A 72,089-nucleotide genomic window follows, 5' to 3' on the forward strand; every position below is an offset into this window, starting at 1 on the left:
TCAGTGGAGATGAGATACCAGTGTATAATAATATCCTATATTCAAGTAGTGGCAACACAATTGTTGTTTGTTTTAAGGACACATCTTCCTGGCCTTTACTTTCAGTAGGTGCTTGTCGAGAGCATAGCTGGGAATTTTGGCCTCACCTTGGGCTGAAAAGAGCCCTGATTGGCACTGATTTAAATATCTAGAAAGAGGATTCCATACTTTCTTCTTCTAATAACCTTGGGGTGGAGGTATTCTGTGAGAGGTAAAGGGTAAAACACAGGAAAGTTCTACTAAAACAGTCAGATGCTGAGTCACTTTCGATAGCCCTCAAGTTTAGTACCAGAGACCTGCTCTCAGGCAAGTACCTAAAGAACAATTACCCTCCAACCCCAGTTACTGGGTGTCTCCCAACCTGTGGTCTAGGAGCATGTACTGAGGGCTGACTGTGTGTTGAAGAAATTCTGAGGGTAGCATCACTATTTGAAAGGTTTAGTTAACTGTTCCATAAGTCTAAAAGCAGCAAATGCCACGCCTCTCTTGAGGTTACATCTCCTTGGTTTACTTAATATCTTATTCCAGATCACAAATGCATATTGTACTGGCCAAGTAAGTCACCTTCCTTCTGAATCAGTTATATGCATTGTTCACTCCTTTCTGTCTTAAGCACATTTCTTAATTTCTTTCATCCACCTGTAATATGGGCCTGCACAGCATGGGTGAGTCACTTAGCAAAATCAAAAATACACGATATCCCTTAGGGGGTCCAGGATAAGAAATCACAATATGCAGGTAAACTTTGACCCTTCCCCTGACCTCCCAGAAAGGTTTGCAATGACCAGCTCAGCTCATCTCTTTTTCCTTCCTCATCAAAGTCCCTTACAGTAAAGAGCACCATCAGCTTTCCTTATCCCTACCCTGAGTGTGAGTTTGGCAGGAGTTCAAGCAGGACCACAGGACTCCCATTAGAAAATGATCATCTATTATCCAAAGTACAGGTATGAAGACACGAATTGGTGTGAATATACTGTGTATACAACCAGAGAGATGAAAAATTGTGCTCTTTATGTGTAATAAGAATTGTAATCCATTCTGCTGTCATATATAAATTAAAAAAATTAAAAATTAAAAAAAACACACCTCCTTCATCACCTTCCCAAGCAGCAACTGAATAGATAGTCCATTTCTTCAAGCTGGTTTCCTATATGCAAATCAGGACATTGAACTTCTTACACACTCCAGTAATTATTCTATACTAGGACCTACAGCATGGATTGAACAATTTTTATTTTTTCTTTTTCATTTTTCTTTTTCTTTTTTTGAGAATAAGGGTTTTTGGTTTAACATAAATCCAAACTTACAGACAAGAATACCACAAAAAACTTTCATGTACCCTTTATCCAGATATACCAGTTATTTATCTTTTGCTCCATTTGCCTTATGATTTCCTGTCTTTCTAAACACACACACACACACACACACAAACACACACACACACACACGTTTTTATGTCTTAAAACTTTTGAGAATACATTGCATACATTACATTACATGAATAATTTAGTACTGATTTGCTAAAATCAAGAACTTTGTGCCAATGTACCACTCATACAAAGATCAAAGCACAATACAATGATAAAAACCAGGAAACTTAAGATGTAATTAATTTGTAATCCATATTCTAATTTCTTCAATTGTCTCAATTTTTCAAATAGCATCTTTGAAGTTTTAGATGTCTCAATTACACATGACCTTTGTTTCCCATCAGTTTTCTTCCAAATAAATTCTCTTCAGGTCTCTTTAATTATGGGGAGGCAGCCAGCATCTTGTTAGGGGTTTCTTCTTCCTGCCAAAGAGGGTGTAAACCACCTAAGAAATTAAAGTCCAGAATAATTAGTGAAGAACAAAAGACAAAGTTGGAAAGATAGTTTCAAAAAGTTGGAGCCCCTGATAGGTCCAGTCCACACAGGAGCTGGACTAGACAATTAGAAAATGTCTCCCATCATTTATTTTAGGGGATACATCAAAGTCAGGGATAAGATTTTAGGGGTGGTGTCTTACTTCATTGTGTCTTGCAGTCAGCATATGACTGGCGTCTTGGTAGGTCGCACCCATCTCAGAGGGATAGTGTGGCTAGGTGGTTATAGCAGGTGGCCCAATCTCCAGTGCTGTGTGGGACAGAGCAGAATAGGGTTCACAGTGTGTCTGGGCAGTCAAACTGAAGAAATGTCCACTAGAAGTTCCCAGACACCAGATTCTCCCATTCATTAACCTGTGTTGTACTAACATAGTCCACATATAGCCCACAGAGGGCTCTTGACATTTAATGTTGAAGTGTATCTGTTCTTCTTGGAATTCCATGACTTGGATAATTTTGAAGAGTATAAACACTTTTTGTTATAAATGTTTTCTTAATTGATTAGTATCTGATTGCTTAGCATCAGATTTTGTGCATGACATGTGAGGTAATGTTTTGTGCTTCCTGATATCTCCTGTGAAGAGATATGTGATGGAGTTTTTTCTTTTTTGATAGTACTTAAAGAGATGCCTACTAAAATTAGATATTAAGCTGGGCATGGTGGTGCACACCTGTAATCCCAGCATATGGAGAGGCTGATGTAGGAGGATTGCAATTTCAAAGCCAGTCTTAGCAACATAGCAAGGCCCTAAGCAACTTGGCAAGACCCTGTCTCAAAATAAAAAAATTAAAAAATTAAAAAAATTCTGTGGATGTGGCTCAGTAGTTAAGCACCCCTGGGCTCAATCCCTAGTACCACAAAAATAAAATAAAATAAACTTATTAACTTGAAATGATAAGATTTTTCTTAGTTATTTTTCTGCTGTGAAAGATTACACACACACACACACACACACACACACAAATGCACACAGAAATTTGCATACATAATCATGTAACAATGAAGATTCACTCTGAGAAATACTTTGTCAGGTAGTTATTGTCATTGAGAAAACATTGTGGAGTGTATCTATATAACCTAAAAAACATGACCTGCTATGCACATAGGTTATATGGTAAAATCTATTATTAGTAAACTGCAAGCCTGTATACCATGCTATTGTGTTGACTATAGGCAATTGTAGCACAAAGGTAAAAACTTGTGCATCTAAAAATATCTAAACACTAAAAAGGCAGGGAAAAATTACTAGCCAATAGGCATTTTTTAGCTCTGGTATAATTCCTCCCTCCGTAGTATTGAGGATTGAGCTAAGTGTTGATCTGTTACTGAGCTACTTTCCCAGGCTTTTTTACTTTTTATTTTGAGATAGGGTCTTGATAAATTTCCCAAGGCTGGCCTTGAACTTGTAATCCTCAGCCTCCTGAGAAACTGGGATTACAGGCATGCACCACTGAACCCAGATTCTCAGCTTCAATATAATCTTAGGGAACCACTATCATATATGTGGTTTGTTGTTGACCCAAATGTCATGTGGCACATGACTAGATATGAATGTATTTGCATATGCATGTATGCAAAAATATTTAGTGATTTATTGTATTTGCAGTAAGTACTAGTTTGCCAGATACTATGCAGGAGTGTCACTGCATCACTAGTACACATTCTTAACCAGCCATCAAACAGCTCTATCTTATCATCCAAATCAAACAGATCAAACAAAGCAGCCCTGGTGGGGTCTGTTTAGAAATCACTGGTCTTAGATTCAGGAGACATGAACTCAAATTGAAACGTGTGTTTTCTCTTTTAGAACTGACTCTCATCCAAATAAATAAATTCGGGGATTAATTATTGAAGTGGATCCCCCTCTGGTTCTTTCCAGCTCTTAAATTATACCACCTGCAAAAGATAATTGCAAAAGACACTCAACACCATTAGCCATTAAGAAAATGCAAATGAAGGCCACAATGAGATATCACTACTCGTCTATCAGAATAGCTAAAATGAAAAATAGTGATGACACTAAATACTAGTGAGGGTGCAGTAGACTACATTCCGATAGCGTGCTGGTAAAATATACGTGGTACAGTCACTTTAGAAAATAGTTGGGCAGTTTCTCTAAACACTAAACATGCAATTCCAATACAACCTAGCAATTGCACTCTGGGCATTTATTGCAGCAAAATAAAAACTCAGGGTCACACAATTTTGTACGTAACCATTTACAGCAAATCTATTCATATTATCTGAAAAATATGGAAACAGCACAGATGAGTGAACAGTTAAAAAAAAAAAACAATGGTATACCCATATTGTGAATTACTACTTAAACAGTAAAAAAGAATGAAATCTTGATGCACATGATATTTTGTATGAATCTCTGGAGCATGATGCTGGATGAGAAAAAGACAACAAGATCGGTCATGCTATACGATTCCATTTAAATTACATTCTTAATATGACAGAATTATAGAAATGAAAAACAGATTAGTACTTTCCTGGAATCAGAGTAAAGGAAGAGAATTAAATTAAAAGAGGATATGTTATCAAAGGTCAAAAAGAGGAATCCTTCAGTGATGGAATTATTTTGAATCTTGACTGTATCAATGTCAACATTCTGGATACTATTCTTGAGATTTAGAAGAGGTCACTATTGGAAGAAAAAGGGTAAGTAGTACATGGAATTTCTTTGTGTCATTTCTAACAGTTGTCTACGAATCCATAATTACCCCTAATAAAAAGTTTCATTAGGGCTGGGGCTGTAGGTCAGTGGCAGAGTGCTTGCCTTGCATGCGTGAGGCATTGGGTTCAGTCCTCAGTACCACATAAAAAATAAACAAATAAAATAAAGGCATTCTGTCTATCTACAACTACAAAAAAAAAAAAGTTTAATTAGAAAGACTACTGCATATTCTGGTTGTGTTTTGCTTCTTGGCTTCCAGTTTGAGGACTAATGAAAATTTTGGGGAAGCCTGAGAAGAAACAGGCAAGAAATTGAGAAAACGACAGCAAAGGTCTACCCCGGACTTTGAGCTCCCTTTGTGATACCAAATGCAAGGAATGTGGGTCTGCCTGCAGCAGCTGTGTAGACACTTCAGGACTCAGCAGAGAGACCCTCTCAGGTTATGAGGTGCAGGTGGCCACTCCAGGGAGAAAGTATCCCTTCGAGATAATGCAAAATAGCCCCAAGCTGAATAGGATTTTTACTGCCCTGCCTGCTTGAAAACCTATTTGCAAACTTGTGCTAATGAAGTTAAAGTGGTTTGTTTCTATTGGCAGAAGCTGCAAATCTGGTCCCAGTTATTTTACTTCTGAGAAACCCAAGTGCTATGTGACCAGGACCCTGACACTAGCAAACGCAGACTTCCTAAAGCTAATATTATACCGCTTTCTGTCTATAATGTTGCATCAAGAGATATAATGGCTGAGGGCCGACCAAGAGAGCTTATTCAAAGTCTATGGAGTGAATAATAAGACTATCAAAAGTTAACATTGATTAAAGATTTATAACAAGGTATACTTTCTTGCATTATTTTATGTAATCTACACAGGTATCTGAAGAATTAGGTGTAGTTATTCTTATTAGTAGGAGAGGAGGAAGCTAAACTTCATGAAGGTGAAGTGCCAGAATCGAAGCCATTAAATGCCAAGGCCAGGATTGCATTTAAAGCACAGATCTGAGTTCTCAATTCATCCATTGAACAGCAGGCCTTCCAGACAGGTGAAGAGTGGAACGTGTGCCCCCAGCAGACACAAGCTGTGTCAAGAGACACTGACCAGGGTCCATTTTGATACAGAAAATAAGTAGAAGGTGATTTTTTTCCCAGCCATTTAAAAATGTATAATAACTGAAGTTATAATGACATTGAATCCGAATGCCTTCTTTAACAGTTTCCAGAATTTAATAACTGTTTTTTTGTACCATGCTTTAGTTTAAGGGTGTCTCTCTAAATTTCATATGTTGGAACTTTAATTCCTCTATGGTGGTGAGGCCGTTAACAGGTATTTAGATCATGAGGGCTGACCATCATGGGGGAATTATTAATGCCTACTCACAGCATTGAGTGAGTTCTGGGGCAGGATTCTTTTTTTTTTAAAAAAAGAGAGAATTTTTCTTTTACTTTTCAGTTTTTGGTGGACACAACATCTTTATTTTTTTATTTTATGTGGTGCTGAGGATCGAACCCAGCGCCCTGCGCATGCCAGGCTAGCGTGCTACCGCTTGAGCCACATCCCCAGCCCCTGGGACACTTACTTTTTTAAATTCAATTTTCTAAATCTTTAAAAACCTGGTGTTTCTTTAAGTATATTAAAACAGTTTTACTTTGTAAAAATATTCATTATGAAGTTGAAAGGTCGGGTTTTGCAGCATATACACAGCAATTCCTTTCTGCAGAAAAAAAAAATATGTTAACTCATTAACCAGGCAATCCAAAGAACATCTCAAATTATTGCATATCCTGATGAATCTTCTCATCCTCAACCAAAATGTTGCTCCTGTTAGAAAAAGTTTTCAAATTCAACCATGTGACCAAGCAAACTATGTCAGTAACTACCGCAAAGCTTTTCGTTTACCCAAGGGGGAAAATATTGGAACATTGTAAAACATCTGCAAGCGTGAAATAAGAAAGCATCAGATCAAAGAGAGGAAGCTAGTTACAAGGTCAGTTGAGCAATTAATAGACAAGGACAAAACATGTCAGACAAGTCCAGAGTTTCATTTTGCTTTCCAGCGTGGGAATTGTTCAATCCACATTTGGAAATTACGACAAAGGACATAGAAGAGGTGCCACTTTTGAATAATATAGTTAGTAAATAGTGTCCTTTATTTAGATAAATACAGATAATTGATTATGAACATTTTCCTGAAGGATCACTTTTTGGAAATGAGTAACCATGATCATTAATGGCACTCATGAGAGTCTAACAAGAACTCTTGGAGGAACATAGTTCCGCAAAATAATGATTAGTGTAATAACAACAATTTAACTAAAATATTTTTAAAACAACAATGGTGTTCAGAAAGTTACTTAAAATAGTAAATGAATAATTTCAAGCATATTTAAAATATTATAGAACAGCTGGGAAGGTCACACCTGTAACAACAAAAGTGTAAAGGTTGACAACAAGAGTTTGTTTTGAAAACTCCACATTTCCAATAACTTATTGTTTTGTTAGAGAAACCTACAGTTTTGAGGATTAAGATCCCATGCAAATAACAAGTTATCAAACTCATTTCCCCACCAATTTCCTGATCCAGATACAAGTGACAGTCCAGCTTTCTAACCCCAGGCAATAAGAGTGTACAACTAACTTCCCACTAAGTAACAAAGGAATCAACATGTATTTGTTGATATTGATTGAGCACTAACTATGGGAATGTTCTTAGTCAAGCATCAGAAATAGAGTAATGAATAAACATAGAGGTCCTGCCCTTGTAGGGGTTACCTTTATAACAGCAGAGACAATGTTGAAGCCAATTAATTGTAATTGTGATAATACTCAAGGAAGTACCAGGTGATATGAAAATATATAATGGGGTCCTCATATGATCTGTGGGATCAAGAAAGTTAAGAAAGCAACATTTGAGTTAGGGTCTGCATAAAATCTCAGGAGATCAACCCAGTGTTGAGCAGGACAGGATGACTGAGGGTGAGGCTGGGAATCATTTCAGTCAGTCTTAATTATAGAGATGTTATAATGAATCCATAACTGAGGGAATATGGCACAGCTATCAAATTCTGTTCATATAAGTCTAAGTACTTGTTGAAACTTCTAAAAGAAGGTCCGGGAAGAATTCCTGGAATCTTTCATCATCAGTGGGGATCAAGTAAGGTAAATTAATCTGAAAGATATTTTACAAGCTTAATTTGTTATATCTGAAGATAACTTACTTAGACAAGGGAACAAATGGAGAGAGGTAGAGGTGTCAAAAATGTTTCTTGTATTTCTGGTTTTCCCAACTGGACTGGTGCTACTCAGTGACGGGAAGAATCCTGGAGAGAACCAAGATGGTGAAAGGAGTCACATATTCAGTTTTGAGCATGTTACATTTGAGAAAATCTCAAAAACAGGTGTGCATTGGAGGTAGAAACTTGAAAGTGTCTGATGTAGAAAAGTTACTGAAGACATAGACACAAAGAAGGTAAATTAGAAACAGAATATGGAGCTACAAAGAAATGGTCTTAGACTCTTTTCTGAAATTTTCTAGCATTAAAAGACTTAGCAATATGTTTCTAAGTAGAAATGAGAGAAATAAAAGGAAAAGCAAAAGATGGATCTCAGCACCAGAGTTGAGGAAAGATAGACTTAAGTGGAAGTCTAAGCATGTCTCACGATATCAGTGATATTTTTCTTTATAATTATCTACACTTGTGCTTTGAATAATGGATGTGACTTTAAGTCAGAAAGCTTTTTTATTTATCTTTCCTTCCTAGGAACTATGATTGAGACGAAATCTTTGAGTGAAAAAGTAGGCTTAGTTCATTGTCCAAGATGGTAGCCACTGGATATCTATGACTATTTAAATTAATTAAACTACAATAAAATTCAGCTATTCAGTTGAACTAAACATTTTTAATGCTCAGTAGGCACAGGCACCCAGTGTCTACCATCTTGGACAGTACAGACACAGAAACATATCCAACCTATAGAATAGTTCTATTGGACAGGATCTTCTGAGAGGATCCTCTGTCAATGAGAAGCCAGATTTAAGTGAACTTAAAATAAAGCAACATCCCAAATTTCCCAACACTTCATATTTGCCAGATGTGGAAGTCTAGAGGGAGAAAGGAAAGTGACAAGGATTCTAAAGAAGCTGGAGTGTGGCATTTGCTTCCATTACAGACAACAGAGACAAGGCATGCATGTGCTTCGGAACCGGCTCAAAGGGGGAAAAGCATTAATTCCACTGAGGAACTTTTAACTAGGGACCAAAGAATGCAAAGTCTTTAAGTCATGCCATGAAGAGATGAGGATTGCTGACACCCGTGAGAGGTGCCCTTTTGATATGCTTGCTTAAGATCAGCTAAGCTTTATAATTCTGTATACTTAAGGAATTCATCTCATATTACCTATTGAAGGTAACATTTTAATTTTGACCTTTATATTATAAAATCCATAAACAGCATTTAATAACAGTTGTTAAAGAAATTTATCTTATCCAAAAAAAAAAATCCATGGAAGATCTGTTTGAATGAGGTTTTTAAATTTAAATTCTAGGCATTTTTTGCAAATCAAAACTACACTGAGATTCCATCTCACTCTAGTCAGAATGGCAATTATCAAGAATGCAAGCAACAATAAATGTTGGCAAGGATGTGAGGGAAAAGGTACACTCATGCATTGCTGGTGGAACTGCAAATTGGTGCAACCACTATGGAAAGAAAGCAGTATGGAGATTCCTCAGAAAACTTGGAATGGAACCGCCATTTGACCATGTTATCCCACTTCTTGGTTTATACCCAAAGGATTTAAAATCAGCATACTACAGTGACACAACCACATCAATGTTCATAGCAGCTCAATTCACAATTGCTAAACTTTGGAATCAAACTAGGTGTCCTTCAACAGATGAATGGATAAATAAGTTGTGATATGTATACACAATGGAATATTGCTCAGCCTTGAAGAAGAATGAAATTACAGCATTGGCTGGTAAATTGGTGGAACTAGAGAATATTATGTAAGTGAAATAAGACAATCCCAAAGAATCAAAGGCTAAATGTTCTCTCTGATATGTGGATGCTAATTAACAATAAGGGTGGGGTCTAGGGAAGAAAAGGGGTACTCTAGACAGGGGGCAGTGAAGGGACAGGAGGGGTTATGGGGATAGAAAGGATAGTAGAATGAATCAGACATTATTACCCTATGTGCATCTATGATTACACGACTAGTGTAACTCTATATCATGTAAAACCAGAGAATGAGAAGTTATACTCCATTTATGTACGCTACATCAAAATGCTTTCTACTATCATGTAAAACTAGAACAAAAATAAAAATTAAAACTTAAAAAAATAAATTCTAGGCATCTTTTTCCACACACTACAACACAATAGGCCATATACTCTCATATAAAGGACAAAAAATATACATATATGTATACAACAAAAACAAAAAACTGAATGGCCAGAAGGATAGCTTCAAATATTGCAACTATAGTGTTTTGGAAAACAAATAATTATGAAATTTGGTATCACTGCTCATTAAAGCCATTAAATATGTCCATTTTATCAAAGCCATTTAATAATAAAGCCCCTATTTTTCATCTGAATCATATGTGCAATGATTTCATCATTTCTCTGAAAGAGATCGTAAAGACAACATTCTAACACCAAATGGGCCGTGCTCTTTGTATTTATTAGCTTATTTAAACATCATGATAATCTTATAAAGTGTATAAAATATAATTATCCCCATTTTCAGAAGAAAATAGAAAAAATATCTCACTAGTTATTTCATTGTGTGATTAAAACTAGAGATGACATAGAAAATCAATGGAGGAAAAGTTCCAGGTGAGCCAGAGTAGTTGAGAAATAAAATTTTTAAGTGTATTTTAAAAGAGAAACTTGCCACTTACCAAAAGAAGAATCTTAGGCCTGTTATTTAGCCTGACAACCTTGTTTTCCTCAATTGCTAAGGATGGTGATTGTCAGAATTAAATGTGGCATGGTCTGAAAAGTGCCAAGAGCCATGCCTAGCCCCTGTAGATGTCTTAGGTCAGGTTTCTAGGGAAATTGAGAAATTACTAGAGTGTTATCAGGATGAGCACATGTTGAGGAGTAAAGGACTTAGACCAAGTGAGGCATGAATCGTAACAAAAGCCAAAGCCAACCCCAAGGGCAGCTCTGAAGCTGTCTTGCTTTGAGGCAAGGAGCTGTTGTCCTTCATACTCAGATATCTACCAGTCGTGGATGTGGGCAGTCCCCAGAAAGGTGAAACAACCCTGGACATAGAACTCTCTAGACCTGAGGAAGAGAGGTACAAAGTTGAGAGGCATCAGCAGCCAGCAGCTCATTCCCAGAAACTAGGGGACTGAGTGCCTCAGATTTGCAGAGGGGACTCTATGTGGCACAGTACAGTATCCGCTAGACTGCAAATTTGTTAATAACTGCTGGTGGCCATAAGTAGAATATAGTCAAGCTGGGCCCAGATCTTGGACTTCTTCCATGGGGCTTCTTCAGGTAGGGAAGAACGACAGGAGAGGGAAGACGAGAGGACAGTGTTAAAGGTGGAAGAAGTCCAAGCTCTGGTGCCAAGCTTGACTATATTCTGTGTATGATTTTTCTAAAGGTTTGTCTTCATAAGAACATCCACAGAGTGCACCTATGTTCCGTAGGAGGGGAGAGAAGCCCCTTGTCATTCATCAGGCTGTGACTATTGAGGGGGATGCTAACCTGCCTGGACAGCCTGGCCCTGGGAGTTAATCAGTACCTCATGGTGCCATCAAGGCAGCGGCCTGCCCCAGTGGTGGGGGCTGGGAAAACCGGACATGATACATGCTAGAAGCTTGAATGGAAGAGCTTACCATATGAATTGCTCACAGGGTCCTTAAAGCCTCACTGCTCATGGAGGACCACAGAAGTCAGAGACCCAGAACCCTCCCTGGGGCTTTGCATCTAAGCACTAACTATTCTTGAGAGCATGCAAGGTGGGATTGAGCCCTCAAGGAATTTTTTTCATAATGTCTGGCATCCTGGAGTTCTGTGGACAATCTTTCCGTTCAGGATGGAAGCAGATCCGTGGGAAGCAGCACCTGCCCAGAGAAGGGAAATGCTGGAGGAAGTCCCTAGCAGAGCACACAGGTTGACAGCTGGTTTATTATATGCACATGCTCTGTTCTCTTTCCAAACAAACAGCAGGGCTGGGAAGGACAAGTCACTTCAAGGATTTTAAAAGAACAGTGAATGGAAATAAAGAATGGTGAGTTCACCTAAAACTCCTAACACACTCCATGATTTAAGCACATGATTTTGCCTTTGGGCATTTTGCTTTTATTTTTCCCCATCCAGGAACACTTTCCCCCTTCTTTTCATGAAAGTTCTGTTCATCTTCTAAGGCCTGGTGAAGAGCTTCACTTTTCCAACTCCCTTTGCCTACATCTGCCTTTCTCTTCTGAAAAAAATCTCTTATTAGTGGCCAGAGTCATCGTTACAAACACAGCTGCTGTTTATTAAGTGCTAATCATGGGCCTACACTGTGCTAAGTGCTTTGCATGGATTATCTCATTTAATCCTCATGTCTACTGACTTGAGGCCATCATTTTATTAACCCTCTGCTATGATTTGGATGTGGTTTGTCTCCCAAGGGTTCATGGGCTGGAAGCTTGATCCACATTGTGGCAATGTTAACAGGTAATGGGACCTTTAAGAGGTGGGGCCTAAAGTGGTAGAGAACATAGGACTCAGAAGGAATTAACATAGTTCTTATGGGACCCTTGGTTAGTTAGTTCTCTTGAGAGTTGCCTTATAAAAGGACAAGCACGACTACTCTTCAACCCCTTTGGCTGCCTGTCACATGATGTGCTGTCTTTCATATAACTCCCACCTTTGTGATGCCATCTGTCATGAGGAGCTCACCAGAGCACAGTTCATGCCACTATCATGTCTCAGAAACTCCAGAACTATGATCAAAATAAACTTCTCTTCCTTATAAAATTGTCCAGTCTCAAGTACTTCATTTTATAAAAGAAGAGAAAAAGACAATCCCATATTACATGTAAGGAATCAATTATTGGCCCTAGTTCTATTTCTTCTATGTATCCACACGTTGGCCATACAATCTCCTCCTATTAGAGTGTGCTTCCTGCAGCTGTCTGTTGTCTGTAGCCTCAGTCATGTGACTTGCTTTGACCAAGAGAATGTTCACAGCCTTATGTCAGCAGAATTTGAAAAGGATTTGCACCAAGAGTCTTTCTCTTATGCTTCCACCATTGCCATGAAAAGTATGCTCTAGCCAGACCACTAATCTAAAAGGAGTATTGAAATGGTAACTGTCTAGCTGACAGTCAGTGGTCAGGCCAATTAGATCTGAAACTGGAAGCATAATCACTCAGCCTAAACTGACTGACTCTTGCACAATCACATGAGCAAGAATAAATCAATTCTTTGAAGTGACAGAGTTTTGGAGTGGTTTGTTACTCACAACTGACTGATACCAAAAGTGAGAGGTTAAGTTATTGGTCAAGAGTTCTCACATGCAGTACAGCACAGATTGGTCTCAACTCACCGCCCACCTTTTTGACAACTATGACTTCCATCATCAGCCTCTCCTCTTCTTCCTCCTCTTTCTTCCTCTTCCATATCCAGTTGCATTTTCTGAATGCATAGTATTTTACAAGCATCCTGAGAAGGGACATTCATGTACCATCTTATTTATTCCATCAGCAATCCTCTGATGCAAGTACTGTTACTGAGCACATCAGTAAATGGTTACTCATGATCACACAGCTTTTAATGCCTGAGCCTCGATTCATTTTAGATTTGCCTTATCTCAGAGTTTCCCAAATTGCCATTACCTATTTCTACATTGCTATATTTTGAGAGAAACCATAACCATTATTAGAGAGAAATGTTAATGATTGGTTATTATAACAACTTCTTCATTCCCAAAATTTTCCAGGAGGTCACCTCAAAACCCATGATGATCACTTCTGAAAGCTTTTTCTTGTTTTTGAACAGTTTTAGGAAGATTAAATTCAATTTGTAGGTATCTTGGATTTCATTATTTTAGAAATAAGAAATCTGGAGATTAGAGAAATAAGTTTATGCCCAGAAATCAGGAGTATATTCAAAGCCATAATCCTGAATGATAAACAACTTCATCTTTCTTAAAGAAAGAGGGGGAAAAAGCCCACTATATAGAGCAGAAATGACAATTTGGTGTCTAACTTCTCCCTAGACAGACTTTAACCAGAATTCCAATTTTCAGCCTTACTCTTTCTCTCATATCCAGGGGTACCTGAGGTCAGGGCTAGCTTCATGGGTGTGTTACCTGTATAGTCATATTATATCTTACATTTATAAAGACCCCGTGTTTGGCTTAATGCTGTGCTCACTATCTTTAAATGCTTACTAATTTCAAACCAGAGGACTGCTATTGCATTTTGTACTGAATACCATAAACTAAGTAGGCAGTACTGTGGATGCATCTTGAGCCACCAATTGCATAGATTTGAGGGGGTGGAGGGTGTCTTTAATAACATTGAGTTGGGACTCAGCTCTGCTGGCTAACATCTATAAAGGGCCTCAAATCTAAGGAGAAGGATGAGAAGCCCAATACTGAGGAATGTGAAGCATGGTCATGAGTCAAACAGATGCAGTGGTACCATTCATGCAAATCCAGCCTCACTAAGGTGAGGCTAAAAGCAGAATTGGTGGAAAATCTAAGAAGCAAAGTGCCTGCTTAGAGAACACATTTCCCCTCTTTTGCATGATACCATGCCTTTAAAGAATGGAAGGAGTTAGATGTCAAAATGTTGACAGTGGGTGTTAGCCAGTTGCTGAAAGTGATCCTTCTTCATTTGGATAGTCCCCTCTCTCATGCTGCTGTGATGCTCCACACCAGTCCTTCTTCTCATGAAGACACTCAAATCCTTAAAACATCTGACCTACACAAGAAGTCACTTTGAGTAAATGACCCTATCTTGACCCTGAGGATAACACAGATTAATACTGCAGCTATTTTAATAAAAACAAATCATAATTATAAAATAGCTCCTTCTACTTTTTCTACCTTCATAAATAGTAGTGTTAGCACACAGCCTTATAATTTGGAAAAAAAACCAGGGCAGGTAAGACCCATATATAATGCCAATCTTAAGATCACAGTGGTATGAGCAAGCTAAATTCTTATATTTAAACTACTAAGAAAACAGAGAGAAAATCTATAAGAATACATGGTGGTTGTGAAAAAAAAAGTGACTTTTTTACCTCATGAGATAGAAAAGTCTAAAACCTCTATAAAGGCAAACTAATAGGAAGCTATAAATGAATTGTGTTGCCACATAGAGTCATCTGAAAAAAGTTTTATTAAAAATGCCTCCAAAGTATATTACATTTTATATTATACCAGGTGGAGCTAAGATGAGGGAGGGAGTTTATAGAGGAACTGTTGAACACGATTTTATTAGAATGGTTGTTCCCTTGATTATAATAAGGAGAGAAATAGAACTTATTGGTTTGGTTATTTGAAACACGCACATGCACGCTTTCTCACACAACTCCGCCTCTGAGCAGGGTGAAAGTTCCTTTCTTCAGCTGGGAGGGAGCTTGAAAAGGTTTTATTACTATTGCAGGGAACCCTGTTGAAGGATCATCTTTTATGAAATGCTCTCATTGTGAAGAAGCATTCTCATGTTCTGCTGAGATGGTGGCAAATTCTGCTTAAACCTAGGAAACTGTTCCTAACACAGAGAAAGACCAACCTGCAGCCCTCAAGCTATCTAAAATCAGACAGAGGTAGATAAGACATTTTCAAATGTCAGGGTTATTTGCCAAGTACAACATGGGAAGAGGGAGAAGAAAAAAAGGCATATTCTTTTATGTTTTATTCCTTAAGGGGGACATCTAAAACATGTATCGATTTAAGGCTCGGAAATTAAAGTTATGATATCAATAACATAGTTAACCACATGTGAGAAAGAAAGAGGATTGTGTCTTGGAATACAGGAGTCTTCCTGTGTAAATCCCATTAGGACCAATAGGGAGTTATTCATGCATCCAAATCCCTCCCGTCTTCCCCTCCCCACCCCCAGACATAGACACCCTTGTTCTGAATGATCCGTGTGTTTATCTATTTCACATAAATCAGGAATTTAATAAAAAAAAATCCACCAACATGGCCATTTGAAACATGAATCATGAGTGCTGTACGTATAAATCACATAGTCCTTAAAAGCATTTATGATATAGCCCCTTTCATGCAAACTCCCGGAATGGTTTCGGAGAGCTAAATCAGAGAGAAAAAGGAAAATGTAGTAAATGAAATAGAAAACCAATGGTTAGCCACACTAATGAGCAGAATGTCTAAGATGTCACTCACCTCTGAATGGATTCCTTGGAAATGTTAACTGAGACAGAATTTTCAAGGGTCTATCAAACTCAGTAGGGCAACTGAATGTTTGCAATCAAACCTATATTTGAGAAATTTTTGTGAAAAAAAAAAATCCTCTAACAAGAAAGACAGCAGAATGGGTTCAAAAAATAAATTAAAATAAAAAGAGTCAGTAAAGGAGGACTAAATATATTTACCTGATAGTACTGATGTGTTGTACAGAATGCTTATTATTTATGATCCAGCTAATTTCATATCTTCCTTTCTAAAATTATGTTCTTTTCTCTGAGAAATTATTTTTTTTAAGTATTTCACTCCCTTTTCCGGAAAGAAAGTTGATTATATTCTGAAAATAACATTTTAGTTGCTTTCTCTAAATTTGAAATATGTTTCTTAACCTTTTATCCTCCTACATTGATAATTATTTGTGTATTTTGCTGGATTATTAGGAAAATTTCTTATCTTATTGGATGAGAATAAAGTAGTTCCCATCTTTGATTCCTCTCCAAAAAAAAAAAAAATGGGTGTGTTTATTTACTTTTCATTTCCTCTCTCTCTACCTGATTCATTTATTGCCTCAAGCGTTTACCCATTTTTAACTGATTTTGTGTTCTATGCTTTTCTATTTATTTTGTATCTTCCTCATTTGACTAAGAGTTTCCTGAGCAAAGAGATTTTTTCCTATCTTACATTACAGTACCTAAGAAAATTTCCTGCATTGTAGAAGCAAAATATATATATATATATTTATTGAATAACTAATGGATCAAGTAGGAAGAATCAATAGTTAAGCAGCAGATCCCACTGCTCAAGGTCCATCTGTCTGAATGCATCTAATTTAGGAATGGAAGATGTTCTTCATAATGGATACTGTGTGCAGCCTTCAGCCTCAGCTTCTTCAGGGATGAATTCCATAGGCCCTTCCCTGCCCGGTGACCCAGTGATGGATCTGGGGAAGTAACCAACGGAGAATAGCAGGGAAGGACCATTTTACTTTCAGAGTGCCCCCATGGACTTGGCCAAAATTGCTGAGGGACCTGTATCACAGTTCAACTCCCCATGTGCCCACACATGCTATGTAATAAACATCCGTGCATGCTAAACCAAAGAATCCAAGCTGAAAAAATAATTTAAAAAATATTAAAGAGGCAAAAATCAGGGACAAAAATGACCCACGTTACTTCTTTCAGTCATTAAGTCACACCTTCTCACCTTCTGTCTCTCCTACCACCAGCCAGTTATGAGGACAAAGCAATCATGAGAAGAGATACAATAGAGAATAGATATTTCAGAAAGCAGATGGCAGATCCGAATTAAGAATATGCAGGGCGTGTTCTGAGGCTTCAGGCTGCCAGGTTCAAGGTTAGAGAAATTGGCCTTTGGAGTGAATTACCCGTCTCCCTCATTCTGCCTGGTCCGTAGAACTTGATAGAAGACCTCTTCTTGGAAACAAGCACGTATGTCTGGCCTCATCAGAGAAACAGGGGCCTCATATGAGGGTCCTTTCAAATGCTACACCTGCCCTCATATGTCCTCGGGCTCTCCTTCCAGTTCCTGGGGCCTCAGTTTACCCACCTGTACATATTTCCTACATTACTTCAAAGAGAAGCTGGGAGACTTAATTAGTGTTTGTCAATTACATTTTATATGAAAGGAATCATGTGCAGTAAGTTCAAAGTAGTCTTGGCCCTGTTGTTTCTTTCATGTGTGCTTAGAAGATTTTTCAACCTTGATAAGAACTTTGAAAAAAAAAAAAAAACGCCACTTGTTCACGTGTCTCGATCAGGATCCTCACCTTAGGAGGCTGTCAGCATTTTCTTTTTCTTTGGATGTCACAGGAACATGGATTAAATGAATCAAGCAGCTGTTTCCGTGAATCACACCACCATTTGCTAGGTGGTCAAGGTTTCAAGTGTAAGAATCATTCCAATGTCCTCCCACTTTATCATGGCTATGCCTGTCGCACACAAGCACAACGATGGATCACCAATTCCTTCTCCTGCTGCAGTTTTTATTTTTGTCCCCTCTATAGATCTTCTGGCTATGACTTCACACAGGTCCTTGGCACTCCGTCTGCTTTGGAAAAATTCAGGTGATTGCACCCACAACCATGAAGGCACATTTTTTCAAACATATGTTGAGGTTGTTATTGTTTGTATCTATCTCACGCTCACGTCCTAGATGGAATTTCCATTCTTTAATCCAAAATCCAAAATTTCAGGAAGACATTCAATTTTCTTCATAATACAATCCTTGCCTACACCCCCAGTCTCATCACCTACCCCTCTCTCCATGGAACACACACACAGTTTTGCTTTTAGTTCTCTAAAGTTCTTCAAATGTCATCACTATGGCTATCGACATGGTCTATGAGCCCTTCCTCATCAACCAAGTTTTGAGTTACACTTGTTTCATCAACTTATCCTCCCCCTGATCCAATAAACACCCCAACTTTCCTAAGTTATACTCATTTGTACCATATCTAACTGAAAAAAAAAATCATGTTTTATCTAACTTACCACCGGTCTGTGAATTCCTTAAGGAAAAGATGACATCTTTCATCTCTGTATCTCCAGAGTTCCCAGTAAGCTGGAGATGCTAAGTACAAACTTGTTGGATAAGTGTAAATGACTAAACAAGAAAAGGAAAATGCATTCTGGCAATTAAAAAAAATTCATAAGCCAGACATGGAGATGCATTTCTGTAATCCTATCAGCTCAGGAGGCTGAGGCAGGAGGTTCACAAGTTTTAGAGTAGTCTTAGCAACTCAGGAAGACCCTAAGCAACTTAGCAAGACCCTGTCTCAAAATAGAAAACATAAAAAGGGCTGGCTGGGGATGTGGCTTAATGGTTAAATGCCCCTGAGTTCAATCCCTGGTACAAGAAAAATAAATAAATAAATTTCAGAAGCATCCACTTTTCTAACCAAAAATGAACAATCAAGCCAAGCAAGGGGTTTGTTTGTGATTCAGCAATTCCACAGCAGTTGAGACAGAACAGGAGAAGAGGCCTTCTGATTATTTTAATTGAAAGAATATAAGATATAAATTCTTACAAAATGTTCCTACAAAAAGATGGCAGAAAGGCCAATTGGTTAGTCTGATCAATGAGGGAATTAATATCAATCTACAAAATAAAGGGAAAGCAGGGCCCAATCTCCAAGGAAAGAGAAGAGACACAGCCTAGATGATAGTTGTACTATAGGTCTGGGGTCTCCAAACCTGGCTGATGAGGGGAATCACTCAGGAAACAACTTGAAACTGTAGATTTGGGGACTCCATTTGTGATCTAAAGAATCAAAAACTCCAGGGTGGTCATTAAGGAATCTGTATTATAAAAAGTGTTTCCAGATGATTGTATAAATGAGCTGGATTTAGGAAACACTGACTTATGATTCATTCGTTCCTTTGTTCATTCAAAAATGTTCTCGTTCCCTGGTTGTTTACCTGCATAGTTACATGTTGAATGAACAGTGATGATAAGAGAAGGGAAAAAGAAAAAAGGTCCTGCATCTTCTTTTCTTTCCCAGTGCTTCATTTCTTCTAGGTCTGTTACTCAAATAACTGCTGACTTTCTTTCCTTTTTCTTTTTTCTTTTTGTTTTTTTTTTACCCTTCTTCTATTTCTTAAGGCAGAGGTGCTCCCAAACCACCGACCTCCCCTTTCTATTTTCCCGAAGAGTGGCGTGAAGATCAATGCACCTTTTCCAGGTGTCAGAATCTTCCACAGGAAACTGTTTACAAACCTATGAGCAATTATATTCCCCCAGTCTTTTTTTTCCCTTCCTTCCCTCGCCCCAGGCTGACATTGAGGATCTGCATTCAGAGTGCTCTGAGGCAGGAGAAGGATTCTGACTTCTGGCAAAGGAAGCCTTAAATTACGGAGAATAAATAACCACTTAGCAAGCTGGTCCTGAGAGGGTGGTGCCAGCCTTTGCTTTAGTCGTTTAGAAATGAATGGGATCATACAATGTATGGGGAGGTCAACCTAAAGGTAGTGAATCTGAAGGAAAGAGGAAGTGGGCTTTTCAAATCACTGAGAAACTTCATAGAATAGTGTCCACTCAGCAAGACTTACACTTGGTTTCCTTTTCACTTGTGGCCCTTTGCTAGAGTTTACTTCTTCCTAACTTCTGAGTGGTATCCCAGTATGAGGTTTTACATAACTGATCACCTACATTCTTGTTCTTCACTATAAAACCTGCCAAAGAGAATAGAGGGATGCACCAGAAGCAGAACTATGGCATTATGAACTTGTACCCCAGAGACATTCTAGGGAACAACCAGCCCCACCTTCCAAAACATCACGGTCAAGTTTCTGGTTCCCTTTTTAAATGACAGGTGCACAATACAGCTTGCCTGCTTGCGGTTTTTTTTTTTTTTTTTTTTTTTTGGTACAGGGATTGAACTCAAGATTACTCCAAAATAGAGCCACATCCCCAGCCCTTTTTTTTATTTTGAGACAAGATCTCGCTAATTTGCTAAGGATGGCCTAGAATTTGCAATCTTCCTGCCTCAGCCTCTAGAGTCTCTGGGATTATAGGTGTGCACCCCGCCACACTCGGCTATAGCATAGGGTTTTTAAATAGCTAAAAGTAACAATATTTCTATTTGAATAAGAATAATTAAACCTTATTTTAGGATTTTCCCAGGGAAGAAGGTTGGTGTTGAATTGACAGAATCCACTCCATTTCCGGAGAGCTAAGAGGATCACAGATGTTAAATAACTTGCCCTAGTTCACATGGTCTGTTAGAAGTGGTATCCATACAAAAATGCCCAAAAGATGCCCAATTCAGTAGAGGGTGTTCAGCTTCTATGTGAGCCAGCATGTGAGAAAATATCAGTAGCCAAAATTCATTCCTAATCCCTTAGATTTTCAGATTCCTCTGAATATTCTCACTGTTCTGATTTTGTAATAATCCGGACAGGCTAAATTTTCCCTATATCAAGATCATGCATGGGTCTCCATACTTAGTTCTCTCGCTAGGTCTGGTTTTATAAATGCTGGTGATAAACCAGAAGGAAAAAAAAATAGTTTCAAATTCCACTGAAGTTAAACCTTTTCGTGTTAAGAGTTATCTTGGCAACATGTGACTTTTAAGCAAAAAGTGTCTACTGCAGAAAGCAGGCCTAGGCAACCCATGGAAGGGAGTTTTAAAGAGTCCATGGACACCAACTAGCTCACATAAAATATTTTGTAAGAAAAAGAATCATAACTATGTAGATTCAGCTTTCCAGGTATAGTGCTACCTCCCAGATCTCTGTCATCTAAGTTCTAGGAGGAAAACCTGATGGAAGAGAGAAAGATTAAAGAAAATTTTCTGGAGATAGTGTGTTTGAGTTTCCTTTGAGTCCTAGGCGTTTAGGAAAATAATTAGGAAAATTAGGCCATATCAAAACATGTTCAGAATGACTGCTTTAGACAAAAACATACGTTTCTAAATTCAGCCATGTACATCTCAAAAGCACCTTGATAACCCCAATTTTATGGTCACTAATCCCAGTTAACTAACCCTAATGAAATAAGCAGCTAAATGATGAATTTACCTTGATATTCTTAGCACCCAGTTGTTCATTCTTCACCTTCATAAGTTAATAGATTTACCATCAGCCTTAAAAACGAATGAATCCATGGAAGAAGTAGATCTGGTATATATGACGGGCCAGCTCTGTAATTGGGGCTTTCCCGGGAAATAAGATTCAGTTGTGTAACCATGTCTTTAAGTTGTCTAACTCCACTGCCATGCAATGGGATGTGAATGTCTCTATTGATTTGCTTTTAGATTCTCAACTCACAGTTACCTGATCTAGTTTAAGGGTTCTGTGCCTCAGTTTCCTTAATATAAAGTGTGAATAATAATAAGACCCACTTTTTGGATTATACTGAGGATTAAATGTGTTAGTACAAGTGAAAATGCTTAGGCTATCTTGCATAAAGTGAATTTTTAATACTTATAAGATCTTTATGGTCTTCTTAATGTTAAGGAAACTGAAATTCAGAGTTGAGAACTTGTTCAAGACTTCAGTAAGTGACAAATATCTTCGTGGGGGTGGAGATTGGGAAGATCTCTCTTTTTCAATTCCCAGAGTTATTTATTTATACTTAGGTCTATAAAAATGACATCACTAATAATATTATATAAAATATGAAAAAAATTATGCTACTGTAACCTTACTCTAATTTGCAATGTTTCCTTGTGGTCTTCCTCCCTTATACATCATTTTGCAAAGATGTAAACTTAGTACCCAATCTTGTATTTGCCATTTTATTTAGCACTAGATCAAGATCCTTTCTGGATGATAGCCATAGCCATCATTTTTCAAGGCTGCAATTCATTGTGTCTGGTGACCATCACTTGTGGGGTTAGTAAACATTTACCTTGCCCACCCTCCCCGTACTCCTAATTTAAAATGATTTCCTAGAAAAGGAAAATGAGATTTGATTTGAAGGGTGCAAGCTAGTGCCAGAAGCAGCATTGAAGTCTGCCCTGACTCTCAGTTCTTCTAACTTCCCTCTTAGAATATTTTGAAAACACCCCATGTTCACCAAACTAGATCAAGGCAAATGCCACACAAGAAGATCATGTGTGCACCTAAATGCTTGAAAAGTGTCTAGTATACCTACTTTTTCCCCTTGGTGTTTTTTGTTTTGTTTTCTACTTGATATTCTCAAGAGGCAAATACAGACTTAAATAGTGCTTAATGCTAACATATTGTGTTGCAGACAATGTGGAAGGTGGTGTTACCTATTAAGATTCCAGAATAATCCCTCACCTGCTACTTGGTTTGTCTGAGAACATGAGTTGAAGCTTTGAGGAGCTACAGGGGCCACAAATAAATAAATAAATAAATAAATAGCCACTAGTAGATGTCACTTCAAATTTCTCTGAATGTCTTAGGCCTGCAAATAAACCACATTTTAGTAAAGTTTTAGAGTAGGCTTTGGAAGGCATCTGTGAGAAAGAGGGGAAAATACATGAGTCAGGGAAGTTGGATTTTACCAAAAAAAAAAAGTAGTTCTTTGTCTCTATTTGTCACCTGACTCCGTGGTTATCCATTTTTTTCTCATTTTCCCACAAAACGATGACAGCAGTACCTGTGTTGTGCCTTGCTGCCCCTGGCTGGGGCCTATCCTGCAGGAATCAATATGGGTTTTAAACCCCTTTGCCTCCTCATGAAGGAGCACCCTGACCATATAGCTCAGCCTCATCTGGCACAAGCACTCACTTCCAGTCTAGACGCAGCCTAAGAGAGGGGCTAATGCTAGGTTTCACCAGACTGAGCCTTGCATTTGTCATGGCTCTGCCCACGGTGAATCCTTTGATCTTGATCCTAGCAAACCACAGTCATCGACAAAGGTAGAATGGATTTCTGCTTCTGAAAAGCTTTGATGGAAATTCCCTTCCCTTCTGGTTCCCTCCCCAGCCCCTTTCTGCTCCTTTCGATTTACCTCCAACATTTAGCCCTAAATCCAGCTGTAAATCCTGCTTGAGAGAGGCTGCTGAGCCAGTGTGAGTCACGTGCCATCTTGTTTTGGATACCCAGGGCCATAGCTGACCCATTTGAGAAAGTACACGGTCATCTTTACTTAGTCAGGCATCTTAATCATAGATTCCAGGCTCAGCATTCTTCATTTAATTTTGTCTGAGAATGGGCTGGACTGTGATCTGATCCTCAGAGAGGGGCAATCATTTCTAAAGGGCAGATTGTTAGAAAAGTTTGCAATTAACAACAACAACAACAAATATATGCAGGCTCTTTGTGGTTATGGTGAAGGAATGTGCCGGCCATGCAGGCTACTGTCATCTCAGGGCTGTCTTCTAAAAGCAAGACCTATTCCCTGCCCTCTTCATAACATCATGTTCTTTTTGTCTCCTGTGGGAAGATAGAAAGTAACTCAAAACAGGTTTCCTTGGTTCATAGGTTTTAGGTGAGGGATGATGACCCTGGTAAATATGGACAAATCCATTAGAAATCATAGCATTTTGGAGGTGAGGTCTAGCCCTCTCATTTGCATCAAACCCCTACAAAGGGAAAAAGCTTGCAGAAGGTCCAAGTGTGTTCAGAACAGAATCTACCTGAACTTAGTACTTAAGATTCCCCAACTGGCACAGATGTGCTAAGCCAAAGGACCAAGCCTGTGGCAAAGATTCCTCAGGCAGGGAAAGCCTTAACCTCTTCATCCCAGTCCTGTAATTTCAGTTCATAAAGGTAGCTTTAAGGTTAGTTTTTCAATGTCCTTTCCTGTGGAGCATTGTGTTAGCTAAATCTTTAATTCAAATATAGAGTTCAAGTTTCTCAAGATTCTCCAAACAAGATGCATATTCACCTCTCTTCCCTCACATACACAGTTGAGAACCACCTGCCTCCCCTCTTTCCCAAAGCAAGAATGGGTATGTTGTGTTCAATATCCTCATTTTAGGAAAAAATAAAGATATCACAGTCTTCCCTTTGGGGCATTTTTTCACCCTTCTGCAAAGAGAGAAATAAACTTGCTTCGAGATCAAAATGTTTGCCAGAGAAGAAATTTAAGGGATTGATGGCAGATGGCTTTCTTTGGAGGGATAAAGTCTGCGGCATGGACTGCTTTTCTCAGAGCAGGCAATCAACAGAGCAGGGCAGAGAGAAGCTGGGCAAGGCAGGGTTTGACAGGTGCCTGGCTTTGGCTCCCACCAGCCAGGGCCATCATCAGCTCTACTCTCTTGGCTCTCTGGAACAACAAGTTGAGAGCCAACCGCTTTTGTGAACTTGACTCTGAAATTAGCACGCCTCTCTATTATACCAAGGCATCCCCAGCAGAGAGCAAGTCAGCTCCTGGCTGAAACCTTCCACAGCTCAGCCTAAAAGTTTGTTGAGGAAGGAATGATGCAGCAGCAACTAGGGAGAGTTCACGTAAAAGAGAAAGAAAAGATCATCTTGTCACTGGGCATGGTGACACACACCTGTAATCTCAGCAGCTCAGGAGACTGAAGCAGGAGGATCACAGGTTCAAAGCCAGCTTCAGCAGATTAGTGAGATATAAGTAACCTAGTGAGACCCTGTCTCAAAATTAACAAAAAAAAAAAAGGAAAAATTAAAAAGGAGCTGGAGATATTGCTCCGTGGTTAAGCACCCTCAGGTTCAATCCCTAGTGCCTAAATAAAGATCATCTTGTCACTTAATGCAGGGTTAAAAAAAAAAAAAAGACATTATCCTCATACCTGTCAAAGAGAGGCATCTCAGAACTATCAATGTCAAAGGCCCAGGGATCCACTCTCTCCTGTACCCACTATGCAGCTAGTAAATCAACAGGGGAAAGGCCATTCATCAGCCCAGTGTCAACATCATCTCTGACTTGGCCACTGTTTTGCATTGATCAGCATCCATGATTCCATATCATGCTTCTTGCTTGTTAATTGCTTCTGTTTTCCTGAATATTCTTCCAAGAATTGTTCCTAGTGTTTATATTTTTGAACTACTGATTATTGTTGCTTTTCCCCAGCTCCTCCACTATAATCAGATTCCTGGGGTGGGGGTGGGTGTCAATGTTCCTGTGGAACAGAATAAAAAGTGACTGGATCTTGGACCTTGACGCTGATGCCCCCCACCCCACTCCTCATTACCAAAAACCTTGGTGAAGAGACCATAATCCTAACTGGAACATAGATATCATCATTTTGCCTATGAAAGAGCTGGTTCCTCTTCCTTCAGAGAGCACAGTGCTGAGATTTTGGGTGTCAAAGTTACCCATCAATCAGAATGGCCACAATGCAAATTCTATTTGTATTTTACACAGGATACCCACTTCAGAACTTTACTTGCACAAGGCCTTGTAGTTGTAGTATGACTCTCTTACAAGAGTCCTACTAAATTAATTTATTAAAGCATTGCTAGTTTTCTTGATTTCTTGCAAATTCATCCATCAGCACTGTTTTCCCCTCAGAAAACTCTTTAAACAATAGCTTATTTGCAAGAGAAAATCTGATCACTGATAGAGGAAGTTTATGTCCTATGAAGAAGAGTTAAGCAAACGAATTTGTTTAGTTTCTCCCTCTTTTGAGACCTTCTTTCTTTCATGCTTATCTCTTTAGGGTTTTTTTGTTTATTTCACAAAATATCCAGATATTATGGTTTCTTTTGAAACTGCATCAAACAACATTAGGCATTACTTCTTCCCCAAACTTTTTTTTTATCATTATCAGCTGCTACTCTACACAAAATAAACACTTCTCATTTGTTTCCTCTGTTTCTACTCAAGTTTCTCTCTCTGTTTACCCCTACTTGCTTAGGTACCATTCTTTCTCCTCCCAATTCAGCCCTGCTTTCATCCAGCTAGGTCTTGCTTGCTTCCAAATTACCCTTTTCTTAGCACTTTACTCCTACAGAAATATTTAATTTGGCATTTTGTGGTTGAAATGATACAAAGAGGGCACAGAAGTAAAGTGACTTGGCCAAGGGCATACCACTAATAGGACTTAAACCTTTGAAAAGCTGCTAGATGCACCTTCTTCCTCTCTAGCCTATTCTGCCTGTGCCTCTTTAGTTCTCCCACAGCTCCACATCGGGCTTGGCCCTGTCACATGGCTTATTTGGATATCCTGAATTCCTCTGTAAAATAAGTGGGCTGCTTTAATGATTTCTAATGTTGCCTTCCAGTTCCTTCTTTCTGTGATGGACAGGACTGGTTAAGATCATTGACTCTGGCCAAGCCACTCAGGTTTTGTTCTATTGGAGGTAAACCTCCTTTGACAGTCCTCAAGCATCCAGGTAACTCCATTACACTGCTTCTCCTTGCACATACTTCTGTCTCTAGCCCTGGCTAAAACCCAGGCAACTCAGAAGTGGCAAACTGCTTAGAGGAAGGCCTTCCAAAGATCTTGGAAGTTTCAAGAAAGACTTTTGTGGTATTTCTGGCCCGGCCAGAATCAGGAAGTACAGGATCACTCACAAGAAAACTAGTTCTTGCATAATTTCCAACATCCCCCCTGCTTCCACTCCACCCTGAAGCCTTCCTCCAACCACACACTCCCACCCCTTCCCCAAACATGGGTTTCTGCAGAGTCAAAACTTTTGATAGTTCAGATAAGGTTCAAATGAGCTGCTGAACTCTTGAGGGCTGGAAGTGAACCTAGCATTTTGTTCTTTGCTCATCCCCAGTAATGAGTATACCAGGCTGTCTGTGTCAAGGTGGTTTGGGTCACATAGTGAAAATCGACATAATTGAAAGCATTAATCAACAAACAATTACATATAATGGCACAGAATGACTACTTATGAAACCTTACATGATTCTGACCAAGTCTGTTCACGGTAATCACAGGAGGCACACAATTGTATCACAGTTTTTTTTTTTTTTTTTTTAAAGAAATAAATGCTGGGGTTTCTTGTTTTGTTTCGTTGATTTGTTAAAAGCAAAAAGAAAGATGCTTTCAAAGGTGGGGATAAGAACAAGATGAATGCTTTGGAAGCCAATGAACTTCAAATTATCCCTCAAATGTAAAGAACATTCTAGTCATTTTTCTAGGTAGACTGGGACAGACAGAGAGCTTTGATACATTTCAACTGGATGTTGCTGCTTAGGTCATTCTTCAAAATGCTTCTCTTAGAAGATAGACTGACTTCATTACCCTTTAGTTGCTTTCAATCATCAGAACTTTGGGATTGATTTGGAAATACTTATTTTTCTCATGAACTTGGGAAGTTAGGGGAAGCAATTAGATCTTGTGATTTTTAAGGCTGCATTGAGGATAAGGTAAGAAAATATCATAAATTTTATTTCATGCTTTCTTGCCAATTGACAGAAATGTGCAGTCCATATGAATTCATATAACAAGGGTGGAATGTTGGAAAAACCAATAAAGATTTTGTGGTCTGACCTATAATAAATGTAGTTTGATTTAGAGTCTGTTTTTCACAACATGGCAAAATGAATCATAAAATAATGGGCCCTGAAACTCCTGCATTTTTTAACAATAGCCTGGGGACAGTTTACGGTGTAATGAATTGTAATTAACCCACCTTCAAAATCTTTTATGAGTATTTTGCCAATTAGCTCCGCATGCTTGCTAATGACTCATGGCTAGTGCATGTCTTCACAGAACCGGATTTTACAGCGCACATCACCCTGTTAACTCAGCACGGGTGTGCAGCGCGGGAAGGATGACACAGGTAGATTGGAACACCCTCAACAGCATCCCCATTTGCTCACCCACTGGACCCAGCCCTCATCCTCCAAGCCCAAGATAACCACAGTGGCTTGTGGTATCAGAGGGCTTGGGTTTCTGATGGATCGCAAGGAATGCTTCACTCCCCACAGACACATCTGCTGTTACTTAGCACTCACATATATAATGCTACTAATTGTGGAGCCATTTTGCTTTCTTTACTTTCGCACTCTAGTTAGCATTATTTTATCTTCGTGGTTCATGGATTTCTGCCACTGAAAACATAAGTCCACTCGAGAAAAAAAAATAAAACAACTACCACAGTGTCTCCTTACATTGCTTTGCTTTGGAAGTATAGCAAAACATGCTTCGTAGGATCCTAGTTCAAACCTTGCTAAGAGTTGACTTTTTCTTGTAAAAACCGAGTTTTCACTGGCCTGTGAGATAGCTGAAGGTACTATAGCAAGGAACTCGGGTCTGGCTTTAAACTCCATGCACTAAGTTAATTGCAGGCAAGGGCAAACTCTCAATTCTACAGCCGGACAAGCCCACACATTCTAAAGACAGCCCCAGATACCTAAGCAGAGGTTGGCAAAGGAGTTGTATTGTCATTTCAACTATCTATAAAGAATGTTAAGGATCTATAATATGAGTGTTTTTCAGCCAGCATGACAATATGCCATATGAAGACGTAGAGACTAATTTTCTGAAGTATAACAAAATAATGTTGTCCTTAGAGAAAACGAAACTACATAAGAATTACTTTACCAGACTGCATGCAAAAGTAAATGGTAGCTTTTAGGTTCTCACTTTTGCTGGGTGGTTCTAAAAGGTCAGAGAACTCTTGACAAGTGGAAAAACCTTTTCTAAAGGGCAGAGGGCAAGGAAGAAGGTGAGTGCCTCTGAGCACTCCACCCAGCTCCTAGTAGGTACTGCCTCAGCAGGAATGTTAATAGACACCCCACCTTCAATCAGGAACAGAGCATAGAAGAAGAGAGGATCCCACTGCAATACTTGGATCCTTCGCGATCCCTAGGTATGATCCTAGTGAGAAATTTCTCCTGTCACTGAGAGGTTTAGGAATATTCTTTTTACCTTCAAGGCCAGTTCTTGCATCCAAATGTGAAGAGCCAGATAATGGAAACATACTGCTCTCTTGTCAAAACTAACTAAATAAAAGTTGCTATAGGTCCAGGTGGAATAACATTTAATAAGCCCCTATCATACACAAAGAAGTGAACTAGGAGATTAGGTATTTCCTTCCTTGGATAAAGTCCTCATCTCTTTTATAAGGGTGACCCCCAAGCTACCCAGTAGTCCTATGACCAATGGCCTGAGGAGGGGTTGCGCTATGTCTGCTGTATCTCTAACGTTAGCCTGGTCCACGGCTGCTCTAATGTAGTCTGTGTGTCTCTTACCCTCTCCAATTTATGGATCAAGATTGACATCTTAATCAGACAAGTGACCATCTACCCGAGAAACTGATGAATGTCAGGGTGACTCAATTGGAGTGATGTCTCTTGAGTATTTTAATTAATTAAGAAACACACAGACTGTTATAAACTAATGACAATATAGAAATTTGAAAGCAGAGGAAATCAATTGAAGGAAGCCAGATAGAAGAAAAAGCTTCAGAAAGATACCAGTTAGGAAGAAAGACTGGGGCTCCTAATGTTTCTTCAGTTTCCTATTTTAGTTTCTGATGAATCCCAGCCAGACTTTCTGCCTTTGTGTAAGTTGGTGCATATTCCTTGGTTTAGAAATGATAGTGACGTTTTACTAGAACAGACTCTGTGGCTCATCAGAGGAAAAGGATCTGGAATCAGACACCGTGGGTCTGAAGCCCATCTCTGCCATGTACCAGCTCTGTAACCTTGGATAATCTATAACTCATTTTCCTTTTCAGCAAACTGGTGATTCTAACATTCCTCTGCCACAGGCTGTGAGGAATAATTCATGTAAAACACAGTGTTTAGTACAACTAAATGCTGGATAAATACTAGTCCTTGTTGCTATCGTTTGACTGGCAACAGATTTCTCTTTCTCTCTCAAAACTCTGCTTCGTTTTCTTCTGATACAACTCAAATTGAAAAAAAAAAATCAACCACCCCATTTGATACGGAGCATTCTTTAGATAAAAATACCCTGTGGTTTCCACATGCACATCTCCTACTACCACTCAAATAAATCAGCCAACTGATAATCACATGAAGATATCACTCAAACCATTAACTCTATGTGAACCCTATTTATCTATATCATAGGCTTTGAGACAAAACAAAACCAGAACAGAGTCGGATCTGCATACCCCATTGTTTTACATCAACATTTGCAAAGCAGCTGGTCTGGTTTAGGGATTAATTGCCTGCTTTTGGAATAAAATAAAATTAATTACTAAATTGCACCTGAACTATTCCCTAGATTTTGTAGGATTAAGATTATTGCAGAGGAAATAAGATTAACTTTAATCCAGTATTCTTTTTTACTTGAGTCACAGTAAAGCACATAAGCAAGATCATGCCTTTTGCTATCACTTGAATTTAAGCATGTACTTGCCACGTTCATTCAGAGTGTTAACCACTATCCTTGCCACTGGGTATTTTATCAATTTTATTTGAGTCTGAGCTATCTGTTCCACTAGGTTATCAATCCAGTTTTGTTCTCAGTGGAGTTTTTATAAAAATTGGTTTATTAAAAAAAAATTTTAATAAAAAAACATTGGTAGAATTCTACAGTAAGATTACATCATCAATATTTTCCCATCCAATACCCAGAGCTAATACTGGAATTTGAGTTTGTATTTAAAAGGTTCCCTCTGGTTTAGATTAACACATACTTACTAGTACTTTGATATGCAAGATAATTCATCCTTAGATTCAGAATGCTAACATCTTCTTTGAACTACTTCAATGACGGGAGTTTCTCATCTATCCTGATATTCAGATATTTCGTTTTCCTTTGGTCCTAGTTTAACTTCTTTATTGTGATGGAGTTTCATTTTTATTTCCCTGCATTGTGCCTTTAGGGGAAATGACAGAAGACACAGTTGACCTGCCTTTCTAAAACCACTGGGAAGAATGCAGGAGGGGCTTGTGGGGTGAAGAGAGGGAAGGAATGGGAAGGGCTGCTCAGTGGTGCTGTTGTTATGGGAGAAGAGATGACATCAAGCTCAACAATTGATACTTATTATTCTGAAGTACGTAAAAAACCTTAATAAAAACACACAGATCTTTCCAGTTTAGAAATGCAAGACTAGTCTCAGGAATGAGGCTTAAGAGCCAGCTAACTTTTTCTAAGTATGAAAAAATATTCAAGACTGAATATAATCCTTTACTTTTGGTCAATGATGATATAGATACGTACATATCCAGGGTATATGAAAAGGGAAATTTATTTTTACCTCCAAAATATTAAATTATATTTGATTTCTCCTATTTTAGTGCCCCTCTGTATTCTATTCTTTTACATGAGGTTTGCATTAATGCAGTCTTTTAAAGGTACATTCCTTTATATTATGTACTTCCACTTTATGTGACTTTGTTCAGAACACACTATATAATCACACTGTATAAATAATAAATAACCATATAATCATAAACTGATTCTTATGAATGAAATTGGGCTTAATATAATGCTATGTGCACTATAACTCAAAGGATATAGACCTTGACCCAGCCCTCCAGCAGCTTTCAGCCAAAAACCACTCAGTGCATTAGATTTGCAAACAGGAGAGAAACTTAAAACCAGTTCAGCAAAGGTCAGTGAGGTCTTCCCATCATTTACAGGTCAAGAGGGGGTGTAATTAGAGGGAAGAGATAAGACTGAGTATGTAATTTGGATGGAGATGAGAGAGTAGATATGAGATTCCTATGTAGGTAGTGATTGTATTGGAGCACATTTTACCATTCCAGTGGAATATTTTTATTTCTTTTATTTGATGGAGTTTATTTAGCGGATGCCACATGCACAGGGGTGTTCAGGGATTAAAGCAAGTATCTATCAGACTCACACCCTATGTACTATGCACTTTCATAGGAAAGATGAGGATAACTCACATAAAACAGTCCTGTAAAGCTTTAGAACTGAAAACATTGCACGGGGTCATGCCCTGTTGATCTAATAATGGTATAAAGACAAATGTAGTAAGTAGCTTAAATGCAAAAGTAAAAAATACAGAAATAAGGGTAATATGACTTGTATCTTTACATGATTTGGTGAGATCAAGATGTGACCCTTAAAAGAGGGGTACCTTCCCCAAAAAGGAAGAATTGAATCTTGACTTGTCAAAGTTAGGGACAAAGAGTTTTCCAGATCAAAGAATGATGTATTGTCATCTAAGCAACATTTTAATAAAGGCTTTCAAGTGCAACCCACCTAAAAGCTCCAGAACGAGGAGGAATGGCCTTGACCATTGCTGTACACTTCATACTTTTTGAGGAAATGTGGCTAATCTATAACTCTGAACACGATGTTTGTCTCTCTGGAGCCCTTCACCTGCCCCTGCCCTGCCTAGGTAGCAGTTATGAGGAATGAGAAGCACTGAATGTAGATAAAGTCCCAGAGGTAAATTTGAGTGATTCTGTTCCTAGAAACTAAGACAAATTTAGGGGTTGTAAAAGTAGAATGCGGCTTACAGCATTTTTTCAAGGGCTTGACATAACAGTCTTTTTTCATGTATGGCTTAATGTTCAAAGTTCAATATGTAAACCTCCAAATATTAGGGAAGCAAAATCAAAAAAAAATATCTAAATACAGGTAAGGGAACTGCCAAGAGAATTATGAATAAATGGAGCTGTGGTTAAACCTGACCTGAAACCCATCCTAACTTTAACCCTTTTGATACCATGACCCCAAAAAACATTTCTATCATTTAGGAATTATATCTTCAACTACTTGCAATTTTAAAATGTCATTTCTATCTGTAAAAAGCTTCTATGATTCCAATTTGGAAATTGCAAAAACTGTCAAACATTTACAAACACTTTAGAAGAATTTTTAAAATTTCTTATCCAAATGTTTAAATAGGCAGTTAAAAATGTGACAACTCTCAAAAACATTGATAATGAAAAATGATGAGCAATATGGTGCCAGAATACAGAAGGAACTGTTACTAAGGAGAACGTTATCATGGAAAACCAAATTAGCATTTACACAAAACCGAGGGCATCTGTACTAGATGGAAGAAAAGATTGTTAGTTAAAAGTTAAGTGCAAACAGAAGATAGAGAGAAAAATTAAACAGAATGAAGCCAAAAAGTATAGGGCAGAATGAAAAAGGAGAGTATCAAGAAAAAAACAAAACTGAAAGAATAAAGGAATATGATGGTTTGGGGTTTTGTTTTAAATGAGATGAATAAAACCTATACTGGAAAGATGGAATGATTAAAATGCAAACGTGATGTTCTGAAAAACTGAATTGGTGACAAGCAGTTAAAGTAACCACATCACCTCTGATTGCCCAGGACTTTCCCACTTTGGGCACTAACAATTCCATGCATCTGACAGCCAGTCAATATGGAGCAAACTGGGACAAATTACTTCAACGTCGAGGGCAAGAAAAAAAGAAATGAAAAGTGACTAAGGAAACACAATCCAACCAGTAGTATATAAAACGTATCTCTCAATGGAAAAGTTCATTAAAAAATGAAACCTAAGAAATCACAAGCATTCAAAGTATGTTTGGGCTGTATGTGATACAGGGGGCCAACTAAACCAATTTTTAAAAGTTCACAATATGTAGTAAAAAGAAACTGAGGTATTTGGCACATCCTGGCAAATTTCTGATTTATAAAATAAATAATAGTGTCAAATAAATTCCTAGGCAAAAGGAAAAGCTCAGTGCATTAATTTTGTAGTGATCCAGAAAGCAGAAATAAATAGTAAAATGGATTCTTTTTAATTGTAGATTCTCTTAATAAAGATCAAACCTTGAAGATTCCAATGGAGGACAAAAAAAGAAAACACACTAAAATGAGAAATGAGAGCACAGAATAACTGAGAGAGAAGATTTAAAATGTAAGAGAGAATGCACACTGCCACAAGGAAAACTTGAAAATATTTGTATAGTAAAAGTTTTTGAGGAGGTAAAATATTTTGGCAATGGAAGAGAAACAATGAGAATAAATATGAGAGGTTATTCAAGACTTGTTTTCAAAATATGGTTCTAATGAGATAATTCACTGGTAGGTTCAGTTATATAATTATACAGACAGATAATCCCTATCCTACATCAACTGTTCAAAAATATTCAAAGCTATTCACTTCATGTCACGTTGCTAACAGAACAATGATATGTATTTGGGTTAAAGCCCCAAATACACCAACCTCACTTAAGAATACAGACCCAGGATTAATTAATTAATTAATTAATTAATTAATTAATTAATTAATAGAGCTACAGACTATTCCAGCTAACTAAAATCCAGCAGAGACAGGCAAAGTGCAGAGTGGATGCCTATGGCCCTTCGGGACATGCCTACCTCTTCCTCTGAAATGAAACTCCAAGTGGTTAAATGCCAGCCCACCATATTTTTATGAGCTGATCCCTATTTTTTTTACCTTGGTTGATTATATCAGGATGGAGAGTAGAAGCAAATTAGATTTCTCCCTTGAATATCAAACTGATGAGGCACATGGACTTAGAATTTGGGGCTGAAACGTTTTAGTAACAGCATTCTAGAAAGTAGGTCTCTCCCTCTAAGGTCCTTGCACTTTGACTATTGATCTTCCTTTGTGTTCTGCTCCTGGGGTTGTCCACAAGTCTGTTTACTGATCTTTGCTCTGAATCATGGTGGTCTGACCCCTATGGACTGTCTCCCAAGCTTCCAAAATACTCTTTTGGGGGGTTTAACCAATTGCACACACGAAGTTAAGAATAGAGGGGATGGTAATGGGCAGACCAAGGTATTTAGCCCTATCCTAACTTAATCTTCCTCCCTTCGATGACATTCTGAATAGCGGCTCTATCTCCTCCATGATTTCAGTTCCTATCAGGAAATTCCACCATGCTTCTGGCTTCCAACTGGTGAACCTGGTTCCTGAGTTCTGATAATATCTTTATTCTCTTTATTCCTCAAACAAACAGGGTAGTAATAGCGTCCTGTGGTTGCTAATATTGTGGTTACCACAATATACAAAGTTCAATTCCTCAGATCCTTCCATCACTGGTATAACTAATTCTTTATCATTGATGTGTGAATTTGAATTTTGTAAGCAACAGGTAGTAATAGATGTAAGATCTTTGAAACTTCTAGTATAATGATGTATTCCAAAGGCCATGAGTTGTTTTATTATGGACTTCTAAAGAATACACACACAGACACAGACACACACACACACACACACACACACACACACACACTCCAACTTAAATAAATTTAAGGAAATATATATATTTTATTCTGTGTTCTACTTAAATTTCAAATGATTTGAATTTGGCATTCTCTGTCAATGTCAGAAGGCAAAGAGTCCCTAACTGCAGGTAAGCTCCAAAATCCATCAGGTAACTCTGAATTCACTGTGATAACATTAATGACACACTTGTAAAACAAAGGTGTTTGATTAAGAAGCTTATAAAATCTCATTAATAGTTGGATTAAATTGAATGGGAAGCAGACAGGATAAAAGGTGGGTGGGAAAGAGAGATTTCTAATTTCCTGAGCAATTTTCCTTAAATATTTGGACCCAACATTATCAAACATATTTTTCATATTTCCTGATTGTTGTTATAGGGTCTACTGTGACTTACTTAATGGATTTCTATATTTGTTGTGAACTCTAAACATTAACTATTACTATGTTGGAAGTAATAGATTCCAATTTAAATTAAGGAAATATATTTGACACTTGCTAAACTTGCTATGGAATCAAAGTGATTCAGTTGGAAAAAAGAAATCCCTTTATTTATTATGAGTATAATTTCTGCAATGCTGTTCTTTTGGTGGTGATTTGCTTTCATAATTTCTTCATATTTTTCATGACTAAGCTCAAAAATCAGCTACTCTTAGTAGCTACTCTTTACCCTCCCATTGTTTATAAAAGTAATGTTTTCCTCTCAAAATGACTAGAGTATTTTAATATTACCTCTGCCAACAGAATGACTACCAGCTCTGCTGTGATTGTTGCTCCTGATCATTTCTCATCGAGGATTTCTTTTTTTAACTTGGCCATAGATTCTGATCTTGACACATACCCTCTTTCAATCCTCAACTCCTCTCTATGAAGCTTTAATGTTCTCATTTTACACATTAGGAAACTGAGTCATGAGAAGATATGTCTGTCTCACTAAAGTCATATTTTCATTGCACCTTTCTGCTTCCCACAGGTATTCATTCAAATACTTCATTATGCATTTATTTATTCATTCATTTATCACAATGCTTATCTATAACTACTCTGCTTTGCCTCCTGTCACTCTTCCTGTGTTTTCCTCTGAGTACACTGTTCTATTGGCTTACCCTAGAATAGTCCGTCACATTCCCATTTCTGGGTCTTTGCACATGCTCTTTCCACCTCTAAGATCCTCCACGACTTTGACCTTCTTATATTAACCTTTACCTTTCTCTGCTTTTTTTTTCTATTATGGGTTCTCTTTACTCACATGATGCTATTATAAACAGTCATTCCTCTAGGAAATACTAGACGCCTGCTACATACCAGGAACTCATGATAGACTAACTAGAGATAGAACATAAAGGTGGGCATGACCCTGCCCACATGGAGCTTACATTCATCATGGAATACCATGTAGTATGAGAAGTGTTATAATAAAAGGAAGGTCATAAGGCTGTGTGGGAAGGCAGAATGGAGGCTAAATCCATAAAGGTGGAAAAGTTTCAGTGATGGATCAAATAATTCACCTGGAAGAGGAGGAGGTCATGAAATACTAATACAGAAGCAGGAAAGTAGGGGACAGAGAAGGAAGCCAGGAAACGGTCATCATTGAGAAAGTCATGACTACAAGCAAATAGAGAGCTTTATCCTCTGAAAAAGTCCTAAGAGATGATAGATGCACATCAGAGTCATTTCACTGGTGGGAAGAAAGATATGGAGTTATTATACATCATTATAATTAGGAATTTGTTGAGGGTAACTTCCAGGGGCAGGTGGAGAGAAGGTTAATTTCTGAGCATTTCGAGTATGTTCCACTTGTGAGCTAAGTAGGGGCTGAGGGCAAAAGAAAGCCCTCAGGCAAAGAGTCACAGGTGCTTGCAGTTAGGAGCCCCTTGATTTGGTCATGCATGAAAATGGTGAGTGCCAGAGTATATGGGAGGGGTATTAACTACCTCTGCTGCTAAGTCTTACAATCAAAAACATTCACCACTGTGCATGTAAAATGTATGATAATAAAATGGTATGACTAGTTTGGGTAACCATTGGGCATTATCCAGTAAAATTGAAGACATACATATACATGACCTGCATTCAACTCTCCTTTATTTAACCAAAACAAGTTAGTTTGTATGAAACAGAAAAAAATGTTTAAATATCCCCATAACTGCAATATCCCCAAACCAGAAAAAGTGCAAAAGTTCACCAAGAGTAGAATGAAGATATAAACTGTGTTCACAAAACACACTAAAACACATAAATACATCAGACCTAGAAGCAAGAGGACCCACCTGAGAAAGTAGAATTGGTATCACTACAAAAAGCAGAGAAAGAAAGGGAGAAAATCCCAAACATCTTCAATTTGTCACCTGATTATATCTCTAAGAGTAATACATCCACAAAATAAAAGCCAGCAGTCATGAAAGGGCACCACTTTGATACAGTAGGGAGTTCTTGAAGATGAGAAATCAAACTGTCTAATCAAAAGTCACTGGAAACAATGAAGATCAGGTTAGATATTGCAGAAAACCAAATAAATTGGAAGAAATCTTGGGATATTTTCCTATAACAAAAAGGGAAGGATAAAGAAACGGAAACCAGAAAAGAAAAAGAAAAAATTAATTCCGAATAGCATAAATAATGAACAAGAATTATTTCTCAGACATTCAGATCATTCCATTTCTCAAATCAAATAGTCACAACAGGTGGATTATTTTTGTCTCTTCAAAAAAAAAAAAAGATTTATGTAAAATTTCATACATCTTCAATGTGAAGAAAAGGAAATGCAAATACATTCCAAAACATTTGAAAGGAAAGAATTTATGTTTGCAAAGCCCACTCTTTGCCTGTGATGAGTTATTTTGTCAGTCTACTCAGATGTTCACATACCCATTAAATCTCAAATGTAAATGCATACCTTGTTCAGAGACAGACTTCTTAAGTAGGACATGAAAATGTTCTCGCCCCTGAGAAAAAAAAATCCCCCAAAGAAATTACAACAGCATAGACAGTAGTTATAACTACTATTATAAAATTTTGTAGAATTTTATATGAATGGAATCATAAATGTGTTTTCTCTTTCATCTGTTTTCATTCAGCAAAATGGCATTGGGATTCATACAGGTGGTTTTATATAGAGTTTATTCCTTGTATTGATGAATAGTATGCCATTCTAGATTAAATACTTAAACAATTCGAACTTTAAAAAAAAAGTATCATGAAACAGCAGGTAAACAAAAGCCAATAGTGAAGAATTGTATATTCTGTTAAAATTTAAAATATAGTATCACAGCAAGTACCAGGCTTATAATAGGAATTTAATAAATACTTACTAAATGAATTAAAAAAATTTCCATCTAAGAAACATGCACATTAGAGTCATGAACATGGAATCCCCTGAGCCCTTTCAGAAATCTGAATAGCCTCAAGGAATTTATGTCCAAACCATTTCTCTCTTTCATTAGTAAAGACCTGGCTACACTAAGCAAACTGATTTAATCAGTGGCCACCTAAGTTGATGAATCTAATCACAATGAAAAAAGAGCTATAGCATCCTCTGCTAGAGTTTTGCTCTCAGTTCCATTAATAAACATTCTTTCCCTGTCATTTGCCTATCAAGGGTGTGTTTGTTCAATTAAGTTGCATTTGCCTCTTCCATATTATAATATGTATAATATACCACAATGAAACCCACTGTTCTATATAACTAATATTCACCAATACAAAAAAAAAAACTTGCAAACAAATTAACTAGAATCCATTAAGGCCCACTGTGTGCAGGCAATTTACATATATCATGTCATTCAAGAAAGTATATTTACTTCATCTCATCTATTTGGAGTGAATAAATAATTGAGTTAATTTATAAAAATCCCATTTCTGAGAAATTACTCAGGAATGTATACATTAGAAAGTAGATGGTGACTATTATTATTATTATTTTCATTTTTACTATTACTCAGAATATTCATTATCTATTTCTGCATAACCATATTATCACAAACTGAGCAGCTTAAGACAATGATTACCTAGAATCTCAGTTTCTGCTGGTTAGAAATCCATGGCTTAACTTGGTCCTCTGCAAGTTTACAATCAGCTTGGCAGCTGGGGCTGTGTTCTCATGTCAGGTGTGACTGGGGAAGGGTGTGCTTTTAGGCTCACCTGTTGTTGGATTTCAGTTGCCTGTGGGCTATCTGAAGGCATCATTTTCTTGCTGGCTATTGGCCAATGGCTGGCCTCAGTTCTTTGACGTGTGCAGCTTTCTCCAATAACTGCCAATTTCATCAAGCCCAGAAAGGAAGTGAGTTAACAAGAGTCAGCAAACAAGAAAGAACACAATACAATCTAATGTCACAAAATCATAGAAGTGACAAACCATCATCTTTGCTATATTTTTTAAGTAGTTAAACATAATACCTTTATTTTTATTTATTTTTATGTGGTGCTGAGGATCCAACCCAGGGCCTCACACCTGCTAGATGAGCACTCTACTGCTGAGCCACAACCCCAGCCCATCTATATTCTATTGGTCTGTAGCAAATCACAATTTCTGCCTACACTTAAGGAAAGAGAATCAAAGATGAGCAAGGATGGCAAGGGATAGGGCTAATTGGACCCATCTTAAGAGTCTGTTTGCCACACTCAGTATGTGATGGATACTCACCAACCACCATATTTACCCTCCTAAAGATAGTGCCTAATGGAACACAGAGAGAAGAAATCCACTCAACACAGCTGGCTATTATGAACATTTCCAAGGACAGAGTGTATCCCTGAATGACCTCACTTTGAAAGCTCCTCACAAGTCCTGACGACTCTACATGAAGGCATAATTCATCCAGGGCTGTAGGACTGACAACAGCATCTCTGATATTCAAGGTTTATATCTTGAGATACTTTGAGATACAGTGTCATTTCATTGATTTTCACAATAGCTATGTACAGTACATAAGGTGATAAGTATTAATCCAAAAGATTAATAAACAGGATAAAGTAACTGGCTTAACATCACACAGCTACCTGAGTCTCTGGGTGGGGATTGCCCTTGTCTGAGAAAATCCTCCAACCAAAGGACTCAACTCCTCCCCAGGGCAGCCAGCATCCAACAACTGGTCTACACAAGGGGTACAAAGGCTTCAAATAATATATATTATTAGACAAGAAATTGCCAGATAAAAGTATAAGAACTCTTTTCAACTATGTAAGTATATGACTGGAAAAGTATATACATTTTTCCATTTAGAGAAATTGCCCACAGTAATGGTCTTGAGATTTTTCTTACCTGCTGGGACTTGCTATCATCTTTATGGTGTTGTAAAAGTAAAACAGGTACAGGAAATGTAAATTAGCTATGAACATTTTTAATTGGCAGATTTCTGCAAAACCAGATGGTCATTTGCACAGGACTCTCCTCATCTCACAAGTAAAATGTTCTGATATGTTTTTATTATTTTGTTTATTTATTCATTCATTCACTCCCACACTCATTCATTAATTTATTTACTTTTGGTCAGTTTTTTTTTTTAATAATTTCTAACTGCTCTAAAGTCAATACTTTCCCCTACATACCATATATTGCATCCATGAGTAAATGCATCTGCTCCCTAGAGCCTTGGTTTTCTTGTCTATAAAATGAGAGTGACACTACCTAATAAAGGCACTGCAAAGAGTTAATAGATAGAAAGCACCCAGTATAAATATTATAGCAACAAAATAATGCCTATTTTTATTTCTCCTTTTCAAAACCTCAACCATAGAATAAAATTTTAATTACTGCAGTTACTTCTTAATAATTCAGTCTCCTTTGTATAGAATAATAAGTTTATGCTGTCCTGGACAATTATCAGTGGCTTTTTCTATTTTATTCCAAAATTCCCTGATTTCAATGATAAAACATAGAGAAACTCCACCTATGATCTAGGTAGAGAACTTTCTACAGGTATGTTTCACACTTAAATTATTATGACTATTTAGGTGGGGCAGTTTGTAGAAAATCAAGATATAAGTAGAGGAAAAGCATATTGTCCAATAACTTTCCTTGTTCCAGGTGACAAGTCAGAGGCCACTGGGGATTTTTCTCTTATTTCTGAGAAAGGATAACACATAGAGTAAGAGGAGATGAGAAAGATCAAGAAATTTTGGAGAAGACATGATAAACCCTTTTAAAAATATTTTTTTCTTACACTCTATTTTTATCTTATACATGCTAACAGTCTCTCCCAAGTTCTTATTAGTAAAGAGTGGAGCTCTCATACTCAGTAATTTTTTGACACCTTTGCAATGAGTTTTGAGCTTTATGGTGTGAAAGAAAAAGCAAATTAGGATAAACAAGACCTTATTCTGAATTATTTTGGTGTATACTTCAAGTATTCTTGAATTTATTATCTAATAAATTGATGAAATTTCCAAAGGGATTGAAATAAAAACAAAAACAATTATATTTGAATTATGGAGAACAGACTCCAAAATGAAGACACAGAATCAAGCCATGAACCATAGAAGGAAAAAAAAAATGCTTTAGGTCAAAATGTAAAAGTTCACACCTCAAAAGAAAAAAAGGGGGAACTAAGAAATCATTTCTCCTCCTTATGAGAAAGAATAACAATCACACCACACAGAAAACTGGGAATGTATCTGATCTATAGATGGACAGATGCATCTTCATTAAAGTTCATCTGTCTTGGGGAGTAGAGCCTGGGGGAGTAGAAGGGATTCCCTGTCCTTCTCTTTCCTTTCTTTTTCTTTTCTGATCTAATCTTTTCTTTCTGTCCCTCCTCTTTTCTCTCCTTTTAATCTTCTTTAAACATCAAGTTAAGGAATCAGTCAGTCTGTATGAGAATCATAAATAGGGCCAAAGAAAACTGTACCTGTACTGATTTATAATACAGCCTGAAACAAATCCCCAAACCAAGAAACCTTACTCTTGAGGACCATGGGATTTCAGATGAGCTTTCAAGAGAATCTATAAAATCTATCCCTAATAAGAAAGAGTCCAGATGTGTTAGTCAACTCTTCATCACTGTATTAAAAAAGAGAGAGAGAGAAAAAAAAAAAAAAACATTTTCAAGGAGAAGAGCTTCTTGTGGCTCGTGGTTTCAGAGGTTTCAGTCCATGGTCGCTTGGCCCAGATTCTTTAGGCCCTTGGCAAGGCAATGCATAATAGCAGAAGGAGGCGGAGATAGAGGAAAGCTGTACACCTCATGGCAGCAGAGGAGCAAAGAGGGAAAGGGTTCAAGGACAAGACATACAGTCAAGGAGGCCCCCAGTGACCTACTTCTGCAACTAAGCCCCTCCTCCCAAAGAACCACCAGCTGGAGACGAATCCTTCAACACATGAACCTTTGTAGGACATACCATATTCAAACTCTAATACTAGATAAGTAGCACTTTGCTCTTTTAAGGGGTGTGTGAAGGGTGAGCAGATGTTGAAGAAGAGTCAGCTAAAATTATTTGATTTCTACTTATTCCCTAACTAAACCTGTTCCATCCTTTCCCTTTGTGATGATAATAAAAAAGTATTTATTATCTAACTCTCGGCAAAAGCAAAAACAAAACAATAAACAAAAAAAAAAGTATGAGGTAGGGGCTTCCTGATATGTTCCTTACAAGTAGAAGACGTCTAAAACTACAAGTAACCGGTTCTTGATTTCAAGGGGAGGGTGGCATGTGACTGCTGGACAACTTCACCTTGGAGCATTTTAATTAGATGAATCCTGCATAAATGATAGATGACTTCCTGACCAACCACTTGACTCACAAATATGGGATTCTTAGGACATCAATGGAATTATGGGAAAGCACATGTCTGTTGTATATAAGGGTAATATTACCCTGGTACTACTGTTAATGCTTTATATACATTGATTTGTTTCACCCACTTCCCTTGGGATGGGTGAAATTATTATCCCACTTTATAGATGAGCCAACTGAGCTCCAACAGTTGAAATAACTTGCCTGAGGTTATATAAGCTCATAAGTGGGAGAGCAGGAATTTGAGCTCAGGCAGTCTATTTTCAAGGTACATTTTCCCCACCTTATATTCTGCCTGTACATCTGTCCCACGTACAATTAATTGCACAAATCTTGGCACTATGTATACTCCCAGGGCTATTTGAAGAAATGCTGCCATTTTCTTTCTGCTTTTGATGATAGAAGATGGCCACCTTGAAACTAAACATCTAAGGTACTTGGTACATAGAAGAATAAAGTGAGTCTTTGTGTATAAGGTAAGAAAGATGATTGAGTTTGAAATTTTAAATAACATTTGGATAAGGGTGTGATAGCCTGACATTTAATTTCGCTTCTGATGGAAGAGTATAGTGCTCACTACAGACATATAAAAACGGAGGGCAGAATGACAAGTTTGAGTGTTGGCAATTCCTATTTCGAGATGGATTGAGATCTGCAGTCAGTATCATATCCAATTTATGAAAACAATCTTTCAGTTATATTTCGAACATCCTAGTGAAAAGAATCAAAAAGAGAATGCTCAGTTCAGGCATTTGATTTTTACTAGATCAGAATAAATGTCACTGCAGTGTGTATCCATTTTATTGATGACAGCTATGCCTACTTGTTTAGTTCTTCAACTCTTCATTCACTTGAGTTTTGACTCAAAGCTTGAGATGGAACAAGTGTTTAATTAGCTTTGATATAAAATTCACACAAGATGAGACTTTCTAGAATGTCATTTTTTTGAGTGTCTATCCATAATTTAAGCACAATTAGTACACTTGAAAAGACTCACAAACTTGATTTTTAATCACTTTGGGCCAAGTTTCAAGGTCTTGGTGAAGCCTAATGCCAAGTTCCTCTTACCCAGTCTTAGGTCATATTACAAAGCTACCCAAAGTTTTGGTATCTAGGCTCCTCCCATCCCACCCCCAAAGCAAATAGCTGTGAAAAAGCATCAGCTCTTGAGAGGTGGGACTGACATTCCCTCCCAGGTGTCAGGGAACCAGCACCTCTGAGCCACTTATGATTTACAAGGGTAATGGAAGAGGAATTCTGTAACAATGATGAGTGGATTTTCACAACCCCCTTTGAAAGGGTGATCATATTGATTCTGTTCTTGTGATCAGATACAAAAACATCCAGCTTCTCCACAATTTGCAACTCAACAAAATTTCATTTTAGGAAGACAATAGCAAATTCAATTAGAAACTCAGAGCTCTGATGGATCAATGAGATCATGAACAATTAGCCCTAATTGGTACTTCTCCGGAGGTACATTCTTCACCTGCAGTCAAGGGCTCTTCAGAGAGGTGTAAAATTCTTTTCTTGACTTTGAAAACATCAAAGCAATTTCTTCTAACCTGAGTTTTATAGCCAGTCCCAACCTGGTGGCCAAAACTTCAACACCAATAAGAATTAAGAATTATTTCTAGAAATAAAGAAAAGAAAGAAATCCCATCTAAAAGAGCCCATGGTGATGCTGAACACGATATCTATCCACATTTAACCTGGAGAGTGTAAGTCTCACTGCTAAATGTCCACCAAGAAATATCGAGCTTGCAACTCAGTTTGCAATGATGATTTTGTAGGCAATTCAAGCAACCATGGGGAATAACTAAATACAGCATTTTAATCATCAAAAACATCAGATTCCCCTAGTAACCCCCCCCAAAAAAAAATTCACACTACAGGGACATAATTTGCAAAGATAATTTTAGAAAGAAAATTGTTAGTAATATCTTGTCCCTTACAGCTGGAGCAGAAATATAGCTTTATGTATGGCCCTTTTAGACAATCAGACATCTAAGACTCTTTAAGAAATAATTGGAAGAGACAGATACATTTTTAAAGAGCCACACATAATTGAGAAAGATCAAAGTGATAAACTGAAGTCCATTTAGTAAGCAAAATGTCAAGTAAAGAAGTTGTCGTATGACCTGGGATTCAGATCCAGGTTTTAGACTCAGATAAATATCTAGGCAGGACCTAAACACTCTTTAATTCAACCACACTGAGACTTGGTGTTTGCATCTGTCAATGAAGAAGTTGTTAGAGGGATCTTGAATGGCCCCTCCAAATCAAAGAGACTGATGTTAGGGCATTAGAAAGCACTATAGGAGGTTTACCTAAGGCCAAGTTTTCTAAAAGGCCTCTTCCTTGCACTGCCAGAAACAAAATATGAAATTGAATGTTTCTATTTTTATGCTAAAATGGAAACAGAGGTGGGAAGGATACAAGGAATCCATCACGCAAAAGAAACAGTTTTTGTTTTAAATTTCAAACCCAATAGAAATTCTAGCCCTCCAAGGATATTATGAGGCTGTAACCTTAGCCCTCTACTTACCTGACCTTTAGCAGCAGGGAATAAGCAGCAGCAAATAGGCCTTGGAAGTCTACTTCCTAAATCAGTCTCATTCCCTCCAACTTCTGCCCTTTCTGTGAATTATTACACCACCTGGCACCAGGAATATTATTGACTCTGGAGCAGAGAGCTTAATTTTGCAATAAATTTTACAGATTGCTAACTGAAAAACAAGAACAAAAACGAACTACTAGGTAGTTGAAACCGCTGACTCTCGCTGCTCCTTCCTGCCCCTGGGTAATTTATGGCAGCAGAGCTGGGCTCCCACACTGCGGCTGCCACTTTGGCGTGGCTGCTCTGCTCACCACGCGTGGGGCAGCAGGCCAAGAAGGAAGCCATGCTGCCTTGTCGCTGGATTTCAGACCACACTGCGCATGCTGGAATTCCCACAACCACCCCTGCAGCCTCGGCTCCTGGGACAGCAGGGGTTAAGAGTCCATGGGAAACTTGGGCATATTCATGATGTTTGATGGAGAAGAGAGAGGGAAATGCTTTGCAATATTCATTCTATCTTGTCTTTTTCATTTAAGATACATTTGTGGAACTTTTATTGTATGATAAGCACTGGCTTAATGTGCAGGAGCTACAAGGAAAAAAAATGTTGAAGACATGATATGTAATTGCATCAGTTGTTGGTGTAACAAACCAGACCCAAACTTAATGCATGTGAATTCAGCTATTGTGTAAGCTAGGGGCTGACGAGTCTGAGATGGCTTTATTAGGATGATCTGGTTCTGTGCCAGGTAACCTCTCTTCCTCCAGCAGATTAGCCCAGACACGTCTGCTGATGGTGGCAGGAGTCTTTAAAAAGTTAAAATGTACCAGCACTTTGAAGCTTCTGCTGAGATCAAGTTTGCTACCATTCCATTGGCCAGACTTCACACATAGTCAAGCCCAAGTCCAAAAGGACATTACTGAAAGGAATGGATAGAGAGAGACATGGAAAAAAAAAATTAAATCCTTAGTGCAAATCAGTCTACCAAAAAATGATCTTGAATAAATTGCAGGACAGAGAGGCATGTAGGTACAACCTGTGCAAGTGACAGAGGTTGAATGTAGAGCAATAGGATCAAACAGAGAAGCACCTACATGGCTTGACTGGGGGACATTGAGGCATTGATTGCCTGTGGGGTGCAATGCCTATTAAATTGGGTTTTGAAGGATGAGTAGGAGAATACGCAAGGGTACAGAACATGCATGGGTGTAGGATATGCAGAAGAATTGAGGAGAAAGAGAAGTAGTCACAGAAGGCAAGGTGTCCCTCATCTTCCGCATAATGCCTGCAGGAGAGTCTTCTGTGTTTACCATGTGACCTTCTGGAAACTACCTCTTTCCTTTCCATTTCTCTCTACTCTCTTCTCCTTCCTTCTCTGCATCCTTTTTCTTTGATTTTTTTTTCCCCATGCGGATGATCCTAGGGCATCACTGCCCACCCTAGGGTGACTTGCCACAGACCTGATTATATTTAAATTTCTCTTTCCCTGCCAGATGTCACCTCTAATCCTAATGCCTTCTGGCTACTTTTTTGAGGTCCCAGGATATGTCAAGTTCATTTTCTTCCCCTCTATCGTGGTGTTTATCCCCCACAGTTCACAGCTGCAGTTATCACCATCAATATTCGTCCAGTCACTGAATTGAGGACAGTGAATCCTATTTTGTATCCTTCCCCTTTACTCCCTTTATTTCCCACAAGTCCAAGTCCTGCTGACTGTTCCACAAATAGTTTCCAGCCACTCCCTGCTTTCTGTCACCAGAACCCAGTTTCATTAACCCAGCTTTGTCACTGTTAACAAGGTCTTTAACATTTCTCATGGTCACTGAACACAGAAGCCCCTTGACTGATCTCCCTTTCACAAATTCATCATCCACTTAACTTCTAGTATGATTTGTCTGAACTGCAAATCAGACTTGAAAACCTTCTACCTAAAGCCCTCTGAGGCTCCCCATTAGTTATGACATCATGGCAAGGCCCATGACACCATCTTGAAATTACCCCTGTGGATTTCAAATTTCTGTTTCCCACTTCCCACTCCACACTCTATAGAAAGAAAGTCAGTACCTAAGAATTCAAACTGTATTTATTGGGTGTACCCTTGTTCTCAGATGTTTGATGTTTCTTAATTGCTATGTGTTAATGTCCCCTTTTACTATATTATGTTCATGAAGACCTTACACCTTGCTGGTTTTTACTTTATGCGCATTACAAAACCACTCATTCAGAAATAGAAAACTTACTTTGGGTGACACACTGTTTGAGATACTATCAATCATCTTGGTTCACACAGAAGTTAAAACTTTCCTCATCCCAGAGCAGCAAAGCAAAAGCAATTGCAGAATATTTTTTGAGAATACATTCATGCATCCAGCCTTCCTACTCCTGTATGACTTGAAAGAAGACAATTACCAAGCACTAAATCATACAAAGAAACATGCTTCCCTGGAAAGCGTCATGTAAGATTTGTAAATGAGATAGTTTGAGATAAATATGAGAGATTTCCCTATTTACATCCAACATGACTTAAGGCCACACCAGATGAACATAAATACATTTTAGAGAAGAAGAAATTCCTCAAGTATCTAAGTGATAGACTTGTTTATTAATTGGGCTCTTTTGTTTGAGTACTTTAGAAAGTGGTTTTGGAGACCAGATACAGTGGCCCACATCTGAAATCCCAGAGACTCAACAGACCTCATGAGGTAAGATGATCCCAAGTTCCAAGCCAACCTCAGCAACTCAGTGGGGCCATAAGCAATTTAGTAAGACCCTGTCTCAAAGTAAATAAAAATAAATAAATAAAAATACAAAGGATTAGGGATGTAGGTCAGTTGTAAAATGTCCCTGGGTTCAATCCCCAGTACAAAAATAAGAGAGAGAGAGAGAGAGAGAGAGAGAGAGAGAAGAGAGAGAGAGAGAGAGAGAGAGAGAGAGAGAGAGAGAGAGAGAGAGAAATTGAAACTTTTTTATATATAATCAATGACTTTTCTCTAAATTCATTAGGAGGAAGTACAGTCCTAGGAAATCTTGCCCAAGTTATTTCTGGAAAATCTAAACATCTATTCAATAAAATTTTAAATGCAGATATTAGCCCCATTAGCCATATTTTAAGTATTCAAATAGCAACATGTGATCTGTGGTTTCCATTTAATGTGATATAGAACATTTCCATCCGTGAGGAAGATTGTATTGGACAACACTTCCCTAGGAGATGTCCAAATATACAAAGAGGTAAAGGAAGGTAATGCATTATCTTCTTTATCTATGCTCCAATTTTACAAGTACTTGCTCCTTTTTTCCCCCTCTTACTAAATATAATTCTGTGCGACAAAGGTTATAAATCTTTTTGGAGCCATAGAACTGTTCAAGAAAGACTGTTAGTAAGAGGTTTTGACCTTTACAAGAAATGGGAGTCACTGCCTGCCAAATCCTGAAAACAAATTGGTCTCTGATACATGTAAAAATCTCTTTAATTTCTCTGCATTTTATAAACACCTTATTACAGAAATAATATCCAAGACACATTACCAACATCTTCTATGATTTTCTTTCATCTGTATTTGATATTATCAGTATTATCAAAGATTCTGGTATAACCTACTTCATCCATCATTTGCAGAACAAGCAACAATCTTCAGAAATAAAATATTCAAGTGTGCCCCATCACTGATAGAATCTGCACACAGGTTATCTTTGACTTTTCAAGATTTAACAACATTTGGAATTGCTTCGATTCATAACATTGATTCAATTTCTAAGTATATAATTTTTTTTTCTTAACATCACTTAGTAGTAAATCTATGATCACAGTTAGGCAGCAGAGAGATTGGATTTGGTCAAAATTAAAAACAAAGTGCCAAAGTGTAACCATGATTTTAATTGATTGCAAGCAATATAAAGAGAAGGCACAATATCTAAAATAATAATATGCACATAAAGTGTTTAAATTATGTCTATAATAAAATGTATATAGAGAACCAAGAAATTTGTCCCTGTATTTCAGTCTCCACAAAAGTTCATTTCAGTTCAAATACTCTCTTTTACTCCTTGAACTTCCTCCTTTTAAAGGACAGGAGATTTTTCCTCTCTTTTTGTCTTGAATTCCAACTCAAAGTTAAATATGTTTGAATTTCTGGACCCACCAGGGAGGATGATGCTCTTAACGGGAAGGGCAGGAGTGCTCTAGCTGTGAGTATCTGGAGGTGGTCACTTGGGTTATTTGTGACACTGTGCTGGAGGATGGCTTTTGCGTTCCTCTTCTAGCCAGTACACTGCAAGCCCCCGTAGGACGTCGGAACCCAGCCATTTACACAGGAGAGAACAAACCAGGGAACCTGTAGTTCTCACTGGGATTTGATGATTGTCCACTGCCAGGCACTATTCACCAAGGTGCCCAGCAAAGCTGTCAAGCTCCCAAGCTTGTGCTGTGGCTGTCAGCGACAGAAAGGGCTCCAACTGCAGAAGCCGGCTCACATCCAGCTATACTCAACCCAGACTTCCTAACGGTATCACATCATAAAACCATCGTGCATCTGGCACACATTTAAGGCCAAGTTGGCAGTATTTGATATGAAAAAGAAACCAAAGACTGAATTAGTATCCCACAAGGTTGTTTTTGCAAGTCATAGACATAGTGCAGAGGCAAGTGGAGCAGAGGCCGCAAGACGCCCACGAACCTTTCCTTAAATGAAAGCTGGGCTGCCTAGGGCCAATGAACTCCTGGAAAAAACACAAACCAGCAAACAAACAGAACTCACAAAAACAACAACCCAAACCCCGACTTTATTTCCTTAACTTTTGCTTTTCCCAAGAAAGATCCTGTCACCTGGAGACTTTTTTTTTGGATAATGTGGAACAAGTACCTGGACCATCCTTCAGATGGAAACTTAAATTAGGAAAGGGATCTACCCCTACCCTAGCCTGCAATTCCAAGTGACTTTTATGTCCAGCTTCAAAAATAAACTTGGTCTCCTATCTACAAATCCGGAATGTCTAGGGAAAACTCAGCTTTCAGGAAACATTGCTTTGTATCAGAATATAAATTGATGATTGATAGAGGAGATACTAGGTTTATTTCTACTCTAGAGAAAAACCTTCTAGAAACATGATGATTGGAAAATTGTTTTGGGAGCAGAAAACAGGAAAGAATTAGAGAAAAAAAAAGTACAAATAATTTTGAGTGATGCTTAATTAACATAGACCAAGGTCATAACTATACTGTAATACCCAGAATTATTGGAGTTAGTTATGCTAATAAAATTCAAAAATAGTCTGAGAATAAGAATGCTCATAATCAGAACTAGATGGAGAAGTATTTGCTTCTTTAAAAACAAAGAAAACCCAAAATTATTTTTAAAATTCAGGATGAATTTTTAGTAATTTTGGAGTAGGAAAGGTTGTTATAAGTTAGAGAGTGCAGAAGGTATAACAAAAAAAATGCTAAGTCTGATAGCAAGAGAAAAAATTACAAAATTGAATTGCAAAAAAAAAAAAGAAAGAAAAGAAAAAAGAATCCTATATGTAGAATGTGGCATAGTCTAAGAATTCTTTTTCTCACTGTCTATACTCTCATTCAGTGCTTTCAAACATCCAACCAAAAACTAATTTATTGAACTCAAACAGTCTTTTCACAAATAATTGGGAATAAATCAGTAATCTTTGACAAAGGCAACATTTTGCAGAAAAATAAATATAAAAACCAAATACACCTATAAACTTCTTAAAATCACCTATTTAAAAATGTGCTCTAAAATAAGTAAAAATAAACAATCTCAGATAAAAGATTGGCAAATATTCAAATTCCTGAATAGCAACTCTGTTGAGATAACATCCTGCATCCCTGGGATCTTTGTAAATGGTGCAACATTTTTGAAGAGCAAATTGACAAACTGAGATTAAAAATGTATATTCTCTTCAACCTAGAAATTTTCCTAAGAATTCATTATACAACAGTATCTCAACATACATGCATGAGAATGTTTATTTTGTCATTACATATGATAACAAAAAAAAAATTGTAAGTAAACCAAATGTCCTGTACAATGGAACTGACTAGATGGATTTCTGTATATTGCTATAACAGACCTAAAATATCATCTTCAAACACCAAAACAGTAGGAAGATGTCCCAGGTATATTAGTAAATGGTGAATAAGATACATCACTATAGGAAAAAAAATGTAATTTACTGTATAAGTAAGGAATCATTTGCATGTTTTATAGGTATATGTATATATGAATATACATATATATATATACACACACATACAAATATATATACACACACATATATATATGAATGCTCTCTTCCCCAGAAATATATAAGAAATAGTTCATAGTGACTAATGGGGTTTGGAATTCAGAGAGTGGACAGAATTGCTATTTCTCTATCACTTTGATTTCTTTTCAAATATTTATACATAATACTTTTACTGAAAAAATAACAAAAATAAAATTCCACCAGCCACCTTGCTCAAATGCTGTTCAGTGAGAAGGAATTAAATCAGCCTTCAGCTTAAAAGAGCTGTCTTCTGGTGAATGGCAGGGCCACAAAAGACACTCATTACCATCACCTTCAAATCCAATGGAAGGGGTAAATTTGGTCCTTGAGCATAAACAGTAATTATCCATGCATTTCCCTTGCAACTTCTTTATAAAGATTTCAAGAGAATGAATTACAGTGGATTGAGTTTCATGTAACAGTGTTTGCCCAATGCAGGTGGGATTCTAAACCATCTTTGATCTAGGTGGCATAGGTATATGAAAACCACAACTGCCACATATCTCCTGAATTCCTAAGCCTGACAGAATAAGGAATTTACCAAGGAAGGTAAAAATTCACAGTGGCAAAATTCTTTTTGTATTCCTTGTGTGAGTCAGGAAAACAATGTCTTCTATCTTGAAAAATGGACATCATAAAACAAAATGCATATGCAAATCTGATTTTAAAACTTATATCCCACAGTATCCCACAGTTGGACATTACTCTTTTTTTTTTTTTTGGACATTTTAAATTTTCACTTAAAACTAAGTTAAAGCTTATAGAAACGTTGCAAGAAGAGTAAAAAAAAAAAAAATAATCGTCATATGATATTTGCCCAGGTTACGTAAGTTGCATATATCAGCCCTTTTCTCCTAAACATTTACATTTCGGTGTGTATTTTCTGAAATCAAAAACATCTCTGCCATAATCAAAATCTATTATCAACTTCAGTAAATTGAACATTAATTCAATACTTCTTCCTCTTCTGCTCTCTCTATTCCCATTTGGTCAATTGATGCCATAGAGCATATTTTTGTCTCCCATCCGAGATCCAGTCTAGGATCACACACTGTGCTTAGTTGTCAGGTCCTCGGTAGTACACTGGTAAATGTTTAACAATCAGTGCTCCAGGGGATAAATACCCCTGCTTTGTAACCTTTGTCATTTCTGTGATTGTAAACATTCCCATTAGGATGTCACCGAACATGCAGTTGAAAAACTGGCTTTCACAAACCCGTGTCAGCTTACCACAGATCTTTTTAGCCTGCTTTAATATGGATTAGTTCCAAGTCTTTCTCTTCAAGAACACTGGCATCTTGAATATTGTCCCTTCTTTTAATTGAATGCTCCTTATTTTGAATTTAACTGATATGGCCTCATATTTAGATTCAGGTTATACATTCCAGCTGGACTATGAGGGAATATAGTCTATCTACTCCACATTTATGATGCTATTTTTGATCACTGAGTCAAGGCATTAACTGACTTCCCCTACGTGCTCATTATTTTTCCCTTTATATAAAAGGTATACGTTCAAAATCATGCTAGTATTCTTCCTCATTTTTTCCTATAGCTTGTATGCTCATTGACACAGAAAGATCTTAGTATTTCAAAGATTTTAAAGGAGAATCAGATTAGTTAAAGAGTAACAGCTGTTAAAGTGCTAATTGAAAATACCCATGAACATAGATCAACACGCTTATGCAGATAAGCATTGGAAAAGGGCAAAATCTGAAACAATGAATTTTCAGGATGTTTATGTTTAAATCCAAGCTACAACAGTATTTTTAATTGTGTTAGTAGTAATAACTATATTGCAGGGTTATTATGAAGATTTTGAAGCTATCTTCCCAGGAGAACATTTGCCATATTATATGAGTCAATAAATGGGAGCTAAGGAAAATATGCATTTAAGATAGTTTACTTTCTACTAGAATTGAAGTTAAAATTATGATTTTATAATTTCTATAATTATAAGTTTATGATTATAAAATAATGTAACATATAATTATAAAATTAATATCAATATGTAATTATAAGGGAAGAAAATCTTTAGGGGAAAATGGACCAAACAAATTTAATGAAATAAGAACTAATGATTTTATGTATAGGGAGGCATCTGCCCATAAATGAAGGTGGGATATTTAGGATCCCAGGTTAATCAACGATTTGATGCATTTTGATTATTCTTAGACAATTTGGAGAGCTGCTTGACAATTCTTACCTACTTTGAAAAAAAATTCTCCACATATTGGAAGAGGTGACCTCATGAAAGAATTAGTACTAGTGATGGAAGAAAGAAAATGATAATTTGAACTTGACATGAATTTAAAGCTGCTTGCCACTCATCAAAAGCTATCATTTAGAAAATAAAAAGTTGAGCCAAAGACTAGGAGAAAATATTCATGTTGTATTTATTTGACAAATTTACAGTTTTCTACTATAACCAATTACTACAAAACTTATTGACTTAACGCAACACAAATTTATTATCACACAGCTTAATAGATTATATGTCCAGGTGGACTGGACTGTTTCCTCTGTGTCTCTCCAGGCTAAAACTAAGGTGTCAGTCACTCTGGATTCTTGGCTGGAAGGCTCTAGGGAAGAATCCACTTTCAAGATCCTTTAGGTTGTGGGAAGCATTGTCACTTGGAGCTGTAAGGCTGAAGTCCTCATCCCTTGCTCATGTCAGCCAGGAGTCTCTATTAGCTCCTATATTCTTTGTCACTCTGTCCCCTTTAAATCAGCAATGGCATACTAAGTCCTTCTTCAAGAAGGACTTAAAAGAAAAGTCAAATCTCTCAGACGTTTCCTTCTGCAGCATCTCTTCTGCCTTGAGTCAGATGAGTTCTTTGCTTTGAAGGGCTCATTTGATTTTATTGGGTAAACTTAGATAACCCCAGATAATCTCCCTAACCTTGATCACATCTGTAAAATGCTTTTGGCCATGTAATGTAGCATAGATACAGAATCCAGGGATTAGGGCATGAAGATCATGAAGTCTGCCCTCCCACAGATACATCCAGCATATATAAAAATATCATGGTTCTTTTAAAAATTTTATTGGTGTATTGTAATTATGCATGATAAAGGCATTCATTATGTCATTTCAAATATGCCTATAAGATAATTTGATCAAATTTCTTAATACCCAAAACCCAGTTTTGTTAAAAAAAAATGGATAAAGACTTGAGTCTTTGTAACAACATTTGATTGGGAAAGCATATGTAAATATCATCAAAATCACACACCATCAGAGAAATAAAAATTAAAATTATAATGAGATACCATTTCACACCCATTAAAATGATGAAAATGGGTGCTGGCAAGAATGTAGAATAACTGGAACTCTTGGGTATCCCTGGGCAGAATTTAAAATGATACAATCACTTGTTTAGAAAAGCTTGGCAGTTTCTTATGTCAAACTTACACTTACATGACATAGCAATCCCGTCCTAGGTATTTAACCCAGAAAAAAATGAAAGCCTATGTCTAAAAATTCTTATATTTACACATTCATACAGAACCATCCATAATAATCAAACCCTAGCCATGAAACAAATATCTATAAACAAGTGAATGAATAAACAAATTGTGGTAAATCCATATATCTCTACATGGTTATAAAAAGGAATGAACTTCTGAAACAAGCAGCATCAGTGAATCTCAAAGACTTTGCATTTCAAGGACCCAGCCTGAATAAAGGATATTGTATGTCATTTCATTTATAAAAGCTCAAGAATAGGCAAAACACAGTTTAGTAATAGAAGTTAGGTCAATGTTGTGTCTGGAGGAAAGGGCTTGGGAATTGAAATGCGGGGAGTCTCTTGAGAACTCTCTGGTAATGGAAATGCTCTGATCTTCATTGAGGAGATTGCTACACGTGTATATGGTTTGTCAAAACACATTAGATAGTACACTCAAGACTGGTGCATCTTAATCTAAGGATACTTCAAGAAAGTAGATGTAAAGAAAAAGAATAGCAGAGCAGCAACAGTTAAATTGAAGAGTAAGGTTCAGATCAGACTTCTTAATTGTTTAATACTTTATATCTATAATAATCTTTAGTTTGTTTGATTTTTACTTGTAATTACATTCTTACAATATACACCTACATATTTGTGTGTATATCCATCTGTATATTTGTAATTAAAAATAAGTTCATTGTTAGAGTCTGTAAACAAGTCAGGATGGCGCCTGGCAATGACTATTGTATCTTCAGATTAATTACATTATAGACTATTACTATTTTCACTATTGATGTTTTTGACCTGAAATTACTTTTTCTGATAATATAACTATGCTTGGCTTTTTTTTGTTTTAGAATTTTCTGGTGGATGCTTTTTCATCTCTTGTTTTATCAAACTGTTGTGTCATTTTGTTTTGTGTCTCATGAGGTATATCATTAACTTGTTGTTTTTCATTTTGTCATAGGTTTGCTTTAAATATTCAATCTAATAAATTTTATAGGAGAACTTAATCTTCTTGCATTTATGGCAGATATATAGTTTCTTCATTAGTCAAAAAGGAGATCATAGTTTAAACTACCTCAAATTTTTAGGAGAATATTAGATAATCTTTAACACAGTGTTTTCCTGGAGCACTGCAAATAACAAACTTTATTTCATTGACTTACTCAATGAATATTAATTATGCACATTTATAACTGTCAGGCTCTTAACGTAAGCCTTAGACCCTGGATAGTTGGTATTCTGTCCTCTTAGAAATTCTTCTTTAATGGGAAATGGGAAATACACACAAATAAGTGAACACATAAAAAATGCAAAAATTGTAATTACTCAAGGACAGTACAGAGAAAATAATTCATGGAAAAAATCCTGAGAAACATCCTGGAAAGAATAAAAGTCAAGAATGTGTGTCGGGGGAGGGGGTGTGTGTGCATGCACCCCCGCACGTGCACATGTGTGTATATCACCTATGAGTAACTTCTACTTTGCCAATTCATCATCTGTGATTAAAATTCAAAATAGAAAGTTATTATAAGGTAATCTACTTCAATCACCTTATCTTACAAAAGAAAAAACTGATTCTGAGAGGTGAAGAAATTTGACCACGTTACATAGGAAATTTAGGACTCTCCAGTGTTTTTTTTGCTCACTCATTGACAAACCAAAGAAATAACATATTACTTTTATAAAACTACTGTCTAAACAGTAAATGTTAATCCCATAGACACAAAATTTCTTAATATTAACAAATTGGTCATCTGATAGCAGGGGACGCAAATGAATAAATACTGCCTCCTACCCAAGGCACATTAAATTCTCTGAAATGCACTCCATAGGGTAGGCTTGCAAAACGTAGCTCTTTTTCCATAAATCAATAGTGTAATAAGGGACTCGATGCTAAATGGCAGGTGTTGGCAAAAAAACTGTAAACATGATATTTATGTTCTCCAAGTCCAACATATGAATAGATGCATCTAAATTGTTTCAGTGAGGCAAATCTGGATTCAAGCCTATGAAACTACACATCACGTAATGTGTAATTATGATGTACTCCATAAAGATAATTTTATTTTAATCTCATTTTAATTATTTAATTATTTTTAATTTTATTTACTCTTTACTTATTATGTTGCTCTTTTTTTCTTCTTTACTGAAATAAATTACAGGATGAAAGACATTCCTCATCAGATGCTTCATATTTAAAGTGGAGTCTGTGGGGAGATTTTCACAGATTTTTTGGGGGGGAATGTTACCAGTGATTGAACTCAGGGGTACTTGACCACTGAGCCATGTCCCCAGTCCTATTTTGTATTTTATTTAGAGATAAGGTCTCACTGAGCTGCTTAGAACCTCGCTTTGCTGAGGCTGGCGTTGAACTCCTCAGCCTCTAGAACCACTGGGATTACAGGTGTGTGCCACTGCGCCCGGCTATAGATTTTTTTTTTTTTAAGGGAAAAAAAAAACAGTCCCACTGATGAGTTTGGAGGCTCTGATCCAGCAGTGTCTTTTCTGATAGACCCTCTTATTTTTCCCCTATGGAATTAACTTGTGGTTGGTTGAGAGAAAGCCCTTATGCATTCTGGAGCCACCTTTCCATCAGCATAAGGCTCTGTTTTGCTTTGTCTTTTCCTTCTTTTAACAGTTTTGTCTTAGAATAAAACTCTACTGTTTTGTAAGGCATAGCTCACGCTAAAATACACCCTTTGCAAAGAACTTTTCATCTTTTAATAATGTATTTTATTACTGGCCAGTGCCAAAAAGCCCCCAAATTTCATTTCATTGGTGATCAAATTCCAAGAAACACCAGTTCATTTGATCACACATCCTAACTGAAACTCATTCTTCATCTCATCAACTCCTATAAGGGGAATATTTGTGTACATGTGTGTCTTCAAGATCCAGTGGCAGTGGTTTTGTCACAAAAATGCCTACAAATAAATGTCCAAGCATACACCAATTGCTGTTTTTTTTTTAAGAGAGAGAGAGAGAGAGAGAGAGAGAGAGAGAGAGAGAGAGAGAGAGAGAATTTTAATATTTATTTTTTAGTTTTTTGTCGGACACAACATCTATGTATGTGGTGCTGAGGATCGAACCCCAGGCTGCACGCATGCCAGGCGAGCACGCTACCGCTTGAGCCACCTCCCCAGCCCCCAATTGCTGCTTAAAACAAATCAATCAATAAATATTGATGCGTAAAAGTGAGAGGTAGCAGGTTTTTGTTTGTTTGTTTTGTTTTTACAAAGAACTGCATGCATTTCTGAGCAATTTATTGACTTGATATTTACAAGTTAGTTAGAGCGTGGTGCAGTGGCACATGCCTGTAATCTGAGCGAGTCAGGAAGCTGAGGCAGGAGGATTGAAGTTCAAGACTAGCCTCAGCAACTTCGCAAAGCCCTAAGCAACTTAGCAAGACCCTATCTCAAAATAAAAAAATTAAAGGGGCTGGGAATGTGACTCAGTGATGAAGTGCCCCTGGGTTCAATCCTTAGTAATCACCCCCCAAGAAAAGTAGTAATTTAGAATTTATAGTACTATCTAATAACAAATTCATGCCTCCTGTCTGAAATTTAATATGGCACACAAAATATTTTCAAGAATCCCAAGTTTCTAATCATTTATTTACTTGATCAAATAATTGTATGTATTTTTGAAACTTACGCAAAGATTTTAATGTTTTGGGATGTATTATGATGATTGGAAATTGGACAAGAACCCAGAGAAGTCATGGAAAAAAGGCCTAAGAAATATTAGAGCAAAACCCACACAGATTAGAGTACATGAATGATTATGATAAAGGCTTCCAAAGAAAGAGAAAGATTTGAAACTAAAAACATGATTGCCATTGAAATTGAGCAAAAATACTGGAAAGGAAGAATCAACAAGTGTGAATATGAACATGGAATTGTATATGCAAATAAGAAAAATTAATTACAGTTTTGAGTAGGGCCAGACAAGATAGTTTGAGAGACATAAATACATTAATTACTGCCATGTTGTATGGCTTTTATCTGACCCATTGTCTGAAACCCTGTGCTTATCAAAGCAGCTTATATGAATAAGATTGCCAAAGACAAGTCATAGTACAGAATAAAAAGCAGGCCAAGCAAAGCATTGCTATGAATGGAGCCACTCACTGATGTCGATCACAGCCACACGGACATCACTTTCAAAAGTTAGATCATTGCACACATTAGGAATGGAATACCAGAGTTGGAAATAACATGGCACTGCAAACAAAAGAATGTATACAAAACAACAAACTCTGATTAATAACTATTAACAAATAATGACAGTGAATCATAACCATCAAAAAACACTATTTATTGGTCTTTTGCAATGATTGTACTATAAAGCTATATACTAAGAAGACAAATCTTATAAGCTGAAATTTTTAAAATTAAATATTTAAACTACTTTGTATTTAATTTAAATTATTAAAATTAAATACAAAGTAGTACCTTGTAATTATATAAAACAGAAAATTAATAATGTTATGGATATGCACAAATTATATTACTTAGTATTAAATAAAAGGTGTTGTTATTAATTCTAATATTAATTCTTTACACACTAATGAAAATCCTTTCAAAACACCATCTTTTATAATTAACAAGTAATTACTACCTTGGAAATACATTAATATGCTGAAAATGGTAGCAATAAATTATCACTGTGACTACTAATGCTACCATTTATTTTGTTCTTATTTTATGCCAAATTCAGCAATAGGGACTTTAGTTTCACTATCTTCATTAATCATCAGTAAAACCTTGTACATGTTAATTATTATTGCATACATTACAGTTAAAAAAATACTAAGACTCAGAAAAATAAACCAGCACATCCAAGAACACACACAGTTTATAGGCGATGGCACTAAGTATTATTGTCTTGTTTGGTATAGCCTCTTTGACTTATTTTGGCAATACTGTCTCTGATTCAGCGTTGGTATTGCCTGAAGTCATTACAGGATGAAATCAGCCTCATCATCACCACCTTCTCCTTTCAGGCCTCTATTTCTCTGCAACTCACTTTTGGATGCCACAGTGATCTCTATGCCATTCACACCATGCCTTTCTTCCTATAATAGTGCCTGGAAGCACACACTCCGGAGGTGGAAAACATATATTCCCTCTATTGCTCTAACAGCATAATTTATTTGGCAATATGTGTGTGGCTCAAGTTAACATAATCAGTGACTTCTTGAAATTACCGAAGGATTCTGGAAAGGGGATGTTTATTCTCTGAAAGAGGAAGGTTGTGGATTTGGTGCAATGGTAGCTCTTTCTACATCATGAGGACAAAAATGATGCGCATAAGAGGGTGGAACTGAGACTCACTGAACTATGTACAAACTAAACATGAAGTTCATGAACTTTCCATGAACTTCAATAACCTCAGGTTAGTAAAGCCTGTTTGGGTTGTTGTTTTCTTAATTGTAAACAAAAGGCATCCTGATAAACTCTCTTGCTCTTCTGTTTAGCATATCATACCCTCTCTTTTTTTTCTTTGTAGACTTAAGCTACTTTCTGTGTGACTCATCCCAGATAAAAGGTCATAATGAAGTTATAGCCCCAGATCTGTGGAAAGAGAGGCTGCATGACAAGCTGACATACATCATTCAAGCTGCAAGATACCGTAAATCCTTTAAACAGCACTCACCAAAACCCAGACGGAAATCTCAGCCTCCAGAAATCCAGTGACTCCAATCAGAATCACCAGCACTAGTTCTTTTAATGGACATCTTTCCAAAAGTTGTATTTCAAACAGCCTTTCTGCCACCTGACCCTATCCCAAATTCGGCAAATGGAAAGTAATGCCAAGGTCAAAATCTAAGTCTCAGACTTCGTAGTTTGTCTGAAACCTGTTGACCAAAGATTGAAAAGGAAAATGAGGTCAAAATCTAGGTCACATCAAATGCAGATCCTAGGCCCATATTCTTAAACCTGGAGCTTTCCACAGGGACAGGTCAGTAGTCAAGAACATAAAAATAAAATCAAAGAGATTTTCTGCCAACATTTTAGTGCGTTGGAAAGAAAGCATTGCTAGAAACCCCATTGTTCCATTCCAAGAGTTTCTATGGCAACCATTCAGAGCCGCTAACTTTACAGATAGTTATTTGTGTCACCAGCTGACGATGTTGTCCAGCCACTCCTTCATATTGTCTAGACACCTTTCCCTTGGATTTCCTTCAGAATGTTCCCTGGCATACTTGCCTCCTAACTTTCCACTTTTCGCAAGACGAACCGGCTTATTCCAACTTCAGTTGTGGTACTTTCATTAGTTAAAGCCCAGCTTTCCCAGCAGGCTGATCCGCCTTACTGTGGATTCCACTTCCTGATCCTTCCCAAGAGCCCCAGTGTGGTTATGATTTCACGGTGCAACCGACCTTGGTAGTAACCTAATTCTTTATGGCCTCAATTAGTCCACTCCGTGAAAACATCTTCACGTGCCAACACAGGGAGTCCTCTGAGGTTCACGTGAGCACGCAGGTTCTGCCAGAACCAGTCAGAAACTTCTAAAGGGCAGTGTGGGTTTTGCCAAAAGGGTTGCCCAAGGAGGAGATTGGAAGGAAGAGGGGAAGTGCTGCCTGGGTAATTCTTTCCTGCAAACTGTGTGAGAGTCACTGTGGGCTCTGTAGGCTAGATCTTTGGCAAAGTTTCTTTTGCAAACTGTGGGCTGTGTCTTTTACACACTTGAAACTCCTACCAGGCAGCCCTTTCCACATAGCCCTTTCTGTCCTCAGGGCTGATAACTATGCCTTCCTCTTATCCCGTCAGGTTTAACAGAGGCCCAGGGGAACTTCAAAACTTGTACATTTCCCCCTACTCAATAGATAGGGGGAAATGTACAATTTTTGAAGTTCCCACTTCTGTGTAAATAGCCCTTTCCCTAACCTCTTTTTAAATTATCCCAATGTGAGTGTGTCACCTTTGACCTTCTAGGGAGACAGAAAGTACTTTAATATGTGTTTTATGAATAAGTTTTTTTCATCACTGTGACTTAAAGACCCAACCAGCACAATATAGAGGAGGAAAAATTTATTTGGGGGCTCACAGTTTCAGAGGTCGCAGTCCATAGGCAGCTGGTTCCATTCCTCAGGGCTCAAGATGAGGCAGGACATCATGGTGGAAGAGTGTGGCAAAGGGAAGCAGCTCATAGGATGATGAGAAAGCAGAGAGAGAGGCTCCACTCACCAGATACAAATATATACCTCAAAGCTGCCCCCCCATGCCCCACCTCCTCCAGCTACACCCCACCTGCTTTCAGTTACCACTCAATTAATCCCATCAGGTGTTACTCTCACTGATTGGGTTAGGGCTCTCATAAACCGATCATTTCTTCTCTGAACCTTCTCGCATTGTTTCACATGTGCGCTTTGGGTGGACACCTCACATCCAAACCATAACAATGCCACAAGATTTGACTTCATCAGTCTTCAACCTCGGTGACTTATATTCTGAATAGATTTAATTTCATAAAATATTCATTCTTTAAATACTTCAAATAAATAAAGCAGCAGGAAGCACAATGGATTAGAGCACCCGGAAGAAAGCTGCACCCTAATAGTTTTCACATCCTTAATTGATATTCCTTGACGGTAGGTTACTAGAGTCGTATGGACCCCGCTCTGGCAGTGTTGTGCTGGAGTTGGCTTTTCTGGAAGGCAGATGGGGTGCACGTAGTCCCATGCTGAGTACAGTGATGTCCCCTTGGGCGCCAAAAGTAGCCACGGTGTGAGTATTCACGCCACAGAAATGGGCCAACACTACAAATCCAGGAGTTTTCTTTGGATGACATGAGCAGCCAGCACACTAGTGGCTCTGTCAGTCATGGGAAAGTTTTTGTCCTTGTCCTTGTATATGTTTTCTTAGTTTGGCTCTCCCAAAAGCAAAGCCTGAGTGAAGGACTTGGATGTGGGTCACTTAAGAGGTGATCCTACAAAGTCGGCATGATCCCAGGAGAATGAGATAGGAACTGAGTCCACCTTTTTACACCATGGGCAGTAGGAGTCCATCTTGGGGAGAGCCTTTGAGGACCCATGAGGAAATCCAGGGTCCTTGTAGGGAGTATGGCATAGGTCACAAAAACAACTCCTGCACATTTAAATCTCCATGGGAAAAGAATGAGCTTAGTAAATGGCACTCCTATCCCTAGGACTTAGAGCCATAAGGCCAGAACTAATTCCCCTAGGAAGATGGTTTATGGTATTTATAAGTCTGTGTGATGAGCAGAACAACCCTGAGCTTGGGACACTCTGCTTCATTCTTACACCTTGCTTATTGGCCTGAAAAATCATATCAGCTTGAATTTTTGTGGTCTATCCCCCAGAGAGAAAACTTAGCTCCCAGAGCCTCAAAGGAGAAAGTAAAAAGGGTAAGCGGATGTCACCAAGGTCAACCATCTACTTATTAAAGAGAGAATCAGGTTTCCCTGCCCTGGGGAAGGCTGTAACCTGGTCATGTCCACAGATCTCTCTGGTGAATTAACTTCTGTTTTTCTTTATTTAAGGGTGGGAGGAGAGGGCAGCACTCCACACTTTTGGACAAAGTGAACACTAAGGATCCCAAGTTAATAATAAGAGGTTATAGTCTGTGTACTTTAAGCAGGACATAAAAGGAACTTTATGGGAGGGCCAAGAGACCAGGAAAATTTTGTTTGATTTTTTTGCTCCTTAAAATTATGGTCTTTATTCCATTGCATTTGGAGAATCCAATTAATTAACTAGAGTAGGGTCAAAATAATGGATTCTTTTTCAGTATTAATAAGGATTTCTAAAGAAGTTTCTCCAATATTTTACACTCACTAATTATTTTAAAGTTGCAAGTGACACTTTGGAAAAATAGTTGCAAAGACTGAATACTCAGAATAAATCAGCCTGAATCTATCTGAAAGAGGCACTGGGCGAGCTGTAGAATTGGGTGTGTTCATTTCTTCCATAAATATTTTGAGTATTTCCTATACGCTAGGCCTTGCCCCAATTTCTGGACATACAACATGGAACAAAATAAGCACACAAATAATAATAATAATTGCTATTTTCACTTTTCATTTTCTTTTACATGAGAAATAAACTGCACCATGTTGCTATCAAGATGCTTCAGCATTTTCCTCCTGTTTGCAGGATTCTCCCCTAAATGGCTTCCTGTGGTAGGATCCCCAGGGAATCCTCTTTGCAGCTCACCTGCCTCCTGCCTGTTTCCTCACCTCCACTACTCTGCAGCCTGGCAGAAGGACCCATTTACCCACAAGATGAACTCTCTCTACAGTTCTTGAGGCTCTGTAATTAAGATGGGTCTTTGAAATTTGCAAGGGACATATAAGTTAGCAACCGAAAGTTTGTGTTGAAATCTATACAACATTAAGAAAATAGCTGCATTCAAGGCGAACATCAAGGAAAATAACTCACAGTGTTAGGAATGTATGTATTTTTTTTTCCTTTTTGCTTTTTTTGGATTATTTTATTTGTTCTAAATTATTTTATTTGTTCTAATTAGTTTTAATTATACATGACAGTAGGATGTATTTTGACATATCATATAGGTGGAGTATAACTTCCCATTTTTGTGATTTTTTTCCATGATGTGGAATTATACTGGTCATATAGTCATATATGAACATAGGAAAGTAATGTCTGACTCATTCTATTGTCTTTCCCATTCCCATTCCTCTTCCCTTCCTCCAACTCCTCCCTGTCCAATCCAGTGAACCTCCCCTTCACCTCCTCCCCCTGGCCCCTGCCCATTGTGAGTCAGCATCCCTATATTACAGAGAACATTTAGCCTTTATTTTTTTGGAATAGGCTTATTCCACTCAGCATGATAGTCTACAGCTCCATCCATTTATCAGTAAAAGCCATAATTTCATTCTTCTTTATGGCTGAGTAATGTTCCAATGTATATATGTACCACATTTTCTTTATCCATTCATCTCTTGTTGGGCACCTACTGTGATTCCATAGCTTAACTATTGTGAATTGAGTTGCTACAAACATTGATGTGGCTTCATCACTATAGCATGTTGATTTTAAATCTTGTGGGTATATGCTGAGGAGTGGGATAACTGGGTCAAATGGTGGTTCCATTCCAGGTTTTCTACGGAATCTCCATACTGCTTTCCAGAGTGGTTGCACCAATTCGCAGTCTCACCATTCATTTTGGTTTTTGATGGCCAAGAGAAACACTATTATTCAAAAAAATAGGCCAAAAATAATAACCACAAATTTTATCCTCTTTATCCCTTTGGGGAAGCCTGCTGTGTAACTTCTTCAATGGCTATTGCCCAGTTCTTAGGGTTGGGTGCACTATTCTGAACCACAGCTCAGACAGGCTGCTGACTCTGGCTGACCTCTCTCACAGAGAGCCTGAATGGCAGATGCTGGGTAAGGCCATCTGTACCCAGGTGAGCAGTCTCCTAACCTTGAGCACTGTATCTGCCCCAAGGTTCCTAAAACTAGGTTCACTATCATGATGAACCTCCAAGCTGCTGAAATCAGTCAAGATGGCTTTTAATATACTATACTTCTTCTGACTTAGCTGCTCCCAGGTTCTTTGGGGGTCCATCCTATAAAACAATCCAGTCCTGCTAGCCACAATCTTATTCTTCACTGGAGATTCATTGCCTTTTCTGTTATCTTATTGAAGCCATCACCTGACCCTTGACAAAGCTAAAGCTATCCGGATGATGACTATGCCTGTGCTTCACATTAGCTGCTTTAATGTCTGTTGGAAAATGTCCCCTGAGTGCCATCTATGCATCAGTGCTTCTAAGATTTTAAATAGAGCTGAGACCCAAAGTGCATCATTTACTCATGTGAGAAGAGGCGAGAGACTTAAGGGTGGAGTCCCAGAAACTTTGCATTCAAAGGATGGTCCCAGGGCAAAGAAAAGGTTTCACAAAGGTGAGATGGTGGTTCTTTATTGCAAGTGGTCCCCACTTTAGCATGAGTGGCACTCTTTGCTCATTTTTCAACTTCATTGGCTAAATACAAAAATAAATTCCTAACTTACATTCCAGTTATCTATTCTTGCAGACAAGACATCCTAAAATGAGTACCTTAAAACAATTATTTATTTTGCGGGTGATCGATGCAATTTGTGAGGGTTTGGTGGAAACTGCTCATTTCTGCTCCATGTGACTCCACTGGGTACTAAAGGAGCTGTTTTGGACATGATGGTCTTGCATGGCCACCTTGTACTTCTGCTGGAAATATCCAGCCAATTGGCTAAGAGCTTAGCTGGGCTGTGGGCCAGGAGCTACAATTCCCCTCAATGTGGCTTCACTATGCACTGCTTGAGCTTCTGCATGACATGAACATTCCAATGATTCTGAAATGTACAGCATTTTAATGACTTAGCAGCAGAAGTCATAGATCTACTTTTATTTTACTTTATTCATTAATACAATTTAGTGGTCCATCCAATTTCAAGGGAAAGGGCATAGGCTTCCCTTCTTGATGACAATGGTGGAATGTCATGACCATACAATATACAAGACAATCTGCACAAAATCCAGGTGATTTGGGGAAGACTTGGTTGCTGAATCAAGGCAAAAACTTTTGCTCATTGAAGAATATTGGTCACAGATTATGTATTCCCACTCATGATTAACTAAGTAATGTGGTTGAATATCCAGGGGGGGGGGGGAATGGAGTTTTTCTCTTTTGTGATCCATTTATCTGCTAAAGAAAAATACTTGATTTTTCAGGACATGGGGGTATGTTTTAAACATATTAATAATAATATGTCAAACTATCTTTAAAACCAGAAAGAACTAAAAAGGAGAATATAAGGACTTATTTGACTATAGTCAAAAGTTCCCAGTATGCTGTAGTTTCTAAGATGCATGAGGAGGGAATGAAGAAAAAGGACAGCATATTGAAAATGTGAGGAAAAATCATTATCTAGCCATCAGGAAGGAGACAAAGGTAGCTAAAGGGTAGGGCAAGAAGAGTAATTTATCACTGTAGTTGTGTTGCTCAAAGCAAGCAAAACTAGCAAAAGTGAATATAATGTGTATTTCTAACACACCCAGAAAGTCCTAATATAACCACTTATTTCCAAGATCTTGGAAACACAAGATTTCCAACACACTATCTGTCAGCCTGCTACGTTTCCTTCCCACAAACCATACTTCCTAGGATTTCAGAATTCTAAGATCCGTGAGCAGTCAGTAGCAATCCTTCCCCTTGTGTAGGGAAGCAGGCGCAGGGACAACAACACTTGTAGTTCCAGAAGATTCCAGAAAAAGATAAATAACTCTATTAAAATATGATTAATGAAACAGACACCTGGTGGATACCCAATATCCACCCACTCCAGGGATAATTCGCATGATTCTAAGGGTATTCATTGACTCGATATGCTTGGATAGACTGTGTCTACATAGAACAATCCATTTCTGCTGTACTTTGAGTAACTTGGGGAGCCAGTGAAAGGTTTTAAGAAGAGAAAAAAAGGACATAACAAGGTTCCAAGGATAGATAGATAGATATCTATTGGCCTGTAGAATCTTGAGCCTCTGGAGTAGATACTAAAATCTCATCTTCACTGTGACTTCAGGCACAATTCCTGGGGATAAATCATGGAGCATTCAGTTGCTGATTTTACATCTCGACAAGTAGATTGATGTAGAGATGGATGACTAGGGGTTTCTGCTTTGTTCCTTTTAATATAAAAACTGATTTTTCAAATTGAGATGTTTATCAACACAGATGCTTCTTCCACAAATTAGAAGCAATAAGTCGCACCAGTCAAGCATGCGTAGAATTGTACAAGATGGCAAATTCAAAATTATACACACAAATTTAACTCTTACTTACAGATCACAACAACAAGGACAAAAAAAAATGTGAAGTCAGAGCTCATTAAATTAGAGACTGATTTAACCAAATGATTGTGCAGCCATTACACAGGTGTTCCATTTCAGAAAGTATTAGAGCATAGTGCCGGGGGCCTCAGAGCTAATTTCTAACCTAGACTAATCATGCCAGGAATAATGACCCGCCGTTACTGCCTTGTGAATCAGACCTTATGATATTTAAAATAATTAAGATCAAAGCCTAAGTAGAAGGTCACTGAATTCTCCAGTCATAAAACGTTAGTACAAAACCAAAGACTGTATTTGTTTGCTCAACAGTCTTTAACGCTCAGGTTATAAAAAACAGTGTTAAGAGGGACAAAAACGTCATCTTCCAAAATGCTGCTTCCCCTACACACAAAGGAACTGCCAAAGAACAAGGGAAGTGTCTGGATGAAATGGCTTCCCACAGCAAATATGTCACTGAAAAGCCATGGTAAGAATGAAGAGACCAGTTAACTGAAGAGATGGGCTGATGGGATCTATTAGCTTCCTGGCTGCAATCCTAAGAGGTGAACTGGGATGAAGATTTGCTTCCCATTTGTAGGCGGGTTGGAAAGAAGTGTGAAATGAATTGGTTTGTCCGGGCTGAGTTCCCAGGAAAAGGGTGTCTTTCATATTGAAAGCTCCCACCCAAACTGGCAGGGTGCTTCAAGCCCAAGATTTAGATGATCAAATAAGTGCTAATTGAGTTAGAGGTTTGGTTAGGAAGTGGGCTGACAATTAAATTCAGCCAAGGCCCTCTAATGGCCTTGAGAGGCTCAGCGTGGCACACATGGCAGAAAGCAGGTTCCGAATCCACTACCGAGGCTTTGATTGACATGCCTAATCTTTGGCTGGGACAAAGTGTGAGACAGCGTAGAGATCAGTGGCCTGGGGTAAAAGTAGCAGAGGAAGTTATGAAGTTGATTCGGAGGATGTGTCTGTTCACAAGATTCCACTAGAGATATACAAATCTGCAGGACCACGTAGAGGAGCTCAGAGAATAAGAATTCCATTTTAAAAAGAGGACAATTGTCAGTTGCTTGACATTGTTGTTCTCTGTGTCCTAGTTCCCAGGAAGCTTCTATTACCACAATATTAACGAAGCAGTACTTTTTTATTTAACAAACACTTTCACAGGGTTTCATAATTACCAGACATCACTCTTGTTCTGCAAACATAGCCTCACTTATACATAACTCACAGCAACCGTCTGTGGTAAACAATATAATCATCATTTACAAGCAAGGAAACTGAGGCACAGAGATGCTCAGAAGTTAATAAGTGGCACACCTGGTATTCAAAAATGGTAGAGAGGGCCGTTTGGGCTGAAATACTGGAAGAGAATGTTCCAGGAGAAGAAAGGAAGCAAATTTTTATGATTCTACTTGGAAGGAAGGAAGATTCATAAAAACCCAAGAGAAAATTTAATGGGCCTCTTCACTGCCCCTTTCCCACCAGTGCCAAAATGAAAGCCCATTAATAAAGCTTAAAACTAAAATTTAGTACAGATAAAAGCAAGTCCTCATTACCCAACATATAATTAACTGGGGAATTCACAGCTGTGGGACATTATGGGGGAAGGATGAGGCTTGCCGATTCAGGCTGCTGACTTTTCAAACAAGGTGTTAAAACCAAGCAACCAATCTTGTCATTTTTCAGGCTGCAGTGTTGGCTATACTGCTGCAGAAGATGACGAGAAGTCTAAATTGGAAAACAGATCCTAAGTGGCTTATGGATTAAGGAAACTGGAGGTCAAATGTGTGCCTCCTGACACACACCCCCCCCCACTGCTAAATAAATCTGCCTTTGCCAAGTTCACGCTTTCCCCTTTCCTAAGGGAAGACTGTTCAATTTCCCTACCACTCATGGACCTGTTCAACCTCCTGCAGAAATAGCTCTCCACAAAGCCTCAGAACTCTTAAATCTACCAATCCCTATTCCTCCACAGTAGGTTGGTACCTACTGACTCTTACTCCCATCCACTAGAGATTTGGGGTCCCAGATCACATTCTGCCAACTGGTAACATCCAAGTACATGACATTATCAGGTATATACAATACTCTGTCTGCCTAAACCCAATGACATACATTTCTACTGTATTTTGCTAATCTACACCCATGGATATATCTGGATTTCAGGCTTATTTCACTTCTGAATTTTTAATTCCAAATGCCTTCCTCTCTGAGCACAGTCTTCCTTCCATCTTGCTCAGTCTGTCACTTCCCGCATTGGTTTGACCTTTCAACTTCTAACTCACCTATTAACTCCTTTTTACCTTGTTCTTTTGCTGCACTTCCAGTCCTGAAATCAGTCCAACCACGTGTTTCCTTTCCTTTTCCACCAGGCGCTCAAATACTGGGGGCAATAAACCATGCAACTTTGCAGATTGGTGACACTATTGAAAAGTACAAAACTTTGAAAACAGATTGATAGAATTATACTGTTTCCAGGAAATATGATTTAATCCCCAGCCTCTGGCAAGAAGTAACTAATTAGCTCAAGACCCCCTACCTCTGTCAGGCTCAGCCCAGGTGGATAACAGTCTTAGGCTGCAGATAACTTGGGCACAGTCCAAATTCTCCAATACTAAACTCTCTTGTTTAACAAAGCTACATTACAGCTCTAAAATCTTACTGTATGTAAGGCTACAGGAAGTTAGTGATATCCAGGAATTTTTTTTTTTTTTGGCATTTTAGTGGCATGTGTTTGAAAAAAATTTACCTATACTGCTAAGTAATATGCTTAATGATGGGTTTCCAAAGATGGTAATGAGATAGAGGTAGAAGACATGCATGGCATAGGTGCAAGCCTAAATCACAGCTTCAAAGGGTTGGGGAATATAGCCCGGAGGCTTACAGTTTAGAAATCCTTTTACTTAAAAATATCATTTACAGTAACAAACAATAACAACAACAAAATCCCACCCTCCTGGACCAGTATTAATTGCTCTTTCCAAATCATCTTCAATATCAAATTTAACTTGTTTTTTGACAGATCATAGTAATAGCTCATGTTTCTGATATTATTCCATATTAATAATGTTTCCACATAATGAATGTTTCTCAACTTTCAGTATGATTAAAAAGCATATCTGCAAGCCATCTTTCTAAAATGATTAAATTCTTCCCACCATCTTAAGGATACCATTTAAATAGCATTTTGCATACCTTGAATTTGCAGAATTCTCCTGTTAAAACACAGTTATAGAACTTATAACATCCAACTGGCTGCTCAATTACTTTTTATGATTCCTTCTGGGTTCTTGTCTTTGTTGCCGAAGTCAAGGTGTCTAGAAAAATGTCCTACAGATAAGTTTGCTGCTAAATCACAATAAATAGGTGCTACAACCTCAGAGGGATAAGGAAGTTTAACAACAGCCTCTAAATACTTCCCCGAGAGCTATTCCTATTCAACAGATGCCATAAATGCTCTCAGAGGTCTATGGAGAGTAACATACTCCACTCAACATTATGGAAAAGAATCACTTGCAATTTTTAAACCTTCCCATATCATTTTTTATTTCAACCTAAAGACAAGCTGCTTAGTCCCAAAATGGCTTTGGTGACTTTTCATCTATTTGTTTGTAGCTTCTGGTGAATAGACTGGGACAAAGGTCAAACGACTTTACTACTATGGGTTTTGGTTAACTCAGTTTTCAATTGAGGGCGAGACTGCTAGTTTCTCTACTCCTCCAGACTCCAGAATCAAATGATTTACAGGCCACAGGATGTGGACCCACACTCTCAATAGCATGATCCAGTTTTATCAATGGAAG

At 37.8% G+C, this 72,089-nt stretch overlaps 1 long non-coding RNA gene and 1 other non-coding gene across 4 annotated transcripts; one reads left to right on the forward strand and one right to left on the reverse strand.

The window, feature by feature from the left end:
* Nucleotides 1–1,248: 1,248 nt before the first annotated feature.
* Nucleotides 1,249–46,096, reverse strand: LOC120886901 (uncharacterized). Of its 3 annotated transcripts, none has more exons than XR_013439558.1 (6): nucleotides 45,724–46,096; nucleotides 39,588–39,697; nucleotides 38,344–38,392; nucleotides 7,796–7,897; nucleotides 2,047–2,153; nucleotides 1,249–1,831 (listed from the first exon to the last, which is right to left on the reverse strand). It is a non-coding gene; the product is annotated as an uncharacterized LOC120886901 (long non-coding RNA). The 3 variants fall into 3 exon arrangements; XR_013439557.1 differs by having other exon boundaries at nucleotides 1,249–1,854; nucleotides 45,724–46,094; XR_013439559.1 differs by lacking the exon at nucleotides 7,796–7,897 and having other exon boundaries at nucleotides 1,249–1,854; nucleotides 45,724–46,086.
* On the forward strand, nucleotides 20,840–20,971 carry LOC120887022 (small nucleolar RNA SNORA72). The gene has a single exon (XR_005730192.1). It is a non-coding gene; the product is annotated as a small nucleolar RNA SNORA72 (small nucleolar RNA).
* Nucleotides 46,097–72,089: the final 25,993 nt, after the last annotated feature.

This window comes from Ictidomys tridecemlineatus, chromosome 5 (assembly GCF_052094955.1).
Source record: "Ictidomys tridecemlineatus isolate mIctTri1 chromosome 5, mIctTri1.hap1, whole genome shotgun sequence".
Classification (NCBI taxonomy): domain Eukaryota; kingdom Metazoa; phylum Chordata; class Mammalia; order Rodentia; family Sciuridae; genus Ictidomys; species Ictidomys tridecemlineatus.